The 72,089-nt window shown below is 38.3% G+C and overlaps 2 protein-coding genes across 2 annotated transcripts; both read right to left on the bottom strand.

The window, feature by feature from the left end:
• Positions 1–30,594: 30,594 nt before the first annotated feature.
• Positions 30,595–34,630, bottom strand: LOC145130362 (uncharacterized). The gene is made up of 5 exons (XM_079065176.1): positions 34,372–34,630; positions 34,070–34,161; positions 33,549–33,937; positions 31,966–32,011; positions 30,595–30,807 (listed from the first exon to the last, which is right to left on the bottom strand). The coding sequence occupies exons 1-5, from the start codon at positions 34,628–34,630 to the stop codon at positions 30,595–30,597; spliced, it is 999 nt and encodes a 332-aa protein (XP_078921302.1).
• Positions 34,631–49,608: 14,978 nt separating this feature from the next.
• Positions 49,609–50,205, bottom strand: LOC145130361 (uncharacterized). Its single transcript, XM_079065175.1, has one exon. It carries the CDS (start codon positions 50,203–50,205, stop codon positions 49,609–49,611), a length of 597 nt encoding a protein of 198 aa, XP_078921301.1.
• Between the last annotated feature and the right edge of the window lie 21,884 nt (positions 50,206–72,089).

Here is a 72,089-nt window from a genome sequence, read left to right as displayed (position 1 = left end):
CCTAAATCCGAGTTATAATGAAGAAGTTATGATCTGTCGAAGTTTGGCGACAAAACCGGCACGGTGCCGAAGGACGTAAAAAGTGAGTTTTTGATAAACTACTTTTTAGCCTTAGTGATCTAAAAAAAAGTCGTAGTGTTCATTAAACTGAGAGTATGTATAATAAGAACGCCTAAATCTGACTTCGTATGAGGAAGTTATGATTTTTCTAAGTTTCAGCTTAGCAGTAGACAGCTAAAAAACTTGAATTTTAGATCGAGTGATTTTTAGCCAACACGACCTAAACGAGAATCGAAGGTCTCGTAAATAGTAGCACAACAGTAAAAAGTCTGACGAAAACGGACGTCGGATGAAGAAGTTATGAATTTTTAACGGATTTCCTGTCCCGGTCTATTAAAAATAATAATATAAAAATTAAAGTCAAAATTAGCCGACGAAGTCTAAAGGAAAGTTGTAGAGAGTAATTTTTAACCTACGCGTGCATATAAAGAAAGTCAAAAACGAAGCTCGTATGCGAAAGTGATGGATTTTAGAAGTTTTTGCACAAAAACCGAGAAAAAGCACAAAATATGAGGAATTTCGCATGGCCCAACTTCGGCCACGTCACCCTCGCCTCGCTGCTGACCCGTGTCCAATGCTGATGACGAGTCCGAAGCGTGGCCCAGTCAGAGACCGACGCGTGTCGCATAGGTGGCCTGTCCGAAGCGAGCCACGTCTCGCCTACAAGCTTCCGACGAGCCCTTCGCATCCGAGCCACCTCCGACCCTAACAGCTGCTGCGTGGAGCCTTCTCAGCCATTCAAACTTCGGTCTCGCACCCTATAAATAGGGGGGTTGCGAGATCTCCCGGCTAGATTTGGAAAATTGCCACTTTTCACCCCTTAAACAATATTTTTATCATTTTGACTTTCCCCGAAGCCCCGGTATCATTTTCAACACCCGAAACACGTCCCGAAGTGCCCGAAGAACCGGAAAATTTTATCTTTTCGGTTTCGAAGGCCGACCCTCGCAGAGCCCGGTTTCTTAATAAAACTCCCAGTTTTATTAGAAACGAACGTTTTAAGAAACGAATTGCTGCCCGATTATCATCAAATCAAGTGAGTGTGTAGTTACTTTCACTTTACACATAGATATAAAGTATTTAGCTTAAAATACGTGCTATGTGTAAATATGTTAATTGTTTATTTGAGGTGACTGTTGAATAGATGTTTTATACAAGTTTTAAACTGTATATGTATTTTATCTACAAATATGTTGGGTAGAACATGGGTAGACAAAATAGTCGGTGAGTGTTAAAATGATGAGAGGCCTCGGTGTCGGTGTCGGTGTTGTTGTTGGTGTTATTGGTGAAGTTGTCTAACGGAGTATAGATGACGACCACGGACCTTTCTAGACAGTCCAGTGGCACACTAGCAGGTTCGCAACTTGTAGGTGTTGATGAACTAAATGTTCATTGGTGTACTCCAATCCCCCTCATGGTTGCCTTTAGGACATGTATGGCTGAGGAGTCCCCTTAGCAGTAGTGTCCAACCCGATGATATTCCTTAGGCTAAGTCCCTTGTGATAGGTGTTTAGGGACGTAAAGTGAGGACAACGGGAATGGGTAATCAGGGTTATTGTTGATTGGTGAACTTAATAAGTTATTATTATTGTGGGTTGAAAACCCTATATGCTCACCAGGCTTCCAAGCCTGACCCACTCAGCTTTTTATATTACAGGTAGTGGACCCCGAGCATAGTCGGATGATGATGGTGAGTGATTTATGGATTATAGGCCAGTAGTTATGAATAACTGTTGTAAGGCTTATAATGTCTTGTTTATGCTTTTGATCTGTATCGGAACATGACATCCCGAGGTTTTGATATAAAAGGAAATTATATATTTCTTAAAGAAAGGTTTTGACAAACTTTTATCATGTTTTGTTTTTGGGGACCAATTCCGCAACATCTTTTAAAAAGATTCTCTGATTTTATTTTAAAAAGCATAAATTAAATCGGTCTTTTCTGGCCGAGAAATTAGGGGATGTCACAGTTAGTATCAGAGCATTAGTTTAAGCGAACTAAGAAATATCATACGATTTCTAGACTTGAACTTAGAATGCTAAGTGATGATTGTGAGATGAGTGTCTACCATATTTTAGACACGAGCACTAGTTTATTTTAGGAAAGATGCCTAAAATGCCCTTATGTGCTAAATGTTATATGTTTGCCATATATGCCATTATTTGTTCGGATCTATGGTCTGTTGCCGACCGGATCTGGAAACCTTATGTATGTAGGATTCTAAGCGTATGATTACGAGATTAGAACTAAAATGTAAACGTTTCAGAGTGATAAGGGAATTGAAATATCTAACAAGGCTAAAGACCTAAATTTGCCTTATTCGGTATATAGATTGTAATGGCAAGAACTCGAAGTGGAGCAGGAAATGCAAACAGAAACCAACAACCTCAACCCCAAGTTGTGGAACAGGTGCCGATAGTAGGAGCTGCACCCGAACCCATCACCATGGCTGGAGTACGAACTATGATTCAGACCATGATGGCTGAAAAAAGGGAGGAGTTGAGGCAAATGTTGCTGAACAACAGGGATGGACCTTCAGTTCCTGTTGAACAACGTGAACTAAATGACGATCGATCTGAAGAAGGGAACAACAGCAGATCGGTTAGTCATAATGAACCGCTTGTGGTTGGGAGGAATAACCACGAGGATAGAGTGGAGAGAAATGGGTGCAAGTATAAGGACTTTATGACTTGCAAGCCATCGACCTTCACTGGAAAAGAAGATCTTGTCGGAGTAATGGACTGGATCTCGAAAATGGAGTTGGCTTTCATGACTTGTGATTGCCAAGGCAAGTTACAAACCACCTTTACAGTGCGTCAGTTCAGGGGTAGTGCTGCTCGTTGGTGGAACACATTGGGGAAAACCCTAAGCCCTAATGAGCCACTACAAATGAATTGGGCAGAGTTCTTGGTGCACTTTAAGCGCAAGTACTGCTCGGCCTAAAACGTACTTGAGTTAGAAAACCAATTTCTAACGTTGAAGAAGGAGAGTATGGCCGTTGACGAGTATACGAATAACTTCACAGACAAAATGGAGTTTGCTTTGCGTATTGTCCCAAATGAGCTGGCGAAAATTGACAGGTACGCAAAGGGACTTCCATGGGAGTATGCGGTGCCAGTACGTCAGGCACTTACTTTGGAGGCAGCTATCTGGGCTGCCAAGTCTGTTGAAGATATGATCAAGGGGAGAGCCGCCAGCAAGGTTGAAGTTGGCGAAAAGAGAAAGTTTGAAGGAACGCCAGGTTCCAATAAAAAGAACAAATTCTCGAAGTCTGGTTCGAGAAAATTCGGAGGAGGAGCAGAAGCCAAATGGTGTGACAGGTGCAAGAAGAAACATACTGGGAAGTGCAGCGTGGAACTCATTTGTTACAAGTGTGGAAAGCCAGGGCATTATGCCAATAATTGCACCTTCAATAATAGCGTCTGTCATGGGTGCCATGAAGAAGGGCATATTTTGAGGGATTGCCCGAAGAAGAAATACGCAGCGAAACCCAATCTGCCACCAAAGCCGAAGGCGAGAGCCTTTCAGATGACACTCGAAGCTGCGAAAGAAGAAGTCGATGTCGCTTCAGGTACCTTTCTCGTAAACAAATTGTCTGCCCAAATTTTGTTTGATTCTGGAGCCAATTACTCCTTTAGTTCTCATAAATTTGGTAGAAAACTAGCTTTGCCTGTTGATAGACTAATTAATGCTTTATTAGTCGAAATTGCTAGTGGCAAGTTTGTACCTGTTAGCCATCGTATGAAAAACATCGTCATTGACTTGAATGGGAATAAGTTCCACGAGGAATTATTGCCTATCGAGTTAAATGGATTTGACATAGTTTTAGGAATGGATTGGCTTAGCGCCAATGATGCTGAAATATTGTGTAGGAAGAAGATAGTAAAAGTAAACCCGCCAGGGAAAGAGTCGTTTATGGTATATGGAGACAAACGCAGAGTAAATTCTGGAATCATTTCCCTAATGAAAGCCAGAAAGTGTTTGGCCAAGGGGTGTACATCATATTTAGCGTTCGTGATCGATGCTAAGAAGGAAAAGAAGGAGGTGCAGAACATTCCGGTGGTGTGTGATTATCCGGAAGTCTTTCCCAAAGATCTTCCCGGATTACCCCCTGATCGACAAGTGGAGTTCTGAATCGACTTGCTACCAGGAACGACGCCAATAGCAAAAGCACCATATCGATTAGCACCAACCGAGATGAAAGAACTTATGACACAACTTCAGGAGTTATTGGACAAAGGTTTCATTCGACCTAGTTCATCACCCTGGGGAGCCCCTGTGTTATTTGTAAAGAAGAAAGACGGGAGCATGAGAATGTGCATCGATTACAGAGATCTGAATAAAGCGACCATAAAGAACAAGTACCCGTTGCCGAGGATCGATGACATGTTCGACCAGTTGCAAGGTTCGAGCTATTTCTCGAAGATCGATCTTAGGTCAGGATACCATCAACTAAAGGTGAGGGAGCAGGATATCGAAAAGACTGCGTTCAGAACAAGATATTGACACTATGAATTTTTGGTTATGTCGTTCGGATTAACCAATGCCCCAACAGCTTTCATGGATTTGATGAATAGGGTTTGTAAACCATACCTTGATAAATCCGTGATAGTATTCATAGACGATATCTTGATCTATTCGAAAAGCAAGCAGGAGCATGAAAAGCATCTGCGTGAAGTGCTAGAAGTTCTAAAAAAGGAGAAGTTGTATGCAAAGTTCTCCAAATGTGAATTTTGGATTCAAGAAGTCCAATTTTTAGGTCATGTGGTTAACCAAGATGGAATAATGGTTGACCCAGCAAAGATTGAAGCTGTAATGAAGTGGGAACAACCAAAAAGCCCCACGGAGATTCGAAGCTTTTTAGGATTAGCCGGATATTATCGCCGATTTATCCAAGGCTTTTCTTCGATCGCTACTCCATTAATAGCTTTGACCCACAAAGGAGCTACTTATGCTTGGAATGAAAAGCATAAGGAGGCCTTTGAAAAGTTAAAGAAGAGACTGTGTGAAGCACCTATTCTTTCGTTACCTGAAGGAGTTGATGACTTCGCAGTCTATAGTGATGCCTCTGGAGTTGGGTTAGGATGTGTCCTGACCCAAAGGGATAAAGTGATAGCGTATGCATCGAGGCAGTTGAAAGAGCATGAAGAACTACCCAACTCATGATCTGGAGTTGGCAGCGGTAGTATTCGCCTTAAAGATATGGAGGCATTATCTTTATGGTACTAAGTGTAAACTTTTCACTGATCATAAGAGTCTTCAATATCTCTTTAATCAGAAGGAATTGAACATGAGGCAACGGCGCTGGCTGGAATTACTCAAGGACTACGACTGTGAGATACTTTACCACCCTGGTAAAGCAAATGTTGTTGCTGATGCTCTCAGTCGGAAGGTGAATCTTGAAAAGAAAAGGCCAAGAGCGTTGAAGATTGAAGTTGTCTCTACAGTTGTGGAAAGTATAAAGAAAGCTCAGGAGGAAGCTTTGGAGAAAAATGACTGGAAGGAGGAACGTTTGGGAAAAATGTTGGTGTTTGATACAAACGGTCAAGGATTGAAGGTATTCAAAGATAGGATTTGGGTACCTAAGACGGGAGGAGTAAGAGGTCTTCTGATGGAAGAAGCTCACAAAAGCATGTACTCGATTCATCCCGGCAGTACGAAAATGTATAGGGATCTAAAACCCTATTATTGGTGGCCGACGATGAAGCTCGATGTTGCTAAGTATGTGGCTGAGTGTGTAACTTGTGCTAGGGTTAAGGCACAACATCAGAAACCGTATGGGAGTTTAGAACCTTTACCTGTACCCATGGGTAAATGGGAGGACATTACCATGGATTTTGTGACTAAACTGCCCAAAACAAGGAACGGTCACGACATGATTTGGGTGGTCGTTGATCGCTTCACTAAGAGTGCGCATTTCATAGCCGCCAACGAGAAATGGTCTATGGATAAACTTGCGAATTCTTATGTGAAGGAAATTGTGAGGCTTCACGGTGTTCCGTTAACGATTGTATCTGATCGTGACAACCGTTTTACCTCAAGGTTTTGGAGAAGTCTACAAGAGGAATTGGGTACCAAGTTGTGTTTGAGTACAGCTTACCATCCGCAAACTGATGGTCAAAGCGAACGAACGATTCAAACATTGGAGGATATGCTGAGAGCATATACCCTAGAATTCCAAGGTAATTGGGATGAACACTTACCTCTAGTAGAATTCTCCTATAATAATAGTTTCCACTCAAGCATCAAGATGGCACCTTATCACGCTTTGTATGGAGAAAAGTGTCGAACGACATCATGTTGGCTGGAAGCTGGGGAAAAGCAGTTTATGGGACCTGAGATAGTCCATCAAACTGCTGAAAAGTTGAAAGTGATAAGGGAGAGGATGTTAGCTGCTCAAGATCGACAAAAGAGCTATGCTGACAAGAAAAGACAACCGATATCCTTCGAAGTTGGAGATTCGGTTTTACTTAAAGTCTCGCCGTGGAAGGGACTTATAAGATTTGGTAAAAGGGGAAAGTTGAGTCCAAGGTTTATTGGACCATTTAAAGTTCTTCAGAGGATCGGGAATCAAGCTTACAAGCTAGAATTACCGGAAGAACTGGAGGGTATTCATAACACATTTCATGTGTGTTATTTGAGGAAGTTCACGGGAGATGTGCCCGACATAAATCCCATTTCTGAATTAAGGTTGGATGAAAACAAAAGGTTGATTGAAGAACCTGAGGCAATAGTTGACCGTAAGACTATGAAGTTGCGGCACAAGATGGTTGATTTAGTGCTTGTGCGCTGGAAACATACGAATGGACCAAATCTCACCTGGGAAACGGAGAGTGACATGATGAGTCGCTACCCGCAGTTGTTTGGTGATGTGTGATTCCGGGGACAGAATCATCCTAAGGGGGAGAGAATTGTAACACTCGTGTTTCTAGCATAGTCATTAATCTTGATATGATAGTCTAGGTTAACCTTTATAACTCATTTTGAAGAAATGAAAAAGGAATTATGTGAATTCTATGTGTTTTATGTGTTTTATGCTTAATTACTAGGAGTTAATTAATTAAGAATAAAAAAATGAGCGTCGAAAATAAATATTAGATAAAGCCGATATCTATTAAGAAAGTTGTAGTGGTCGTGACAAGGATTACGGATATATAAAGAACGCCTAAATCCGAGTTATAACGAAGAAGTTATGACCTGTTGAAGTTTCGCGACAAAACCGGCACGGTGCCGAAGGACGTAAAAAGTGAGTTTTTGATAAACTACTTTTTAGCCTTAGTGATCTAAACAAAAGTCGTAGTGTTCATTAAACTGAGAGTATGTATAAAAAGAACGCCTAAATCTGACTTCGTATGAGGAAGTTATGATTTTTCTAAGTTTCAGCTTAGCAGTAGACAGCTAAAAAACTTGAATTTTAGATCGAGTGATTTTTATCCAACACGAACTAAACGAGAATCGAAGGTCTCGTAAATAGTAGCACAACGGTAAAAAGTCTGACGAAAACGGACATCGGATGAAGAAGTTATGAATTTTTAACGGATTTCCTGTCCCGATCTGTTAAAAATAATAATATAAAAATTAAAATCAAAATTAGCCGATGAAGTCTAAAGGAAAGTTGTAGAGCGTAATTTTACCTACGCGTGCATATAAAGAACGTCAAAAACGAAGCCTGTATGCGAAAGTTATGGATTTTAAAAGTTTTTGCACAAAAACCGAGAAAAATCACAAAATCCGAGGAATTTCGCATGGCCCAACTTCGGCCACGTCACCCTCGCCTCGCTACTGACCCGTGTCCAATGCTGATGACGTGTCCGAAGCGTGGCCCAGTCAGAGACCGACGCGTGTCGCATAGGTGGCCTGTCCGAAGCGAGCCACGTCTCGCCTACAAGCTTCCGACGAGCCCGTCGCATCCGAGCCACCTCCGAGCCTCGCAGCTGCTGCGTGGAGCCTTCTCAGCCATTCAAACTTCGGTCTCGCACCCTATAAATAGGGGGGTTGCGAGATCTCCCTGCTAGATTTGGAAAATTGCCACTTTTCACCCCTTAAACAATATTTTTATCATTTTGACTTTCCCCGAAGCCCCGATATCATTTTCAACACCCGAAACACGTCCCGAAGTGCCTGAAGACCCGGAAAATTTTATCTTTTCGGTTTCGAAGCCCGACCCTCGCAGAGCCCTGTTTCTGAATAAAACTCCCGGTTTTATTAGAAACGAACGTTTTAAGAAACGAATTGTTGCCCGACTATCATCAAATCAAGTGAGTGTGTAGTTACTTTCACTTTACACATAGATATAAAGTATTTAGCTTAAAATATGTGCTATGTGTAAATATGTTAATTGTTTATTTGAGGTGACTGTTGAATAGATGTTTTATACAAGTTTTAAACTGTATATGTATTTTATCTACAAATATGTTGGGTAGAACATGGGTAGACAAAATAGTCGGTGGGTGTTAAAATGATGAGAGGCCTCAGTGTCGGTGTCGGTGTTGTTGTTGGTGTTATTGGTGAAGTTGTCTAACGGAGTATAGATGACGACCACGGACCTTTCTAGACAGTCCAGTGGCACACTAGCAGGTTCGCAACTTGTAGGTGTTGATGAACTAAATGTTCATTGGTGTACTCCAATCCCCTTCATGGTTGCCTTTAGGACATGTATGGCTGAGGAGTCCCCTTAGCAGTAGTGTCCAACCCGATGATATTCCTTAGGCTAAGTCCCTTGTGATATGTGTTTAGGGATGTAAAGTGAGGACAACGGGAATGGGTAATCAGGGTTATTGTTGATTGGTGAACTTAATAAGTTATTATTATTGTGGGTTGAAAACCCTATATGCTCACCAGGCTTCCAAGCCTGACCCACTCAGCTTTTTATATTACAGGTAGTGGACCCCGAGCATAGTCGGATGATGATGGTGAGTGATTTATGGATTATAGGCCAGTAGTTATGAATAACTGTTGTAAGGCTTATAATGTCTTGTTTATGCTTTTGATCTGTATCAGAACATGACATCCCGAGGTTTTGATATAAAAGGAAATTATATATTTCTTAAAGAAAGGTTTTGACAAACTTTTATTATGTTTTGTTTTTGGGGACCAATTTCGCAACATCTTTTAAAAAGATTCTCTGATTTTATTTTAAAAAGCATAAATTAAATCGGTCTTTTCTGGCCGAGAAATTAGGGGATGTCACACAATCTCCCACTGGACCACAAATATATAAATATACATATAACTGTATAAGCGCTTTAATAAATGTTATCATAATATTGGTACCCTTAAACAATCTCGTCCACTAATCATAATAGTATAGGATCAAATCGGTCTTCGTTACAATTTACGTAACTAAACTTGTCAATGGTCACATATACATATATAACTAACGACATAGATTAAACATGATGTGTGGTTTAGATTTCCAACAAGTTCCTCTTTAGATTGAAGTGAGATCAAACTTCAAATAAGTGCAACTAATAATGGAGTTAACCGAATTCTTAATTTTGTACAGAAAAACATAATTGTTGTTAAACAACACATAAAGCACCATAAAACTTTCACTAAAACCAAATATCACACCAACGTGTGTAGTATGCTCATGAAAGACCTAGGGAGATAATCCATTTATGAGCAGATACGCTTTTATGCAGTTTGTTCATATGTGCTATATATATTTCTATTTTGCACTATTATATTAACAGAAGGAAACTTGATGTCAATATGCTTTGACTTAATAGAACTTATGTTATTGGAATATATTGATGTCAATATGCTTTGACTTAATAGAACTTATGTTATTGGAATATAACATTGCTGACTTATTATCACAACTTTAGTGGTCTTTCAATACCAATAATGTGTAGCCTCGTGATAAATTTCCGCAACCATATTTCATTCTACAAATTATGCTGCCATTATGGAAGAAGCTACCAATGTTTATTCCATGAAATGGGTCATAATGCTAAAATGTAAAAGTATCCCGATATGGATTGATAACCATTTTGGCATCTAATAAAATTATATTCTTAATACAAAATGATCTCCAAAACATCTGATTTCCTATAGTTGAGCATATAGCCTTTTGTTATGTATAGATATCTCAAAATCCATTTGGCTGCTTTCTTATGATCCAAACTTAGTTTGCGTAGATATCTGCCCAAAATCAGGTAAATAAATTTACTCCTACTTAATCTGTGATACACAAAATCATCTATTGTATTTACCTCAAAACCAAAAGAGATAATAAATTGATGAAAAATATGGTACCACGCATAGGATATCCAGAGTTGAGGTTGTTGAGTTTGTGTATTCTGAATAGGAGATTGAATAACATTGTCGATTACTGATTCATAATTTGCATACTATTGAAAGCAATAATAGGAATCAAGATTGATTCCTCTTTAAGGACAATGTTTTAACCTTGTTTCTCCCCCAAACTCAACATCCTCAAAGAATGTTGCTCTGTCCAAAATACAAGGTCAATATCCATGCAATTGAGAACTAACATAATGCCCTCATTCCATTCCTTAAAGTTAATCTTATTGAGTACATGAATCATAAATGTGATCAATGTTAACAGATATAATACCATAATTCAAATATAAGCAAATCTATTTTTATGCTCATTAATCCATAAACTGTAATCAATAAATTCAATTTATGACATCTTTACAAGGTATCAACACAACATTAATATCAAGTCTTTTGATAGTAATACTAACTTGCAATAGATATCCTTGTTTTAAAGATAAACATTGACAATAAATCATGTCAATTAACAAGTCCATCTTTGGATTGACTTATTAATCACATGGAACCCAAAAAAAATCACCACATGTTTATCACCACATATATGTTTATTCGGCCAAATATCAGTCTACCTTTGGGTCGGCTAATACCCGCATTAATAAACACATAGACTATAAATTTTGATAATAAGAATTGACAATATATCATATCAATTAATAAGCCCCTCTTTAGATTGACTTATTAATGACATGTAACCTAAAAATTGCCGCATATTTCATCAAACATGTGTTTATCCGGCCAAATATTAACCTACCTTTGGGTTGATTAATATCCGCATTAATAATCACATAAACCAAAATATTTAAGTTCTTTGTAAATTAATATTCATAAAAGAGATCTCTTTGGTGACATACTATGTCAGTCAATTTACCATGAAAATAAATAATATGCCATAAATATAATTTATTGATAACCAAAAATTAGAGTGTCATACATAAGATGGTGTCAAATTAACATAACAAAACATGTAATAACTATAATTTGTTGATAAGTTGAAATATTTGTCAAACTATGTATTACTTTGGGCCGGACACATTTTACATAAACAATATCGTATAATACTTAATGTATTTAAAACCAAATTGATTAAAATAATAGAGGTTACTTTGGTAACAATATTATATCAATCACTAACCCAAAACACGATATTCATAAGCCAAAACGTTCAAGTATTTAATTGAAATATATCAAGTCTTATAAAACGAATATTGTTAAAGTTGCTTCAACCGATAACTAAATAACAGTGAGAATCAACATTATCAAACTATGAAGATGTGATATAACAATTATATCAACAAAAAAAATATGAAATCTCAAAAGACACCGTAAAATTCTTGAACTTAAAAAAAAAGTTCTAAAACCTAATATTTGATATGATAAAATGTTAATATTTCAAAATTTTTATTTATTGACAACTCAAATAATAATTTGGTGATTGAGACAATATAATTGAAATTAGTTACGACCAAAAGTAAAGTCTCATTAATAATAGTATTAAATGTTTATATATACTAAACAAAGAGCATGGTAAGCAAGAAGGAAAGCAACAGTGCATATTCAAAAAACTCCAAAAGCTAATAAACTCAAGCATAATATTTACATACAATACTTAGTCTAAACATTGTCGAAATCAATTGACAATAATATATAATATTTATTCCCTTTGTTTGATATATACCATGATTTGTTTAAAAGAAAATACTTACGACTACAATAACATATAAAGAAAAAACTGATTTTGCGTGTCAAAAAAAAAAGGTACAATATACACACTACAATCACCACGATTATCAAAAGTGATAAGCATTATTAATAATAGCGGAAGAATTATAACAATAATATTGTGGCATTAACTTATTTGAAAGCTTTATCTAATATTTTCGTTAATTATATCAAAACGAAAGTTTCAAATTGCCCCCTCGTGAAACACATCTTGATCAAAAATCCTTATTATAAAACGCTAACTTTTTTTTTTGAATTACTCATTGGTCTGACATTACAAAGATGACCAATAGATGGTGAATTTGTATACATAGTAAACAGTACCAACACATCCATGAAAACTAAAAGTAATCAAGATGGGTGACTTTATAAAGGAAATTATTGGATGAGTATCCCATTTAATATTAAATAAACTTTCCTGATTTCAAAACATATTTAGCCATATGGATAACATCGGAAGCAGCAAGATGATTAGGAGAATTAAGATCAACTGTTATTTCTTTTCTATTTCACATCGAAAAACATGGTTGTTTATTTATTCTAATAACTTTGGAGTTTCAAGAAATCCCATGGCCTTACAGGTATGTAAACTTCAAACCGATTTTAGAGATTTCAAACAAACAAACAAAAAAAGAAATATCGATCTTAAAATAACCAAATTTTTTATAAATCTTATATCCAAACATAATTTTCTAATAACATATTCGAGTTAGCTCTGATGCCAATTATTGGTTAATTTTGATAACTAAAACATAAACGTGGAAGCATAAACTTTGGATCTTTAATCTCGAATATGTCAAAAGAAAACTTTAAACCTAAAAGAACGATTACATACCTGATTTCATTATGATCTTCGGATCTGAAGAACTAGAGTTTGGGTTTTCTAGTTGATCTCAAGAGCTCTCTCTAAAATCCCTCAGCAAACCCTAAACGAATTTTCATGTGTATTTCGTGTGTATTGATTTGCTCCTCATCACATATATTTATAGATGGATATAAACCCTAATGTGAGAGATGGAAGGGATCTTGAGGATCTTGAGTCAAACTAGGAACTCAACCCACAAGGTAAGTAAATATTATATAAATCGGTCCATCAACAATTTATATTCTTACCATATTAACTGGATTTAATGATAACATTACATATATATATATATATATATATATATATATATATATATATATATATATATATATATATATATATATATATATATATATATATATATATATATATGATGTGGTCCCATAATTATCTAACATTGTGTTGATAGGTAAATTCCATGTAGAGGAATTTGAAGATCAGAGTTTATAGCTTGAGGACCACCATATTGTGCAAAAGCTCAGTTACACTATATTAGGTGTCGATCCTAGAACCAGATAGTCAAAATTGTTAGAGGGTATGTGACCTATGTAGAGGCCAATGAGTAGCAGCAATCATAGCAAGAGAGATTGTAGCCTTCAAGGATTTCGATTTGCTTATATTGTTTGAGAATGAGGCAATTAATGGTCGAGTATGTGAAACCTTATGTTGGATGTCAGCTATAGAGTTTTTCATGGTGGTAACAAGCAGTGGCGAATCTAGAATAAAATAATACGTGGTTCCTAATTAAATGAAGGCGGAAAAACCAAAGATTCAACACTATATGTGACAAATCGGGTCGGGTGGAACCAATAAAAAAACCTACAATTTGTAAAAACTCGAGTTCAACCGGACCGATAGAACAATTAAAAACTAATAAAATCGGTCTACTTAACCCTAAAACCTGATTTTTGCGACAAAAAAACAACTACTTTGCACAACCGAGTTTTTTTTTAAAGAGTTCATTTGCAACAACCATTTTATACAATTAACAATATGAGAGGAGTTGTATTGTTTTTTAAATTTACTAATGACCATTAATAATTTATTTTTATAACATCAAACAACTTCAACTCTCTCTTTATCTCCGATGTGTAATAGGTTTTGAAAGTATTAAACATTTACTTTGAAATTTAAGTATAAGTCCTTCATTATTTTATTTATTTATTTGTTTTATTATTTTATCAAATATTATTAGATATGTCTTAATTTTTTTTAAACGTTGTTCCTAATTTTTTTCTATACAAATACTATATAAATTTATGCAACCCTTGTTTTTAGGTATGCCATACTATGATTTTGAAAATTTTTAAAGTGGGTTTTTAGAATGTTACACAGTGACATAATATCATGTTGGTGGACACCACCTTTGTGACATACAACCAGTTGCTTTTCTAGCTGCTTCTCTAAGGAGGAATTTCGTTCCACTGCATTGAATTGGGCACTTATAATCGATTTTTCTACTATACTAATCTTACTTGACTTTAATGTAATACCCGTTCTATTTACCTAAAAACTCAACCATAATGATATTATTTATCTCGTAACATTTATCATATATTAAAACCTAGATGCTTTTCTTAGTCCTTTATCCTTTTTAACCTATCACACTGCCATCTATCTAAGAATGATATATTGTACTAGGCTTACATACAATACTCAAATCCTAATGATATTTCCCATGCAATCATCACATAAACTAGGCTGCATGACTGACATAACTATAACTGGCACAACATGCATGGATACAAAATTTCCTAAAATAAATATTTGCTAACTTTCCTGGGGAAACTCACTTGCATCACTTTGGAAAGGAACTCTTGACCGACCTACTCACTGTACCACATATTATGTCGATGTTTCAGGATATCTTCCTAATCAAATCCATGGCTATAAGTCCTCGTTACTTGCATCCATAGCAACATAAAACATAATATCACAAAAACATCATCAAATACAGAAGCTAAGTTCTTGTTATCAAACCAAGAAACAAAAATGACATAAATGGACGTTATGCCCTTGAGAGTGCACAAATATTTCAATCTAGCCAACTCCTTTCCCTTTGTACCTAAAGGATCTGCATCTAAAATATAAAGTAGCAACTCTAAGCCTAAGGCTTAGTGAGTAATCATAACACTCACAAATTACACAAATTATATGCATTTATCATCAAACACATAAACATCAAATAGTAATCACATAAAACTGAAACATATGATAGCATGCTAGCATAACTAACCCCAGTCCACTAGATTCCTTTCGAAAGGTCTGTCTCTAGTTGACCTTGATAAGTTTTATAGGTTATAATTAAAACATGTGGCGAAAACAACTTAACTCTTAAGTTCACATACAACATACTTTGGATCTATGTTTTCACTATTGAAAGCAATAAACAATTGAACATCATAAACCATAAGGCAAGCCTACTATAATCAAAATTACAAGGATTAGGGTTTACATACCTGATTCATTATTATTGTAAATAATCAATAATTTCCTTTTCAATTTTCTTGGAAATCCAACATCAAAAGCTTGATGTCTCTAATGTATTGTACCCAAACACTAGCAATAGAAGACTTGAGAGCAGATAAAAGAGAGGAGCAGAATTATGGCTCTTCTTGTATAAGTGTGGGCTTGGATGAAAATGAGGAACCCAGTAGGTCCTATTTATAGCTGATAGGAAAACCCTAGAAACCATAATTTGAAATAAAATAATATTATTTCAAATCTACCTTTATCTAGTTTCCTTATTATCCACATGGAACATTCTAAAAACCTTAGGAGACTCCTAAATTTTGTTCCCCTAGGAAGGATCTAGAATCTCTATTGTTCAACTATTGAACAATTACAACTTATGTCATTGCACTTTTAATTAATTCAAATTAATTTCTGATTAGTTATTAATTAAATAATACTATTTATAGTTAATATATTAATCTCATAATATATTAATAAACTATTTATTTCTATTTATTAATCATATAATAAATCAATAAATCAACCACTATCTCCAAAAGTCATTCCGTCAATTACTAGTTTTGAGGAAAACCCAAAAATGTCTTTTCTTTTAATTTAAGTATATACCAATTTAGTTATTAGCTTAGACACCTAATCCACAAGTCTCCTAATTGGATAAGTCTATAACTATAATTGCAAGTGTAACTTCTAAATTAAACAGCAAAGTGTGCTTTCCAAAGAAACTACCAGACTCCGATCTGATTAGACATCGACCCTAAGATAAGTGATCAAATATTCCTTCATTCTTGAAGATATCTTATGGACATGAGACATGGATTACAATCGATCTCTTGTCCAGAATCATGTTTCCCGATTTCCTGATTTGTGATGACCTCATTAGACTACTAACTGAACACATCAATTCAGTCCTGGTTGGGCCACCACTATAATGTTAACACCAAATCACAAAGGTGCCTAAAGATATATGTTTTCCCATTAAGGAAAAGGAATAAATAAACTTTGACTTACATGTTTGTATCTTTTATTAACCAAATCGTGCATGACGCTATGTTTTATAACATCATGTTACTGATGCGTTTTCATAATACGCATGTAGAACCGACTTGTAAATTAAAACTCATATATCTCTGTTTTATGAATAAAAGATATTATCGTCCCAGAATTACTCGTGATATAATCCATGAAGTAATTCTCTGAGCGTGGGTTTATCCAATACTCAAAATCCCCATTTTCTAAGTACTCATGAAGCCTGTAACAATCTTATTACAATGTCTAACCGCCATAGACAATATAAAATTCAATTCATGGTAGTCTTGATTTACTACTTACTTCAAAAAGTTTTAGAAACTATGGAGTTTCGAAAAATCAAATCATCCAGGAAGTAAAACGAAGCAAAAGAATAAGCAATTGAAAATGGCAGTAACTATACTCATAAATAATCTCTATTGTTTATTCACCAAAATCAATTACATTTATTTTCTTACAAGTTTCAAACTATCAACTAACTACTAAAACTAATATCATATCTTAAGCCTATGCTCCTAGCATGTTGGTTATGCTTAACCCTACTAAGAGCCTTTGTGAAAGGATCTGTAGGATTATCTTCTGAAGACACTCTCTTCACCAGGAGATAACCATTTTCAACACTATGTCTGATGTAATGGTACTTTCTGTCGATATTCTTAGATCTACCATGATCCTTGGGTTCATTGGTCAAAGAAAACGTGCCTTTATTATCACAGAAAATTTCCATTGGCTCTTGAATGGTTAGGACAACTCTGATATCACCAATTAAGTTCTTCAACCAAGTCGCTTCTTTTGATGCTTCACTTGTTGTGATGTTGTAACATCCATAAAAATATGCCAAATTTAAAATTTTTAAAACATTTCAAGACCAATAATTATTACAAAACTTGTTTTCAAAATGGTATAGTGTCAGAGTATCCCAGAATCAAATCATAAAACATAAGGAGGTGTAAGATCACGCCTTCGCCTTCCCGCGATCATCAGAAGTACCTGAAACAAAATCAACAATTGTAAGCCCGAAGCTTAGTGAATTCCCCCAAAATACCAATGTCATACTACCATAGTCATATCATATAAACAAACAGCATGCATAATGAGCCATCGTTCTGACTGGACCGCCTCGCAGGCCTTCAGTCTATCTTTACCGCTCTACGAGCCTTCGACACGTCTGGACCGCCTCTTAGGGCCTTCAGCCTATCCAGACCGCTCGTCGGGCCTTCGGTCTAACTAGTATGACCTCCGGGGTCTACAGTCCATCCAGTCCGCCCTGGGTATGTTGGCTAAGCACAAATCATGTCCGCCTCAACCCAACCCCCAATCAACAAACATGTGCACATAAATATCATACGCTAGCTAGCATGTACAGATAGTCATACAGATCTAACATATCACTAACATGACAACCATCCTATAACCAGGATACCGATCTACCCGATCACTAACATAGCAACCATCCAATAACTAGAATACCGATCTAACAGATCACTAACATAGCATAATCCTATAACTAGGATACCGATCTAACAGATCACTAACATAGCAACCATCCTATAACCAGGATACAAATCATAGAGAATATCGTGCAATAAAACCGGATACAAATCTGAAAAGGGCCGACATTGGTGCCTTAGACCCTGTTGATATAGTGAGGAGAACTCACCTCACAATGTCGAACTGTAGTGCTAAGATCAAACTCTCGAATCACAGCCACGAACTCCACCACCTATATTCATCATAGGACCACTTCCATAAATTCCCAATCTACTAAAATACCCCCCAGCAGTCAAACTGGTCAACCCTTGGTCAATATCAAAGTCAACGGTCAAGGTCAACAGTCCATGTTGACCCAACTCGTCGAGTGTAATTCATTGAGTCGTCGAGTCCTTCCAGAGCTCGAGAAACCGTGAAAACCCTAGTTGACTCCCCGAGTTTCCAAACAACTCATCGAGTCTATGCGTGTCCAAAAATCGGAAAAACCCTAACTGAATCGTCGAGTTCATGTAGAAACCAACAACGGCCAATCTTCATCGGGCTCGTCGAGTTGACCCTGCAACTCGTCGAGTCCCTTCAGTCCATTTCTCATTCAGACGTTTTTAAGCTAACCAAAGCTCCAAATTGTAGATCTAGCTTCCTAAGGCACAAATTCCACGTAAAGTTGCAAAATTTACGTGCATGCAAGGTCTTAAAGGCTTAGAACACCAAAACCAAGTCTTGAATGAGGTTTAGGGCATGGTAAGAGGTCAATAAGAGATAAAGTTGATAGCTTTATGAATTTTGGACCTAGAGGAGTCCAGATCTGAAGTTACAACTTCAGATCATGGCCAATATGCGAAATAACTCCATAACAACCTAGAAATAGCCCTAAACTTAAGCATGGAGAGATCTAGCTAGAGAGAAGTCAAGGTAACGACTTGTTACCTTCCAGATGATGCCAAGATGAAGTAGAAGTCGGATCTAAAATCTACTCCTTGTTCCAATCACCTTAGACTTCAAGTCTTCTCAACAAATACACCTTCCAAGATTCTTATCACACAAAATGGAGTAAAATCGCGATTAGGGTTTTGTAAGCTTAAGGAGGACGGTAAGGGAGGCTGGTGGAGGCTAATGACCCTTTAAATAGGGTGTAGAACCCTGGAAATTAGGGTTTCATTTTCCAGCTCCTACTCGTCGAGTCAAGGTCCTCTGACTCGTCGAGTAGGTTCAATAATCCACGCGGCTAACCCACCTCTACACGATGAGTTGGGGCAACCAACTCGTCGAGTAGGTCCATGAACATGTATGTAAGTGTTGAGATAAAATCTCTAAAGATCGAAAGATTCAAACAGGTAATAGAAAACAAGAACACAAGAATGGATCAAAATATGCTTAATGATTCAAAGTCACGCCTCGGAAGAACTCGATGAAGAATTGCTACTGTAGAGGCGTGTAGGGTTACAAGGCTATTTCCAAGATTACAAAACACGGTTCATGCAAGCACCTTAAATACTATAACCCTAATAATAAATGACGGGTGGACAAGCCCAATCCCGTTTACATAAATGGACTATTTAATAAAACACAACGACACAACACTAATTCCCAACAATCTCCCCCTTTGCGTCAATTGAGACGGGAGGCTCTTCACTACTGTGTCTTCTTTGTAGTCATGAAGAGCTTGGGGATGACTACGAGAAGATGCATGTCAAACTCTATGTAACATCTTAACATATCAGAGTAATTCTTCTTTGCAGCTTTGTCATTCAGTTGACATTGACCTGTGATCTCCAAAATAAACTCCAAGCAAGTTGTAGAGAGCAAATGCTTATCAGGCAATGTGAAGAGGAATTTTTGTACGTTACCTACTGGACCACGATGAAACATTACGGTCCAGTTATCCTTTTCAATCTTACCCATCTGCATCTTATTAATGTCTTTCTTCTTGCTAGTAAGGGGAGCAGTGGGTTTCCTCTTCAGAACTGTGGCAATTTCAATGTCAAACTTCGCCACTTCATAAATGTATGAAGTTAACATTCGCTTTAAATGCCCTAGAACGAGTTCGTACTTCTTTTCATCTCTCAGAAGGAAATGCAATAAAACGATCCAATCATAGGGATTTAGACACGGCACATCAGCCAAGGAAAACACGTGAACACTTTTGGATCCTCTTTTTGTTTTGAATTTGATATTCACGAAGCTCCCTATTTCAACTGGCCCTATGCCCATCACAGCAGTAATCTTTTGAGCACTCCAAGTAAGCTACTGAGGCTTGGCATGGGACAAGTAAAACTCCATCAAAGATTTATCAACGTTCTCATCTGATGCAGGAGCATTCACAATCACTTCAAAAATGCAAAAGAGAAATGCGCTTGGAGTGATAGGCATGTCGAACTGAGAATCCTACGAATTCTCTAGATCAAAAGAGGTTACAGGTTCCAACCAATGCATGCTAGGATTTTCAACAGCCTCACTGATCATCCGCTCCAAGGTCCATGGTGGAAACAAAGTCTTTTGACTTTCCAAAGTGACCTGAGCTTCACGTTGGGCTTGCTCCTTTTCTTCGGCTTCTCTCACAATGCGAGCATTTTCATCTAGAACTTAATCACGAGCCTTTCTCTTTAGCTTATCAACTTCACTTTCTTCTTCATCATCGTTGTTTACCAGTTTTTCTTTGCCTCTGGAACTCGAAGCTACATTATCCTTTGGTTCATTGAAGACTTTCAGATTTTGCTCATCATGACCAAATGCACCAGTATTGGTCTTCGGAGGTTGTTGAGGTGGTTCTTTCGATGATTCCCCCTTGTTTTGGAAGGACGGTAGACTCCGAAACACCTTCAATTCGATTAAGCATGGCAAGAGCAGGACGAAAATTTTCAGCCAAATGCCTTCGAATGGAGATTGGAAGTATGGGATCATGAGTATCAAGAAGATTGGAGAGCAAAGCATTAACATCGCCAACACAGCTCTTAATTACAGCTCGTTCAGACTGAAGCTCCTTAATTTCTTTGTTTGCTTGGGCGAGTTTGGCAGCTTGAACTTGGACTTTCATTGTTTTGGCAGCAAGTTCGTCCATAATTTTTCTTTCAACTGCCAGATCTTCATGAAGCTTATCAATTTTTGTAGAGATTGAGGTCCGAAACTCAGTGTTATCCGTTTGCAGATCAGTGCAAACCTGCACAAGAGCTTCTTTTTCTTTTCGTAGTGAGGTGTGAAGACCCACGATCTCCTCATTTTCCTTAGAGGTATTTGACTCAGTAGATGTCTGTAAGGTCGACATAAAGGTCTGAGCTTCAGAGATGAGTTTTTCGACCTTTTCAGTCACTTCTTTGCACATAGCAGTCGAATCAAAAACCGCTTGATTCGCCTTGTTCAAATTTTCCTGATGCTCTTTTGTCATTGACTGGAAAAAGGCTTCAACCGCTGCCTTAGGATAAACATCATTTGATGAAGCTTGAGAAGAACTGATCAACGAATCTAGCTTCTCGTTGATAGTCTTGAACTGTCGTTGAGTTATAGGGGCATCATCATCACTATGCTCCTAAACTCTGAAGGAACTGTACTGAAAGGATTCAAAACCAAAACTAACACCTTTGAAAAATGTATCTGAATCACCTTGTCTTAGAGGAGAAATAGTAGGTGTTGAATGACCAGAAGTGAAACCTGACGCCTCTACCCCCGCATCAGATGCGTTGATAGTGACAGGAGGTTCATTGGTCAAGTCCATAGTAGTGGTGGTGGCAGTAAAGTCCGTGAACAAAGGAGTGGAATGAGCAAGAGTGGTTTGAACTTGCGAACTAACAGGTGGTGGACACGGTGCGATAGTGATAGGTACTGTAGAAGGATTGGGAGATGGAGGAGGTGTTTGGAAGAAAGCAGTGGAAAATTGTACCTCAGGGTTCGTAGTGACAGGTGGTTGCGAACTCTGAGCAATGTCTGTTGGATATAGTGTCTAAGTCCATAACTATATTTGGTATGTACTTGACTCGACCCGGCATGGTCCATTTGGGTTGCACTTCACCCGAACAATTTACGGATAATCTTTTGAGAATAGTATAAGTTATGATTTATTAATATATTATAAGTTCTAATATATTAATATAAAATCATATTATTTAATTAGTGTTGATCTAAAATTAATTTAGAATTAATTTAGAGATCAAAAGTATGACTAATTAAATATGGGCTCTTGTATTTATATAGTGTGGGCTAATGCTTATTTGGAATGGGCTAGGCTTGCATAGAAAGTCCATGGATACTCCATGGAGCTTTAACCCATGGATCTCATGGAAATGAAAAGACATGGGTATTAGGGTTTACATGGATGTAACCCTAATCCACCACACTATATAAAGGAGGCCTTGGTTCTTGAAATTGCACTAGTTGATGTGTGTAAACTAAGAGGGCCGATTTCAAGAAGTTTGTGACTATTCTCTCAAGTTTCCAAGTTTGTGGTGATTTGTGACTTCCATTTGAGGCATCCATATTATTGATGCTAGGCTCTCAAACTCCAAGCAATCAACTACTACTACAAGGTAAGTAATTCTACTAGTTTTATTTGATTCAAGTACCCCATGCCATGCTAGTTAGGATAAGAACCTTGGAAAAATAATTATTTGCATGTATCTTAGTCAAACATAGATCCAAGGTTTCTAGGGTTGCATGTACACCATAGGAGTGTTAGAATGCTGAAAACCCATCAGTGGTATCAGAGCCTGGTTTGTTTATTTGATACTTGATGCAAAAAAAAAACTTGAAAATTGAAGTTTTGTTCAAAAGCTCGTATCAAAATTTCAAGTTTTGTATATGTACTTACGATTCTTGAAATTTTTGATATGAACATTCATAAACATATGAATTTAGAAGATCATAGAAATTATGTGCTAATAATTGATTAGATTAATTCTTGATCTTTATGTGTTTTAATGGAGTCCATAACTAGTTCTTAAGTTATGGATAACCAAAAGTCACATTTATAAATAACCATTAAAAGAACACATAGGTTACAAAAAATGAAGAGTCTTCATTTTTAATAACCATTAACTCATAAGTTATGAGAAATGAAAAGTTTTGAAAGTTTACAAAACTTGCCCTCAAGTTTTGGAACATGTAAAGTCATATTAAAAACTTTAGTTCCAACCCCTAGAATTTTAAAAGTTAAAATTCAACCCTTATACTTTATAATATTATAAGTTTAATAATATTTATATATGTATAAGATCAAGTCGTCTTACCGCTAGTACGTCTCATTCACGAAGCCGGTCTATAAGGGGGGTATAAGGTTGTTGCCTATAAAATGGCAACTTAATAGGTGTCCACTCTCACCCACCGCTTCCTTGATCGGTGGAGGGTCGTTAGCCGAACGGGTAGGACAAGGACTTATAAATTCTCATTAAAAGTATAATGATAATACTAAAGTAACTAAACTTTATTGAATTCCCAATCTTAGTTATTTTAGGAAAATGTGAATAAGGTGTTAATCCATGAAATTACACTTTACACTTTGTTTAAGTCGTTAGTGGAGCGTGTGTGGTTAACCGACACACTAACTTGAACTTAACAAGGTAGGTAAAGGGTGACTTAATGTTTATCATATTATCGATGGAGCGTGTGTGGTTAACCGGCACATCGATTGAGGGGTAATACATTAAGGGTACCAAGTAATTTGCATGGTTACTTCACACCTTGTTTTGTGATCCTCGACATCCCAGTCACAAAACTTGAAGGGCACACTCGAGATTGAAACATGCCATTGAAGAAAGTTCAATGAATCTCAAAGAATCTAGGAGTTTCTAAACCAATTAAAACCTAATTAAATATTTCGTTTTTCATGGTGGAAATTGGTGAATCGTCATTCACCTACCTTCAAATATCTTATAGCTTAGCTTACGGCATCCCTCTTCTAAGTTATAAAATATTATGTTGGGTCCTAGCCTTAATATTACATTTGGGTGTTTTGTTAAGGACTATCTCTATATCTAATCTAATCTATTCCCTCTTCTTTTCAGATGTCTTCCAATAACAATGCTTTTGGCTCAAACCCTACTAGCTCCTTCTCTCTCATGAATCTTTGTGGGGGAGTCATCTTTGATGGGTTCAACTTTACAGATTGGATCAGAAACATCAGGATGGTCACTCGGTATGAGAACAAAGAATAAGTTCTCGACAAGGAGCTGAAGGTACCCGAGCCAACTACTACTCCTGAAGAGCTTGCTGAATATGAGGTACATGAAAGAGATGCTACAAAAGTGGCATGCATCATGATGGCCACCATGACAGCCGAGCTCCAAAAGTCCTATGAGGACTATTATCCTTTTGAGATGCACCAGGACTTGATGGACCGCTACCATCAAAGTGCTCGTCAAGAGCGATATGAAATAATCTCCTCCATGATAACAACCCGAATGAAGGATGGTGAACCCATCACGGGCCACATGCAGAAAATGTAAAGGTATGTGGACCGTTTACTGAAGCTGAATGTGAACTTCCCTGAGGAGTTAGCAATAGACATCATTTTGCACTCCTTGCCATCGTGTTATGATCAATTCCGCATGACATATCACATGAACAAGGAAGAAGTCACCCTCAGCAAACTTCAAGGACTCTTGAAGACCGCCGATAGTGGTCTAAAGGGTAAGTCGGTTGTTACTACTCCTACTCCTACTCCAACTGCGGCCAATGTCTTGGCAATCGGGCATGGCAAAGGGAAGAAGAGAAAGAACCCTTCTAAGGGTACCAAGGGTAAGACCCTTGAAGGCTCCTCTTCAAGCAAAACCAAGAAAAGTTTTGTCACTCCTTCTGCTAACCCTAATGAGGCTGAATGCTTCTATTGCCATGAAAAGTCGCACTGGAAGCGAAACTGCCCAAAGTACCAGCAAGATTTGAAGGATGGGAAAGTAAAACCCAACCATGCAGGTATATACACTATATTGTCTAATAACTCACCTCATTCTAAGTCTTGCGTCCTTGATACAGGTTGTGGTATTCACATATGTTGTGATTTGCAGGGACTCAAAAGAAGTGAGAATGTGGAGCAGGGAAAGATAAACTTGATCATGGGAAACAGGAAAGCTTCACCTGTCACCAAGATAGGAGTTTATTCCTTAGTGCTAAATAGTGGGTTTACATTAGATTTGAATAAATGTTATTATTTGCCAGAAATGGCAAGAAATGTTATTTCCTTTCATGCATTGTATAAACAAGGTTTTACCTTTTATTTTGATAATAATAATGGTAGTATTGATGCTTTCTTTAATAATGTTCTTTATTTTAAAGCATTACCTTGTGATGGCGTGTATGAAACTGTATCTGTTGTAGATCATCTAGGAAATAATGTATTGTGTATTAACTCTTCCACTAGCTTAGATAAAGCATCCTTATGGCATTGTCGTCTTGGACATGTAAGCAAGAAACGCATAGGCCAACTCCAAAAGGATGGAGTCTTGGAGTCATTTGACCTAAAGTCATATGATAGTTGTGAATCTTGTTTGCTTGGTAAAATGACAAAGTCACCTTTTACTGGTACTTGTGCTAGGGGTGAAGGTTTGTTGGACCTCATACACACGGATGTATGTGGACCCTTCAGAACCGCCACAAGAGATGCTAATCAGTTCTATGTGACTTTTACTGATGATTTTAGTAGATATGGATATGTCTACCTAATCAAGCATAAGTTAGAAACCTTTGAGAAATTCAAAGAGTTTAAGCAAGAAGTGGAGAATCAGTTGGGCAGGAACATTAAGATGCTTCGATCCGATCGTGGTGGTGAGTATCTTAGTACTGAGTTCCTTGACTATCTTAAGGAATGTGGGATTGTCTCACAATTGACACCTCCTAGGACACCACAGTTGAATGGTGTAGCTGAGAGGCGCAATCGGACCTTGTTGGACATGGTTCGTTCCATGATGAGTCGAGCTTCGCTACCAATCTCATTTTGGGGGTATGCCTTAGAGACTGCCGCCCATATCCTTAATCTAGTCCCTACAAAGAAGGTTGCCAAAACACCTCACGAGGTGTGGACTGGAAAAGTTCCCAATTTAGACCACATCAAGATTTGGGGCTGCGAGGCTTTCGTGAGACGCGAGACTCACGATAAGCTCAAACCCCGAAGCGAAAGGTGTATTTTCATCGGCTACCCACAGAAATCCTTTGGTTACATCTTCTACAGACCCAGTGATAATGTGGTCTTTGTAGCAAGAAGAGGATTCTTTTGAGAGAGAGAATTCATGAGCCAAGGAGACAGTGGGAGGCAAATTGACCTTGAGGAAATTCAAGAGTCAAGTGGTGAAGGAACCTCAAACCCTAGCCCTCAACCTGAGGAGGAAACTCCTGTTGAGCCGACTGAAGAATCTATACCTCTGAGGCGTTCCACCAGAGTTAGGAATGCACCTGAGCATTATTATGGTTTTCATATTACTGCAGAAGGTGAGACACTTATCAGTGATAACACACTGGTAAATCTGGATGAGCCTAACAGCTACACGGAAGCCATGGCAGGCCCTAAGGCTGCTAAATGGAAAGAGTCTATGGATAGCGAGATACAGTCCATGTATGACAATCAAGTTGGAACTTGGTTGACAATGTACCTGATCGTAAGATAGTTGGGTGCAAATGGATCTTCAAGAAGAAGACCGACATGGATGGTAATGTACACACTTATAAGGCACGACTGGTTGCAAAGGGTTATTCTCAAACTCCGGGAGTTGATTATGATGAGACCTTTTCACCAGTGGCCAAGATTAAGTCTATAAGGGTTCTGTTAGCTATTGCTGCATTTCATGATTATGAAATATGGAAAATGGATGTCAAAACCGCTTTCCTTAATGGAAAGTTGGCTGAAGATGTTTACATGGTTCAGCCAGAGGGTTTTGTCAGTACAGAGTACCCCAGTAGAGTATGTAAGCTCGAGAAATCCATTTATGGATTAAAACAGGCACCTCGCAGATGGAATCTTTGCTTTGATGAGAAAGTCAAAGAATTTGGCTTTTCAAGGAGTGAAGATGAATCTTGTGTCTATATCAAGGCTAGTGGGAGTATAGTCAGCTTTTTGGTACTGTATGTGGATGACATACTACTCATAGGAAATGACATCCCAACCCTGCAGGAAGTAAAGTCCTGGCTTGGGAAGTGTTTCGCTATGAAGGACCTTGGAGAAGCTGCCTATATCCTAGGGATAAGAATTTTCAGAAACAGGAGTAAAAGACTAATTGGACTTAGTCAAAGCATCTATGTGGACAAAGTGTTGAAAAGGTTCAACATGCATAACTCCAAGAAAGGAGAGTTACCCATCCAGAGTAACGCCAGATTGAGTAAGACACAAAGCCCTAGTACTGAGGCTGAGATAGCAGAAATGAGTCGAATACCTTATGCTTCAGCTGTAGGATCGATCATGTATGCTATGACGTGTACTCGATCTGATGTAGCCTTTGCTTTGAGCATGGTTAGCAGGTATCAGGGGAACCCTGGAAAGGCACACTGGACTGCGGTAAAGAATATCCTCAAGTACCTACGGAGGACTAAGGACTGGGTCCTTACCCTCGGTGGCAGTGAGGACTTGAGAGTTGTAGGGTACAGTGATGCTAGCTTTCAGACTGACAGGGATAATTTCCGCTCTCAGTCGGGCTGGGTCTTTACTCTAAACGGAGGGGCAATTACTTAGAAAAGTTCCAAGCAGGAGACCGTGGCTGATTCCACTTGTGAATCAGAGTACATAGCAGCAAGCGAGGCAGCAAAGGAGGCTATATGGCTAAAGAAGTTCACCAGAGACCTTAGAGTTGTACCAGCTATAAAGGAGCCAATGGAGATTTTCTGTGACAGTAATAGTGCGGTTGCCTTAGCCAAGGAACCAAGAGATCATGGGAGATCCAGACACATTGACAGAAAATATCACTTCATCAGACATCGAATAGAAGAAGGAATCCTCGTGGCAAAGAGGGTATCATCGGATGAGAACCCAGCAGATCCCCTCACGAAGGGACTGACTCGGGCTAAGCATCTCCAGCATGCTCGGAGCATAGGGCTGAAGGATGATATTAGTTTTAGTAGTTAGATAATCTTGAAATTTGTAAAATGTAATTGACATTTGATGATAAATAAAAGCTGTTATTTATGAGTAAAGTGTTGCTATCTCTTGTCAATCGTTTACTATTATTTCTTTTTGCATGTTTTGACTTCCAGAATAATTATGTTATGGTTTATATAATATTATTCAAACTCTCCACAGTCCGTCATATGTTGGAAGTAGATATGAATCAATACTGTCATGGGTTGGCTTGTAGAGGTCTAAGATGTTAGACAAAGCGGGGCTACAGCACTCATGAGTGCTCATAAGTTCTGAGTATTGGATTCAACCAACGCTCACTTGTATCACTTCATGGAATTTATCTCGAGTGATCGTGAGACGGTAATATCATATAAGTCTTCAAACCTAGAGATATGATGTGTTGCCTATGAGTTGGTTATGCATTGATTGCACGAAAACGCATTGGTAACTCGATGTTATAAACCGTGCTTTTGTGTGTAATTCAACAAGTAGTAGAGCAAACATATGCGTCGAAGTTTATCTGTTCCTTCTAGGATTAGAAGCGATATCTGGGCCCCTCGATGATTTTGTTTTGACCTATGTACCGGGCCCGGTCAGAACTAAATTGATGTGTTCAGTTAAGTTCTATGTCAAACAAATCGGAAATCGGGAAACAAATGTTGGACAATAAGCAAGACCATGTTCCATGTATTTGTCTGGCTGATATCTAGAACAGAGGGTTATATGATCACTTATCTTAAATGGCGCTTCATAGTTCAACAGAGTTTAAAGAGCTACGATTGCTGAACGGTTCCTGAAGTCATACTTGCAACTATAGTTATTAGACTTATCCAAGTGGGAGACTGTTGGATATAGTGTCTAAGTCCATAACTATATTTGGTATGTACTTGACTCGACCCGGCATGGTCCATTTGGGTTGCACTTCACCCGAACAATTTACGGATAATCTTTTGAGAATAGTATAAGTTATGATTTATTAATATATTATAAGTTCTAATATATTAATATAAAATCATATTATTTAACTAGTGTTGATCTAAAATTAATTTAGAATTAATTTAGAGATCAAAAGTATGACTAATTAAATATGGGCTCTTGTATTTATATAGTGTGGGCTAATGCTTATTTGGAATGGGCTAGGCTTGCATAGAAAGTCCATGGATACTCCATGGAGCTTTAACCCATGGATCTCATGGAAATGAAAAGACATGGGTATTAGGGTTTACATGGATGTAACCCTAATCCACCACACTATATAAAGGAGGCCTTGGTTCTTGAAATTACACTAGTTGATGTGTGTAAACTAAGAGGGCCGATTTCAAGAAGTTTGTGACTATTCTCTCAAGTTTCCAAGTTTGTGGTGATTTGTGACTTCCATTTGAGGCATCCATATTATTGGTGCTAGGCTCTCAAACTCCAAGCAATCAACTACTACTACAAGGTAAGTAATTCTACTAGTTTTATTTGATTCAAGTACCCCATGCCATGCTAGTTAGGATAAGAACCTTGGAAAAATAATTATTTGCATGTATCTTAGTCAAACATAGATCCAAGGTTTCTAGGGTTGCATGTACACCATAGGAGTGTTAGAATGCTGAAAACCCATCAATGCCATCATCTTCGTTGTGAACAACCTCCTTCATATGCACTGGGAGTAGGAGATCTGGGTTTGCGAGCTGGCTTCTTAACTCGTTTCTTTTTTGGTGGTTGGGCTGGTTCGAAGGGACCAGTCTTCGCAGTATGTCTGTTAACTCCCTTCTTTGGTTTGTCAATTGCATCAACGATGCTTCGCATCTCAGGTGTAAAGGGACAAGTGCCTGGGAATGGAAGTTTTCGGTATTCTTCAAGGATTTTTCTTGCAGCTGGCACACTGCGAAACATTGCGTCAGGTATGGAGCCCACGAACGAGAATTTGGAGTATTCAACAACGATGATGTCCGTCGTGTGAAAGATTTCAATAGAGGTCATTAAGGAGTCTTCCATTACAGGAATCTTATGCTTCTCGATAGCCCTCTGAACAATGATTATCCAGAATCGAGCACATGAGATTTCACTGTGTCGAGTTGTGGAATGGGTGCTTTGGACTAATTGTGCCCAAAGAACCGCACCAAAATCAATGTCAACTCCAAGTAGATACCATATAAGAGGGTCATGAATAATTTGCTAGCGCAATCTGAACCAGTTACCCTTTCAGAAAAGGCCTTAAATAACAAGGTAAAGAGACCGTTCCATTGAGGAGGAAGATTAGGTTTTCTGACCTTTGAAATAGTGGTTAGGGTTTCTTTGTACCCCATTTGGTAGAACATCTCTATAATGGAAGAGTTAGAGACTGATTCAGGATCCACCATATCATCACGTTCAGCAAGCCATAACAAAGAACAAAACGTGGTTTTGGAGATGGAGGTCTTCTTGTCGTGAATCTCGAAGGTAATTATTTGTTCTTCCTTGATGTAGCATGCAGATGAATAAGCCTTTGATAAAAGCGACATAGGAACATTCTCCATTTTAATCCAAAGCTTGCACCGGAGTGGAGTACTTCAAACACTCGTTGATGGGAAGAAGAAAGCTATCATACTTGAAAGGATTTAGATCGAGAATCAAGTTCTGATTTGGCTTGATGTTGAGAAACTATGATTGTGCTGATTGTTCTTGAACGAAAGATGAGGCTGCCATTGATGCTTTTTGGAGAAGGAGATGAACAGTAGAGAGAATAATTGCTTGAGGGTTTTTGAAATTGTTTGACAATGGTAAGAATGAATCGTTGAAAAAACCTTTTATACCCTTAGCCAGGAGAGAGAGAAAAATTAAACGACGTTTGCGTTCTAATCTCTGAAACGTCGCCTGAAAAAGCACGATTTGACAGCTGTTACTTCTGAAAATGGTGTCAGACGGCAATATAGTAGGTTTCATTTCAAATTTCACGCACCTAGTGAAATTCTTATCCACTAGAGATTGTCGCGTCACCATCACCCTTTCGTTTTCCATGAGCATTCACAGCAAAACATTATCAATTGATCTGCGAAACTCAAAGTAATCATGAGTACCATGAACTTAGACTTTGGAAAATCATAGCGATATTCGTGCAAGAGTGTGCCAAAGATAAAGAAATAAATCAACAAATTCTAAGGGATTCTAGTGATGTCAGTTAAGACACGAAACAGTTGGATCTCGGGCATAGATGTCTTCCTTCGAAGTCAAGAGAGACCAAGAAGTGTCTATGTGGTTTCCCGTTGAATTACGATCAATTTTTTGATAAGAAACAGTGAAAGGCATCTTTTCTTAAGGCTCAATGGGGTGGCTAATGCTCCAATCAAACTCTGAAACTTGATATAAGTCCGAACGTTCGAATAGAGTACTTGTTTGACCAGTATAGTCAATTGAACAAGTAAGCTTTGGAATTATTTTGAGTGACATGGATTCGCTTTGAAATCTCAAAAAAATAAAAATTGGATCTACTGGGAAGAAATGTCTTAGATCTAGAGCATTTCATTAAGATCTCGCAAAAGAAAAAGAAATTTCTTGGTACATACCACGAAAGTGGAGTTTTGTTAATTCCTTGGTGAATAGTCTAGAACATGTATATTATTCACCGTCAATTCGTATAAGTTTGTTGGATTTTGGGTTTCACTCAATTCGTTGTGATAACGAATTGAAGATCATAAACATAGAAGTTGTGTAACCATAAACCTCAGTGGTAATATCTGAGAGTCTCAAGGGATACATTGGTGAATGCGAAAGTAGTTGAGAAAAGTATGAGGTGGTTCCAAAGAAAATAGTGTACCTCTGCTATGCGAAAGTGACCAAGCAACTAACTCTTTACTCAATGTGAGAAGAACGAGGTAGCTCATGACATATGTGAATTCGCAGCCTAATTAGGAAGAAACGATTGGTATTATCGATTCATTAAGGCTTCAACATAGAGTCTAGGAGGCTTCAGACAACATGCAGCAGCATGCTTCTACGGATACTTAGCTAGTTCATAGATAAAGAAATTTATACTTGCCCCATCATTCGTGATTGAAAAGTAGAGATTTTGCCTTCAAATCTGCACATTTAACTAATGAAAGAAATAAGAAAAAAAGAAAAGAAAATATTTTTGAATTTTGAGTTTTTTTTTGAAAAAGAAATAAAAACAGAAAGAAGTAATATATATATATATATATATATATATATATATATATATATATTGGATTTTTGATTTTTCTAAAAAAGGAATAAAAACAAAAATAAGTAAAATGTTTTTGTAATTTGATATTCTGAAAAGAAAATAAAAATAGAAATATACAACAAACATAAGGATACACGAAGCTCCGAACCATAAATGAATAGTGAACTGCGAACCATTACGAGCGTTTGCATCCATTCGTAGGACAAATGATGACTGCGAACTACTGCGAGCGTTCGCACCAATTCGCAAGTTACTAAAATTTCTATTTATGCGAAGGTGGTTTCAGAACTGACTCGGCTTCTATCATTTCCAAGCCTTGAAGAATACGATTGAAGGTAGGTTCAGGTAAGGCTTTCGTGAAGATGTCTGCCAACTGATCAGCAGATCTTACAAAATGTATCTCAACATTACCATCTTCCACGTGATCTTTGATGAAATGATACCTCAACGCAATGTGTTTCGTCTTTGAGTGTCGTACTGGGTTATGACAAATGTGAATGGCACTTTCAGAGTCGTAGTATAAGGGGATTCGCTTCATCTTAATGCCATAGTCACGAAGTTGGCTTTGAATCCAAATGACCTGTGAAGTGCAGGAGGCAGCAGCAATGTAATTTGCTTTACCTGTTGAGAGGGATACACAAGTTTTCTTTTTTGATTGCCAACTCACGAGCTTGCCATCAAAAAATTAGCATCCTCCCATTGTACTCTTTCAATCCAGGCCGCACCCTCCCAGATCAGCATCCGAAAAAGCTTGTACGAAGAAACCTGAGCTTGATGGATACCATATGCCTAGTGAGGAGGTTCGTTTTAAGTACCTGAAAATGTTCTTGACCACTACCATGTGGGGTTTGCGAGGATTCGCTTGGAACCTAGCACAATAACAAACGGAAAACATAATGTCTGGTCGACTGGCTGTCAAATACATCAATGATCCTATCATCTGACGATAAAGGGTCATATCAACAGCTGGTTTTTTCAGAGATAGGGTTAGTTTCGTTCTGAATGCCATTGGAACCATCATTTTTGAGTCTCCCACCATTCCGAACTTAGCGAGCAAGGTCTTTGCGTAGGCCTCCTGGTTGATAAAGATACCTTCTTGACTCTGTCTTATGTTCAAACCAAGGAAAAAGTTAATTGGACCCATGGAGCTCATCTCAAATTTAGTTTCCATCAACTTTCATAATTCAGCTGTTAAGTTGGGGTTAGTAGATCCGAAGATGATGTCATCAATATAAATTTGGACGATCATCAAGTGGTCAGCATCTTTCTTGCGAAAGAAAAGAAGGTTGGGTCAACCGATCCCTATTTAAATTTTGCCTGTTTTAGAAAGTGAGTTAGAGTTTCATACCAGGCTCTTGGAGCTTGCTTTAGACCATAGACCGCTTTGTCCAGAATATAGCAGTGGTTGGGATACTTCTCGTTTATAAAGCCTGGTGGTTGCTCCACATAAATTGTCTCCTCTAGCTCTCCATTAAAAAAGGCACATTTGACGTCCATTTGATAAACCTCAAAACTGTTATGTGCTGCATAAGCCAAAAAGATGCGAACTGACTCTAGCCTAGGAACAGGTGCGAAGGTCTCTTCGTAGTCAATGTCTTCTTCTTGATAATACCCCTTTACAACTAGTCGCACTTTGTTTCGTATAACGTTTCCCTCTTTATCAAGCTTGTTGCGAAACACCCACTTTAACCCTACAACAGATGCATCCTTTAGAGTAGGAATCAGTCTCCAGACTTTGTTTCGTTCGAATTTATTGAGCTCCTTTTGCATTGATTTTACCCAGTCCAAATGGTCCAGAGCAATCTGAACATTTTTTGGTTCGACTTTGGAGATGAACGAATTAAACATGCAATATTCCACTTTGGAGAATAAAGCAGTTTGCTTCGCCTTTTGTTGTGCTCTCGTAAGAACTCCTGAAGACGATTCGCCTATAACCTGCGTTTTTGGATGATCTCTAGTCCATTTAGTAAGAGGAGGATAATTAGGATCATAAGATGAATCCAATTCAACATTTATGTCCACAAATTCTGAATGTATATCCGAATCATCATTCGTATTATCTTTCTCCCCCTCGAATGATGTGAATGTCTCTTCTTCAGGTGTCGGATTCTCCCCCTAGAGTGGACTTTCATGGGTCTTTTGTGGAGTAGAGTGCTCCCCCTGAAAACTTGCATTGGAAGTTGATTCAGAACTTTCCCCCTAGAATGTAGTGTTCGTGTCATGAGGTTCATTCGCACTTGGTGGCTCTTTGTGCATATCTTTCGCAGCGTCGTCAATTATTTTCTTCAATTCATCGACCTTGTTGTCAGCTGCTTTTGATTCAGATGATATAGCCTTCTCTGGCTCATCAAATAGTAGTATGAATTCCTCGTAATGAGTAGAGAGTGGAATCGTAGCTGGACTTGGTTTAGGAAAGATCTCCTTCAATGGACTATCATTCGTCTGAGTCCTCTTCAAGTAATTGTCTTCGGACGTGACATTGTAGGTTTCTTCCATCTTTTTAGATCATTTGTTGAGAACCCTATATTCCTTGGAGATCAGCGAATATCCCAAGAATATACCTTCGTCAGCCTTCGCATCGAATTTGTTCCATTGTTCCTTTGAGTTGAAGATAAAACACCTGGAACCAAATAAATGGAAAAACTTAACATTAGGCTTGCGGTTATTTATTATTTCATAAGGAGTGATAGAAAATCGCTTTTTGAGAATATATCTGTTTTGGGTGAAGCACGCAGTTGCAATTGCATCCGCCTAGAAATAGAGAGGCAGATTTGCGAAAGACAGCATAGTTCTCGCAGCTTCGCACAAGGAGCGGTTTCGCCTTTCAACGACCCCGTTCTGTTGTGGAGTGTAAGGAGCATAAAAGTTGTGTGATATACCTTTCTCAGTAAGGAATTATTCAAACGGTTGGTTTTTGTATTCTAAACCATTGTCACTACGAACATTGCGAACCAGCTTTCGTAATTGTAGCTCAGTCTGCTTTATGAAATCCTTGAGCTTTGGCGTTGCATCAAATTTCTGCTTAAGAAAATACACCCAAGTGAAATGTGAAAAATCATCGACTATAACTAGAATGTACTTATTGCCACAAACGCTTTTAATTGCTGAAGGACCATAAAGGTCGATGTGTAATAGTTCTAGTGGTTTAATGACTTACGTATTCACTATGGTTGGATGACTTTTCCTGCTTTGCTTCCCCAATTTGCAGGTTGAACAAAGATGATCCTTATCGTATTTCAGTAGAGGAAGCCCTCGCATATGATCACCAAGAACAAGCTTGTTGATGTCTTTGAAGTTAAGGTGCAAAAGTCTTTTATGCCATAGCCAGCTATCGTCTGAGTGGGCTTTCGTTAGTAGGCAGATGGCAGGCTTCCCACGTATCGGATTTAGATTCAATAGATACATCTCGGCTTTGAGCTTCGACTTTAGAAGGACTTCTTTGGTCTTCTTTTCTATGATTTCACACCCTTCGTCGTCAATGGATACTTTTAATCCCGTCCCAACAACCAACTGCGAAACACTTATGAGATTGTGTTGCAGGCCCTCTACGTATGCCACTTTACGAATTGAAAACTCTCCGTTCGTTATCATCCCATAAACTTTAATCTTTCCAAGAGATTTATTTCCGTACTTCACATTACGACCATCTTTAAGTTCTCTAAATTCTCGCAGTTCTTCCTTCCACCTGTCATGTGACGTGAGCAACCACTGTCGATATACCATTCACTGTCAAACTGCTCGTCACGAATTACCTACAGAAATTAAGCAGATTTAGGAACCCAAAATTGCTTGGGTCCTTGTGAGCCTTTTTACAGAAAGAGGAAAAGTAAATGCAAGATCAACCATATAAGTGCGTTTAATTAATGTGGTGTTATCTTTCTTTGTTATTGTAAAAACTTTTATCCTATTATTTTTCAAGTTCGTATCTTTTGAAGATGATTGTTTTTGTGTGTTCTTGATTTGATTCTTTATGAACTCTTTTTCAACTTTCTTTGAATTAGTTTCAGACTTCTTGATTGGAACTTTATGATCTAAAACTAGCTTTCCTTTTCCTTTAACATCTTTCTGTAACATCCGGATTCCCAGGTATCTTATTTTAAGTATTTACCTTGAGTTTTAGGGAGGGACTCAGCGAGTAGGCGCTCAGACTCGCCGAGTAGAATTGCAAATTCTTGTCTGGATTAATGAGGGACTCGACGAGTCGATGCGTGGACTCGGCGAGTCCGCGCTGTAAAGTGAAACCCTAAATCTCAGGGCCTGAGCCCTATTTAAAGGCCTTTATGGCCTCCATTTGCGGCCACTTCACCCCTGAGAAACCCTAGAGAGCAGAGAGATCGTTTGTGGTGCAAGAGGAAGGCTAACTCACCATTTCTTGTGTGTTTTAGCAAGAAGGAAGGAAGTAGAACAAGCTAGGATGATTGTGGAGCTTGGATCTGTGTTGTTCACACTGAGATTCACGTTTTGAGGTACAAGTTCCTTCCCAATTCGTGTATTTGCTAGATTCCTTGAATCTAGGGTTTCCTTTGCACAATTTTGATCTTAGATTGTGAAGCACATGAGGTCCCTTTGGGTATAGATGATAGATCTGGACCTAGAGAGGTACAAAAGGTCCCAAGCTTCCAGCTTTATGAGCTTTCATGTGAGCCTTGAGAGTAAAACCCCATTTAAATGGTTATTCCTTCATTTTTGGTGTGATAAGCATTGCATGAACGTAAAGTTTGCACCTTTATGTGACTTTCGAGTGTTAGAAGGTTGGATCTACTGGTTGGTGAAGCAGATCTGACCTCAAGAGATATTTTGAGAGTTTTCATGGGAGGAACTCGCCGAGCCCATAAGGGACTCGACGAGTCGAGTCGGGTTGCCCCGCGACTCGCGAACTGTGACGACCCGTGGAGTATAGGGTTGACTCAGCGAGTCAAGTGAGGACAGGGATGAAGAGGACAAGCATGTACTCGCTGAGTCACTCTAGTGCACTCGGCGAGTCCGGTCAATGTTGACTGTTGACTTTTGTTGACTTTTAGGGTTTAGTCAGTGTTTGGACTTATGAGCCATTAGAGGGGTAGAATGGTCTTTTACCCTTCTTAGAGAACTTATAGAGAGGGGTTGGCCTAGCCTTTAGAAGTTGTATTAATTAGAGTAATTATTTATGTGATTAGGAGAAGGCTAGTGCAGTATTTCAGAGCTCGAGGTTTACCGAGTTACCCGAGGTGAGTCTTCTCACTATACTTTACCTAGAGTGGTAATTAGAGTTATGTGACAGAGTATCTTGTATGCTATTTATATGATTGTGATACACTGCATTATTTCTATGTGATTCATGCCGTGTATGTTCCAGAGTTACAGAGTTAGAACCGGAAGGTTCACAGAGTTAGGACCAGAGGGTCCACAGAGTTAGGACCGGAGGGTCCACAGAGTTATAGCCTCGAGTGGCTAATATATGTTATATGTGGTATTTTGGGGAACTCACTAAGCATTTATGCTTGCAGTGTCTTGTGTTATGTGTTTCAGGTACCAGTGAGGATCGCGGGAAGGCGCCGGCATGATCAGTACACACTATTGGAGTTTTACCCATTTTGATCTTGGGATATGTTTTTATGGAGTGGATATGTGATACATTGAGATTTGAGAATATTTATGAATGAAATTATATTTTTAAAAGTGAAAAATTGTTTTGAAATTTAGGGTGTTACAAGTTGGTATCAGAGCCTTGGTTTGAGGGATTCGGATGCACCTTCGAGCGCATTTGAACTCAAACTGAGGATTTGAGGAATTTTTCGTAATAAACCAAAATTTTTCTAAAAGAGTAAAAGGATTTTGAAAAGAGCAGAGCAGAGCAGTGTGTACGATCAGCCAGCGCCCGAACGGTGATTTCCCAAAATACCCTTACATTATGTGTTATGAGATATTATGTGGTATGTTATGTATGCTAGAGTAGGCTAGGTATTCATGGTTAGGACTAGAGTGGGTCTAATTTGTGATGCCTTAGCCTAGGAGTTATTGCTACTATGAGATACTTCGAGAGTAAGTAGGTAGCAGCGAGGAGCTTATGAGTGGTCTACCGGAGAGTAGCCTTAGTTTAGTGAGATATAGAGTACTTGTGATCTGGGATCCTAGGAGGAGGACTTGGGGTGAATACCGATGCGCTGTGAAAGGTAGTATAAGGGCCCGTACTACTGGAAACACCGGATCGGTGAGCAGTCCAAGTAAGAATCCTTAAGGTACTAAAGAGCAAGTAGGGTTGGGTATCGAGTGCGAGTATAATCGAGCGAGTCTCTGATTTCTTTTGTGTTATATTTCAGAGACATCATGGTTGGGACGCGCCACCACCCAGGAGGCAGTGGTACCAGTGGTACCAGTGATGAGGAGATCCGTAGGTTGATTGATGAGGAGGTGGCTGCTGCCATCCGAGCCGAGATACCAAAGATGTTTGGGTCTATCAAGACCACCCTGATCGAGACTTTTGACGAGCGTTACGCTGCTCTTACTGATGCTGCTGTTGCTGCAGCCACCGCAGCCGTCGCTGCTGCGAGACCACAGGGGGGTGACTCGTTGCTGTACCGAGAATTCAGCAACACGAAGCCACTAGAGTTTGATGGGACGCAGGATCCGATCGTTGCGATGAGATGGATTTCTGATATTGAGGGATGCTTCTATACGTGTTCTTGTCCGGAGCATCTGAGAGTTCGGTTCGCGCTGAACCAGCTTCGCTTGGGAGCGAAGGACTGGTGGAAGTTTGTGGCAGCGCACTACTCTCCTGCAGAGCTTGCCGCGGTGGCCTGGGAGAGGTTCACCGCTATGTTTCGTGATGAGTACGTTCCCCCGGTGGAAAGGGAACGTTTGGCCCAGGAGTTCTTGACCCTCAAGCAGGGTACCGAGTCTGTTACAATAATCACCAGGATGTTCCATGAGAGGGCGATGTTCTGCCCTGAGTACGTGTCTTCCGAGCAGGCACGCATGAGTCGGTATTTGAGCATTTTGAGGAGAGACATCCGCGAGTTCGTGGCGAACTCGTTGTACCGGACATTTTCCGAACTTCAGGAAAATGCCCGGAAGAGGGAGATTAAGCTCGAGACTCAGGCCAGGGAGGAGGCGGAGTCTCAAGGGAGGGATCGGCGACCGGCACAGTCCCAGCCGGTAGCCAAGCGGGCCAAGCCCGCCGATTCGAGATCAGGAAACCAGAAGAGCTGCACTTGTGGCAAGTGCGGCAAGAGTCATGAGGGGATTTGCAGAGCAGGGTCTTGCTACAAGTGTGGCAAGGAGGGGCACATGGCCAAGGATTGCCCCAAGGGGTTTGCAGTCTGTTTCCACTGCAACCAGACCGGACACCGGAAGGCCGAGTGTCCGCAGTTGCGGGGGTCAGCCCAGGGAGCATCACATGGATCTGCCCCTGCTACCGTTCGAGCTGCAGAGAGTCGGCCAGCGAAGGCCGAGGCGCAAAAGGCTCGCGGGAGAGCCTTCCAGTTGACAGCGGAGGAGGTCCGCGCAGCGCCAGATGTTGTGGCGGGTATGTGTTCTTTCATCTATTTATTTTGAGATTATGGTCTTATGCTTATATTATGATATGCGTAGGTACGTTTCTTGTGAGTTCTGTACCTGCTTTGGTGTTATTTGACTCGGGTGCGATTCGGTCTTTTGTGTCGTTAGCCTTTAGTCAGCACATCAGTATCTGTCGAGAGGCGTTGAGTCGACCTTTGCGAGTTTCCATAGCTGACGAGAGAGCGGTGTATGCCACTTACGTGATCTGAGGATGTGTACTCGAGATCTTTGGCGTTGAGTTTCCGATTGATTTGGTCCCGATTACGATGGGAGATGTCTGTGTCATCGTGGGCATGGACTGGTTGAGCAGGTTTGGAGCGGTTATCGACTGCGAGCGACAGTTGGTGACCATACGAGACCCTAGTGGGGGAGTTCTTACAGTTTATGGCGAGGGTACCCGTTCTGGGTCAGCATTTTGTTCGGCCGCTAGAGCGAGGCAGAGCCTACAGCAGGGTTGTAGTGGGTTTGTGGCTTATGTGGTGGATACGAGAGTAGATGCAGAGAGACCGAGGTCGGTTGATGAGGTCCCGATAGTACGTGAGTTCCCGGATGTTTTCCCCGAGGAGTTGCCGAGCGTGCCTCCCGAGAGGCAGGTAGACTTCCGCATCAATTTGGTTCCGAGGGCAGCGCCTATCGCCAAGGCGCCTTATCGCCTTGCGCCGCCAGAGATGCAGGAGTTATCCTCGCAGCTTCAGGAGCTGCTGGGGAAGGGGTTTATTCGACTGAGTAGCTCGCCGTGGGGAGCGCCGATCCTTTTTGTCAAGAAAAAGGATGGTTCACACCGGATGTGCATTGATTACCGGGAGTTGAACAAGTTAACGGTCAACAACCGTTACCCACTGCCGAGAATTGATGATATGTTCGATCAGTTGCAGGGAGCATCTTGGTTCTCCAAGATAGACTTGAGGTCTGGATATCACCAGATGAGGGTGCGAGATGAGGATATCCAGAAGACGGCGTTCAGGACTCGTTATGAGCATTACGAGTTCGTGGTGATGCCTTTTGGGCTCACCAACGCACCGGCAACGTTCATGGATCTCATGAACAGGGTGTGCAGACCGATGTTGGATCGATCGGTGATTGTATTCATAGACGACATACTGGTGTATTCGAGATCCAGAGAGCAGCATGAGGAGCATTTGAGGGAGATCCTCGGAGTTCTGAGATCGGAGAGGCTTTATGCCAAATTCTCCAAGTGCGATTTCTGGTTACAAGAGGTCCAGTTCTTAGGACACCTCATCAACCAGAATGGGATATTGGTCGATCCGGCCAAGATTGAGGCGGTGATGAGTTGGGAGGTGCCGAGATCGCCCACCGAGATCAGGAGTTTTCTAGGGTTGGTTGGCTACTATCGGAGATTTATCAGGGATTTCTCCAAGATCGACGTGCCTCTCACCAGGTTGACCCGGAAGAGTGTGGCTTTTTCGTGGGGACCGGAGCAGCAGACCTCATTTGAGACACTTCGCCAGAGGTTATGCGAAGCCCCGGTGTTAGCCCTCCCGGAAGGGATGGAGGATTTTGTGGTGTATTGTGACGCATCGATATCAGGGTTGGGTGCAGTACTTATGCAGAGGGGGCATGTGATAGCGTATGCATCGAGGCAGCTGAAGCCTCATGAGACGAGGTATCCCACCCACGATCTGGAGTTGGGGGCAGTGGTGTTCGCCCTCAAGATCTGGCGTCACTATTTATATGGGGTTCGGTGTACCATATACACGGACCACAAGAGCTTGAAGTATTTTATGGATCAGCCCAATCTGAATATGCCCCAGAGGAGATGATTGGACGTGGTAAAGGATTACGATTGTGAGATCCTGTACCACCCGGGCAAAGCTAATGTTGTAGCTGATGCCCTGAGTCGCAGGGCGGAGAGTGCCCCGATACGAGATGTTTGTTTGAGATTGACAGTGATGACTCCGGTGTTGGACACCATTCGGGAGGCCCAGGCAGAGGCGGTGAGACCGGAAAACCGCAAGAGAGAGCGGGTGATTGGACAGGTACATGAGTTCGTTACCGATAGCCGTAGGCTTATGACCTTTCAGGGTCGGATTTGGGTGCCGTATGCAGGCGGGACGCGCACCATTTTGCTGGAGGAGGCGCACCGATCGAGGTTCTCGATCCATCCCGGGGCCACTAAGATGTATTTGGATCTGAAGAAAGATTACTGGTGGCCCTGTATGAAGAGGGATGTAGCATGGTTTGTTGAGAGGTGCTTGACCTGTCGCAGGGTTAAGGCTGAGCACCAGCGTCCGCACGGAAAGTTGCAGCCACTTGAGGTTCCCCAGTGGAAGTGGGAACAAATTTCCATGGATTTTATCACCAAATTGCCAAGGACCGCGAGGGGTGTCGATGCGATTTGGGTGATTATCGACCGGCTGACGAAGAGCGCTCATTTCCTTGCTATCAGTGAGAGCTCTTCTGCAGAGAGATTGGCAGCGTTGTATGTGAGGGAGGTGGTATCGCGTCATGGAGTACCGGTCTCGATTGTGTCAGACCGAGATGTACGTTTCACTTCCAAGTTCTGGAAGAAGTTCCATGAGGAGCTAGGTACGAGGCTGCATTTCAGTACCGCTTACCACCCCCAGACGGACGGACAGAGTGAGCGTACGATTCAGACGCTCGAGGACATGCTCTGAGCATGTGTGTTGGACTTCGGGGGAAGTTGGGACACGTATCTGCCGTTGGCTGAGTTTTCTTATAACAACAGCCACCATTCGAGTATTGGTATGCCTCCCTTCGAGTTGTTGTACGGGAGGAGATGTCGGACTCCCATTTGCTGGGGAGAGGTAAGGCAGCGCGTGATGGGCAGCACTGAGATAGTGCTCCATACGACCGAGCAGATACAACAGGTTAGATAGAGGTTGTCGACGGCTCAGAGTCGCCAGAAGAGTTATGCGGATAGGCGACGATCCGAGCTTGAGTTCCAGGTGGGAGACTTCGTGCTCCTGAAAGTGTCTCCTTGGAAAGGAGTGATTCGATTCAGGAAGAGGGGCAAGTTGGGGCCCCGGTATATCGGGCCGTTCAGAGTGACCGCGAGGGTGGGCAAGGTAGCATATCGGTTGGAGCTACCTACGGAGTTGAGCCAGATTCATGATACCTTCCACGTGTCTCAGTTGAGGAAGTGTATAGCCGACGAGTCGGTGGTAGTGCCGCTGGAGGATATTCAGGTGGATGCGAGTCTAAATTATGTTGAGAGCCCAATCGCGATCCGGGATCGGAAGATCAAGGTTCTGAGGAACAAGGAGGTGCCCCTGGTGCAGGTCCAGTGGCAACATTGGAAAGGGCCCGAGCTGACTTGGGAGCCGGAGTTGGAGATGCGGGAGCAGCATCTAGAGTTGTTTGCTGAGCAAGACTTCGAGGGCGAAGTTTGATTCTAGTGGGGGAGAATTGTAACATCCGGATTCCCAGGTATCTTATTTTAAGTATTTACCTTGATTTTTAGGGAGGGACTCGACGAGTAGGCGCTCAGACTCGCCGAGTAGAATCGTGAATTCTTGTCTGGATTAATGAGGGACTCGACGAGTCGATGCGTGGACTCGGCGAGTCCGCGCTGTAAAGTGAAACCCTAAATCTCAGGGCCTGAGCCCTATTTAAAGGCCTTTATGGCCTCCATTTGCAGCCACTTCACCCCTGAGAAACCCTAGAGAGCAGAGAGATCGTTTGTGGTGCAAGAGGAAGACTAACTCACCATTTCTTGTGTGTTTTAGCAAGAAGGAAGGAGGTAGAACAAGCTAGGCTGATTGTGGAGCTTGGATATGTGTTGTTCACACTGAGATTCACGTTTTGAGGTACAAGTTCCTTCCCAATTCGTGTATTTGATAGATTCCTTGAATGTAGGGTTTCCTTTGCATAATTTTGATCTTAGATTGTGAAGCACATGAGGTCCCTTTGGGTATAGATGATAGATCTGGACCAGGAGAGGTCCAAAAGGTCCCAAGCTTCCAGCTTTATGAGCTTTCATGTGAGCCTTGAGAGTAAAACCCCATTTAAATGGTTATTCCTTCATTTTTGGTGTTATAAGCATTGCATGAACGTAAAGTTTGAACCTTTATGTGACTTTCGAGTGTTAGAAGGTTGGATCTACTGGTTGGTGAAGCAGATCTGACCTCAAGAGATCTTTTGAGAGTTTTCATGGGAGGAACTCGCCGAGCCCATAAGGGACTCGACGAGTCGAGTCGGGTTGACCCGCGACTCGCGAACTGTGACGACCCGTGGAGTATAGGGTTGACTCAGCGAGTCAAGTGAGGACAGGGATGAAGAGGACAGGCATGTACTCGCTGAGTCACTCTAGTGCACTCGGCGAGTCCGGTCAATGTTGACCGTTGACTTTTGTTGACTTTTAGGGTTTAGTCAGTGTTTGGACTTATGAGCCATTAGAGGGGTAGAATGGTCTTTTACCCTTCTTAGAGAACTTATAGAGAGGGGTTGGCCTAGCCTTTAGAAGTTGTATTAATTAGAGTAATTATTTATGTGATTAGGCGAAGGCTAGTGCAGTATTTCAGAGCTCGAGGTTTACCGAGTTACCCGAGGTGAGTCTTCTCACTATACTTTACCTAGAGTGGTAATTAGAGTTATGTGACAGAGTATCTTGTATGCTATTTATATGATTGTGATACACTGCATTATTTCTATGTGATTCATGCCGTGTATGTTCCAGAGTTACAGAGTTAGAACCGGAAGGTTCACAGAGTTAGGACCAGAGGGTCCACAGAGTTAGGACCGGAGGTCCACAGAGTTAGGACCGGAGGGTTCACAGAGTCATAGCCTCGAGTGGCTAATATGTGTTATATGTGGTATTTTGGGGAACTCACTAAGCATTTATGCTTACAGTGTCTTGTGTTATGTGTTTCAGGTACCAGTGAGGATCGCGGGAAGGCGCCGGCATGATCAGTACACACTATTGGATTTTTACCCATTTTGATCTTGGGATGTGTTTTTATGGAGTGGATATGTGATACATTGAGATTTGAGAATATTTATGAATGAAATTATATTTTTAAAAGTGAAAAATTGTTTTGAAATTTAGGGTGTTACACTTTCGATGTTTTGGTATAAGACGAAGCATTCATGGTTTGAGAGTGATGAGGTTTTGATTTCTCCACTGGCTTCTTTGGATTTGAAAAAGTAGGTTTTTGAAAAACTCTCCTTTCAGAATCCTGTGAATTGCGAGAGTGATTTTGCGAGGAGCTCCTAGGGTTCGCATGTGAGGCGACTTTCGCATTTCGATCCGACATTTTTTCATTTCGAACAAAGTTGGGATTCTTGGATTGCCAAAACTGTTTCCTTTCTTTGAGATTTTAGTTGTATCTCACATTCCTTTGCCGTTCTGAGCTGCGAACTGCTCGGATGGCTTGTGAACGTTACCCTTAAGTTTCGGCTTTCTGACTGAAGTGTGGTTTTGCACTGATGACTTTTCACTTGGAACATCCTTGGTTCTACTTGGATTCCCCTTTTTCATAGCTTGAGCAATTATTGAGTGGTTCTGCTACGTATCTTCCTTTCACTCTCCAAGAAGTCTTTTCCGACAGAACCTTAGTTTCTTCTGCATTGTCTATTGGGGCAGACCAGAAGTGCTCGTTACATCCATCTTTGTTATCGTCATCAACCAGGGACGTTAATTCAACAATTTGATTTTTGTTTAGACCCATGGTTGCGAAAACCTGGTTAGGAACAGTTTCAACCTTTGGGAATACAGTTGCTTTTTCTTTTAAAATCTTTGATTTATTTTCAGAAAAGCGTGCGATTTCAACAGAATTTTCAGAGATAAGATCTTTCGCAGGTTCAGATTCGCTTTTAACAAATTCCGAACAGTCAACTCATCCTCGACAGAGATTTCGCTCATATCACTGTCCTCATCAAATTCAGATGTATTTTCAACATTAATTTTGTTATCTGAACTTAACTTGGCACTTAATAAGTCGAACTTTTGCATAGTATCAGATTTAATCTGCCTTTTGTCATTTTCATCAAAAAGCTGCTTTGACATGTTCTTATGGTCTTTGGACTTAATGTATGATTCAATTTTGTCCAGACCTATCCTGTAAGCATCTGAAGTTTCATCAGATGAAATGATGGATTCACATTGGTAACAATCGGCGTCAATTTCGTCTTCCTTTAATTCAAGGAATGGTAAGATCATTTTGTGAAATTTCTCACCAATCTCACAATCAAGGTGCAACTGAGTAATATTAAAATAAAGCCTTTTCGCAATCAAACTGAAAATATTACATTGTTTCAAAAGCAGTAAATTATCCCGTTGCAAGCAAATTAATTGATCCCTAGACTTAGATAAACTGGACTCTATCTTCTCTGTCCACATGTGTCTCTCCTCACTCTTTGACGAAACCCTGCTGATTCGATCGGTTAGATTAGAGTTCGTCAAACGAGTTCTTTTTAAACTGTCACTAAAGCTTGAAAAAGTGTATCTTAAGTCATTTAGTTCAGTTTCATATATGGACAAAGGTATATTAAGAGATTCGAGAATAGAGTTTACCTTGTTGATCATCTGTTCACATTCGCTGATTTGCTCAAGAACTAGCTTTGTAGCGAAGCAGCTATCATCCCCACGTCCATTATCTGCTCCACAATCGCTATCAATAGTATAACCTCGCATATGTGATACATTGCTCGTCACCATCAACCATCTACCTCCAAGCAGCGAGCTCTCTTCTTTCGAAACAAAACTCTTACCATGAGTAGGCATGCGAACGTCTTCATATTCGGAATCGGTTGACCAGACCTCTACGCCTCCAAATTCATTCTCAACATATTTTTCCTGCACAATTAAAGCAGGCATGGTGTTATCGGCACTCTTTTTCTTCTTAAATATCGAGTGGCTGATACGAGTGTTGATGTGTGCTCGTAATTGTAATTGTAACGAATACTAGTGTTTAGATATCGAGTAGCAGATCGATTGATTAGATATTGAGTGGTCAAATATCGAGAGGTCAAAATCAAGCATCGTGGTTAAAGGATTTTAGGACGAAGGATTGGGTATCGAAGATTTAATGGGAAGAGGTTTAAGGTTTGAGAACGAAAACAACAGTTCGATGGGATGTGAGTATTCTGTATAGGAAGCCTATGCTTCGTTGGGAAGTGAGTATTCTGTATAGGAAGCCTATGCTTCGATGGTAAGTGAGTGGTTCATATGGGAAGCCTATGATTCGATGGGAAGAGGATGATTCACATTGTTTGTTGTGGTTCGTATAGACATTTAAGTATTTGCAACTTTTGGAGATTTTTTGGAATTTCAAGAATATTCTTTTTACAAAACGTTATCTAGCAACATGAACAGATTTTGTTCATTTTGAAGTCAAAGTGGTACAGGAAGTCAAGTTTATGAAAATTGTCATATTTTTTAGGTTTTCTGGTTTTAATGCTTCTCATTTTTGTCACATATCGAGTGGGAGGATTGTATTGCCAAATCCACACTGAGCACTTTCTCATTCCCATTTATAGTTTTATAATCATGTTTCGATTATAAAAAAAATGGGAAAAATTATGATATGGGTATTCGAAATCGAAAGTTTTTGGATATTCATATTTGACGAATGATCATTTACGATTGAAGACTGATGTAACCTTGAGAGGGAGTTGATTATGAAGTGATTTAAATTTGATTTTCTGAAATGGTTTGTTTTTATAAAGGGTTTGGTCTTGATGAAGATTTTAGGATGTGCTTTTATGCTCTGACTTAGGTAATTTACCTTGGAGTTTTGGATACTCAAGGAACTTAAGTTGCCGTTTGATGCTTTGGATTGTAATGTATTGCATTATAGATCCCAGATTAGAATGTCATTAAAGACTTCAAGATTTGTTGATTGCTTCTCCATTTTTGTCACACTTGAGGTCTAATTCGCAAAGTTTCTCTTTTTAGAAATTGAAGTTGGGCCATCCATTCCAAGCTTTGAAGGGGAGAATGTTAGGGTGCAAAGCTCTTCATTGGATTGTGTCTTAGGCTTTCTCTTATTTGATATGGGTTATAGGTTGTGATTGCCTATATATACTTGTATAGTTTACTTCGTATAGGTTGAGAGAGCTCCCATTGTATAGATGAGTAGTCTAGTTCTTGAGAGAGAGAGAGAGAGAGAGAGAGAGAGAGAGTATTATAGCAAGCAAGCACATGATTCTATATTTTTATACTACTCCTTTATCTATACAACTTGTGCTTAATCGTTAATCCGGGTCTTATCAATTATGCGTTAATTCTTAATTCTGCATTTGTGATCTTCCATGGGATCTTACACTTTGGTTGTTTGAGTCTTAATACTCTATCATTTTGAGATGTTTTGGGTCAAAAGAACCTTAAATTGATTTATGGTGTTCTCAAATAATTTTTGGAGGTTTAATTTGAGTTTGTAGATTGTTGTTTTTCCTACTCATAATAAATCACCACCAAGTATTTTCACTAGACATTTTATTGTCTAATTTATTTTGGGTATTGCTAATAAGACATCCTTTAGACACCTCGTTGATACATTTATAAAAAGTCAACCTATAATTAACTACATATAATCAGCTTTTTCGGAAAACAATAGCATTTCAACCAATAAAAATATTTAAAAATTTAATTAGGGAATCTATATGGTAAAATGTTAAATTGTGTTAACAAAGAGTTACTTAGATAGACGTAAAGTCATATTGCGTCAATGTGGATGAGTGCAACGTTTTTTTATTTTTATTTTTTATAAATAGACCTTACTGTTATTACGAAATGGATTTTTAAATGACCCACACCACAAATAAATGCATAATTTTTGAAAATTTTGATTTTTTTTTTCTAGTGGTAAATAGAATTTAAAAAGTTTGATGCTATTAGAGTAGCACGGAGTTTGAGAATGTCGCGAAATACGTGGTTTATTAAATTGTGTTATAAGGTTGGAAGAAGTGGTGTCGCGCTCCCTCATGAAACCGCAGTGACACGTAGGCGCCACCTCACCCATTACCACAAAAGTGTGGTTTCATACCACATCCAAGGAGTGGTGCCACACTGTGGTTTTTTATTTTATATTTTTTAATTAAATAAATACTATATTTTTAATAAAAACCATTCATTTCATTACTTCAAAATAAAAATAACATTACATTCCATTGCCCAAATAAAAATCCTACAAACTTTAAAATAAAATAAAAACACTAGAAATTTTAAACCTATAAACTCAAAAAAACATACATTAAACGATTTAAAATAAACACACTACATGAAGTCGTCCGAGAACTCGTCTTCCGGGTCCTCCTCCGGATCCAAATTAAGGTTAATGTGTTGCATCCCGTAAATGTGTTCCACCAACTCCATACGAAGATTGTGAAATGTTTCATTGTAACGAACCTCTGTTCTCTTTTCAATGTACTCGTTGCCCCCAATTTCTATTGCTTGTGTCGCGGGAATGGTTTCCTCTTCATCATACTCACATATCGTTCTTCCTTCATTTCGATAATCATATTATGCAGTATTATACAAGCATACATGACTTCATGCATTTTTTCCTCGCTGAAAAATTGTTGGTGTTTTCAATATAATTCAACGTTTCTTGAGAGCTCCAAAAGCCCGCTCGACATCCTTCCTAGCTCTTTCTTGAGCTTTCTTGAATTTTTTCCGACGAGTATCATTCGGACACGTAAACGATTTAACAAAAATTACATACTCAGGATAGATCCCATCAACTAGATAATAACCATATTTATATGGTGTTCCACGCAATTGGAAAGAAGAATCCGGTACAGATCCGTCGTATATGTTGTTAAATATAGGTGAATGATTAAGATTGTTAAATATAGGTGAACGATTAAGAACGTTAATGTCATTGAGGGATCCAGGAGAACCAAAAAAAAGCATGCCAAATCCACTGATCCTGTGATGCCAGCGCTTCAAGTATGACCGTTGGATGCCCATGATCACCTCGGGTAAATTGACCATGGTGTGAGGTAGGACAATTTTCTCATGCCCAATGTAGACAATCTAAACTTCCTAACATTCCAGGAAAGTCATGTACGCTAGCATGATGAGATTGCAATTTCATGATGTCATTGCGTGTAAGCTTACGTAAATATTTTGGACCATAAAACTGAATAATAGTTTTGCAAAAATAGTGTAGACTATCTCGTGCGGTCCTAGCTGGCATCCTAAAACTCTCGGCCAACGCATCAGGAGGGATGCCATATGCTAAATGACGAAGTGCAGCTGTACGTTTTTGTAAAGGGGTGAAACCGGATGTACCTCTAGCATCGGGCCGTTGCTCGAAAAAATCACACTCCCTCGTTACATCTTCGACTATACGTTCGTAAAATGGTTTGAACATTCTAAAGCGCCTTCTAAAGTAGTATCCTTGAAAAATGGCATTTTCTTGAAAGTAGTCGTGTATCAAACATTGGTTTGCATCTTCACGATTTCTAAAAATATATCTTCGTGTTCTCTGTTCAGCACTGTCGGATGCCCTATTGCATGCTGCTTCATACGTTTGTTCCGCAAATATAGCAGCAACGACAACAACATCGAACATAACATCAAACTCTTCAGAAGAATCGGACGAAGACATTTTTTTTATTTTTTTTGAAAGGTAATGTAGTAGAAAGATATAAAAAATGTGAAAGGTTGAATGGTTTAAATAGATGTTAAAGTTTAAAAGAAAAAAAAATTAAAAACTCATTTTTTTACCGTTTGCAACGGTCAAATGAGCCTAACCAATCAAATTCTTCCATGGATCGCTCCCTCCAAAAGCCGCAGTGCACCTTAGGCCGCACCTGGACCGCACCCAGGGGGCGGTGTTCGTGGCTTATGTGGCCTAGGGAGTGCGGTCTAGGCCGCACCACGACCGCACCCAGGGGGCGGTGTTCCATGAGCATAGTACTTTGAATAAACCTTGCATATATTTGCTAATCTTGAAATTAATCAAAAAAAGACAAACCTGCCCTTTTCTCAAAAAAAAATTTCGAATCAATAACCAAAAATGTTTATTCAATATGTCACTGTAAAGATCCCACCGAAATGAAAGAATTAACATCAAAAAAACCTTCAAATTCTTTTTCCCCTGTAACTTCATCATCCAAAAACTCCAACAGAACAAAAAATAAACTAAAAATAGTTATAAAAAGATAATTCATCACATTAACCATTATCTTTTTCAATGGGAATTCCCCATTTCATTCTCACATCATTATTAAATCCCTATCCATTCTTAATCACGATCAATTTAAGCTTGATGTCTTCAAAGATATTCAGAATCACTTTATTTTGACCATTCTTCCATTTCTTTGATAAAAAATCAGTTTATAACAAACTAAAGAAAAATTACAAAGCATAAACATAGATTGAATTCCATTCAAAGAGATGCTAACTTTGAATCGACTTGAGCCCAACTTTATAAAAATCGATTGTGATGCAGAGCGTAAATCATTGCAATAATCCAAAATTCAAGAACACAAAGAGGATGAATCAGAGCAATAATCACAAATTAAAGAATAATCTCAGATCGATTGAGAGAGGGAGAAACATACTGACAGATGTAGGGAAGGAGGAGGCGGTACCGGTGGGTACGACGGCGTTGGACGGGGACGATGAAGGCGACGGTGAGAGAAGGCAAAAGTGGTGTTGATATTTGTTCTTCTTTGCAGATGTCGGAGGTAGGCAAGATGAAGGAACGCTTGAGAACTGCAAAGGAGAAGGGCAAACAAGGGAACGAGTCTTTCTGTTTCAGTTAGCGGCCTTTTTTTTGGATGACTGGGTAAGACCTTCATGGTTGAGTAAGATGCAATATATCATGATATCAAACGCAATGAGCTGACCGAGTCAGCCAAATAGGTCTGATCTGACCGAGTCAACAACAAATCAAACAGGACCTAAGATTTTGATTGTTAAAATTTTTAACTTATGTTAACTTATAGGACCTTATAATTTCCGCAAACGGATATATCTTAGAATGTTTATAACTAATATTTTAAAAGGTTATTTTAAATTGCGCTAACAAAGAGTTAGTTAGATAGACATCAAAGTCATAGTGCGTCAATGTGGATGAGTGCAGCTTTTTTTTTTAATTACTTTGTAAATAGGTCTTACTGTTATTACGAAATGGATTTTTAAATGATCACACCACAAATAAATGCATAATTTTTGAAAATTTTGATTTTTTTTTTCTAGTGGTGAGTAGAATTTAAAAAGTTATTTGGCAACATAATTGCGAATTATGTGATGCGTAAAAAGTTTAAAAAAAATCTTATCTTCTCCTTCAATTTTGTTTTTGTTTTTCATTTTTTTTCTTAATTTGATGTCACAATTGGTTGTTTAAAAGTTATTATTTAATTGTGAAATGTTTTTTTTTATGTTTTATGTTCGTCAATTAATGTACCAATGAAAGCGAATATTATGATATCCAACAAGATTCACCAAAATCAAAATTTTTATGATTTATTTGATTGTGCCATGTGACCTACCTAGTCATACTACATGCCAAAGGACCATTTTCTTCCTTAAATATTTGAAGTAAAAGGGACGTAAAATAAATAAAATCAAAATACCATATAAAACCAATATTAAATAACATTGATCTTTGCAACTTCAATAGCAAAAATATATTACTACGATTATAATTCGTATATAAACAGGCAGATCGGTAAAAATAAAAATATCGAATTAAAAACGTTCCTTTAAAACTATTGAAAACAAAAACAAAGTCGAGAAAGAAAGAAAAAGGACCTTTAAATGGATAAAGGTTTGATTGGAGCTTCTTTTATTAAATGCATAAAACCAATCCATTTTTTTTATCTTGAAGATATAGTTGGAAAAATCATATTGGCCAAAGAAAATGATACCCTAAAACTGGTTTCACCTACTATAGTAGGTAAATCTAATGTGTTTTATAACCCAAAAACAAAAAAGAGTGGTTAATATTACACAAATAAAAAATAAAATTGACCAAATATACAAATAAGGATAGTTTATCTTCTAAAGTCATTAATAATTTTAATTTTATTGACAACTAATACAATAGATATGGTTAAAAACTATCATGAAAAGGAATATGAATTAATTTTAGTAAAACAAATTAGTAATTTAACTTATTTTTACCAATTAAGTCAATTAACTTATTTTACAAATATAGATTGAAATTGTGCTCTTGTTGATTGCAATATGTTATTTGGTTGTGAACTTGTTATAAAGATGACGAACAACCTACAAAAGTGAACCTGTTATATTGCTTGGATATTTGGGCGATCATAAGAAATTAACCCTGATTTTATGTACTGGAGACTTAGAATGTACAGTAGTAGCATGGCACTATGGTCATTTAAAGAAGATGCATTACCAAATTAAAACTTTTGCATTACTGGATAAACGGATATTGGCCCAATATGTCCATTCTAATAGGTGAACTCCGGTTGGGCCCTTTGGCTGTGTTCTTGAGTTTAAATCTAAAAAGGGAAGATGAAAGGGAGGGAAGGGGAAAAAATATATGGAAGGAAAAAGAGGATGGGATAGATGTGTTCTTTAGTTAAAGCGGAGGGAAATAAGCTTTACTGTCAAATGATGTTTTTACCCTGTTTAGGGTTCACCCGATGAAGCCTCGTCAAATGAAGAAGCGAGATGAAGATAAGGGTAAAATCAGTAAATTGTTTCTTTCATTTCCAATCCGCTCAAAATTTACGGATGGGTTTATGTGTAAAGCAGCTAAGATCTCACCCTTCAAATCTTTTCCATTCTTTCACTTTTCTCCCAAAAAAACACTAGAGAACATGTTTCCTACTCTTAATCCCTTTTAATCTCTCTCTTTCCTTCCTTCAAAAAACTCAAGAACAGACCGCTAAAAAAACCTTAAAAATCTTAAATAAATCATCAACATCATTTCATTTCATTTTTTTAGTGATTTATAAAGATAATTAGATTTTAATTTTGTTAGCATTTAATTATTTATTTTTTTTATATTAAAAAATATAATTACAACCAATTATTGCATGTCATAAGAGATTTTTTGAACATAAAAAACAAATTTATTGGTAAATTTTGTAAACAAAAACCAAAAACAAATATAAATAAATATGAACAAAATTAAAATTTTGTTACTTCATAATTCATTATTTATTTTTAATCTTTCATTTTGATTTTTTGTAAAAGATCTATTAGTTAGTAAAATATTTATTTTTATAGAACTTTAATTAATAAATATATTCTTAAACAATTGCACAATCATTTGAGTGATACAAAAAAATGTCCATAATATAAAATATTTATAAATGTTATAACAAAAAATAATGTAAACTATTTTCATAATTATATATATATATATATATATATATATATATATATATATATATATATATATATATATATATATATATTCTCTCATGGAACTTTGTGTTATAAATATTTTTTATAAATACTTATAGAAATTCTTTTGGAAGTCCATTTTTAATCTACTTCTTATACCAATCAAAAGTACTAAAATAATTAAATGTGAGTTTGATGGTTGTAGCCTCAATTTCATATACACATCATCATCATTCTGACCATCATGAATGATAAGATATCGGCCAAAACAAAAGCGAATAATAAATCATAATTTGGAAATAATAGAAAGTGATGACAACTAAAGGTCTGTCTATTTAGTTAAGCATCAGACAAAAGAATAACAATGGCTATATGTTTTCTTCTTGCTGGATAAAACATTCATCATCTCGTTTTGTCAATTATTGTAATTTTAATCACGAAGGAGATTCCCCACAACAAAATTTTGTCTTAAGTTAGAGGTTCCTAGGGCGAAAAATCCTCAAATGTAGATTTCGTTGAGTTAGCCATCCCCAGATGTAGAAGTCTCTAAGAGAAGCCTCTGAGTATAGAATCCTCGCCTAAGCATCCAATCCAGAAGTCCTCAAGCGTTTAGATTACCAACCACCGTATCCGAGTTTGGTCATGTGTCGGTCGAACCATAATAAAACTTAGTTGTGCATTCTAAGTCTAGTTGTGCATTCTAGGTCTATATTGTCCGTTTCTTTTATTGGTAGGAAGTGGGCGGACTTGGTTAATATATCGGCAACTACCCATATAGTGTCGTAACCAGTAGTTGTCTTGGGTAACTTGGTTACAAAATCCATTGCAACTTGCTCCCACTTCCACTCAGGTAAATCTGGTTGTTGCAACAGTCTTGAGGTCCATTGATGTTCTGCCTTGACCTTGGAGCAAGTCAGACATATACTTACATACTCGTCAATCTCTGCCTTCGTGTTCGACCACCAATAAAGAGTTCTTAAATCCTGATACATCTTGTATGCTCCAGGATGAATGGAATACCTAGTCCTCTAGGCTTCATCTAAGACTAACTTCTTAATATCCCCAAACTTTGGAACCCATACTCTTTCCATGAAGTATCTCGTTTCGTCCTCCTTGATATCCAATTGCCTTTCCATCCCTCTAAGGCCTTATTCCTCGATGTTTTCTTCCGTTAGAGCCTTGAGCTGAGCACTTCTAATCTGTGACATTAGACTAGACTGGGTAGTTATCGTAAGTGATCTGACTCTTCGGGGTTTAACTTGTTCTTTTCGACTCAAGGCATGGGATACTTCATTAGCCATGCTTGGGTGATAAGGGATCTCAAAATCGTAGTCGTTTATCAACTTTATCCATCTCTATTGCCTCATGTTGAGCTCTTTTTGATTGAAGACGTGGTGTAGACTCTTGTGATCATTGTATATGATACACTTTGTTCCATAAAGGTTATGACACCAGATTTTTACGGCAAAACCTACCGCTCCCAGTTCTAGGTTGTCGGAGATGTAGTTGTTCTCACATATATTTAGTTGTCGTGAGGTGTAAGCTATGAATTTCCCTATCTACATCAATACACACCCCAGACCTTAATGTGAAGCATCACAACATAGAATGAAATCATCAGTACCTTCTGGGAGGGATAGTGTCGGTACACTGCACAACATTTCCTTCAGCTTTTGGAAAGCTTCTTCTTATTTGTCTCCCCAAACAAATTTTATTTCTTTTTAGTTCAGTATTGTGAGGGGTTTGGCTATACGGGAGAAATTTTCTATAAATATTCGGTAAAAGCAAGCTAGTCCTAAAAATTGACGAACCTCGGTGGGTGTCTTGGGCGCTTACCAACTCTTCACCGCTTCGATCTTGGATGGGTCGACATGAATACCCTTACTGCTTACCACGTTCCCTAGAAAGTGTACTTCTCTTATCCAGAATTCGCACTTAGAGAATTTTTCATACAACTTTTCATTCCTTAATAGCTCTAGGATCATTTGAAGATGATGCCCATGCTCTTCCTTGGTTCGTGAGTACATCATACTATCGTCAATGAAAACTATCACGAATTTATCCAAGTAGGGTTTGCATACTCTATTCATAATATCCATAAACACCGCTGGGGAATTAGTCAGCCCAAAAGGCATGACTAAGAACTAACTTCCATAACTCGGAGTTGAGGATATCCTGATCTCAAGCCGATCTTGGAACAGTAATTGGATCGTTGAAGTTGATCGAAGAGATAATCTATTCGGGGTAGTAGATACCGATTTTGGATAGTCAGCTTATTCAACTCTGTATAGTTGATACACATCGGAAAATATCCAACTTTCTTCTTGACAAATTAGACGGGTGCACCCCAAGGCGAGAAACTTGGTCTGATGAAACCCTTGTCAAAAAGTTCTTGTAGCTGGTTGGCGAGCTCTTGCATCTCTGACAGTGCTAATCTATAAGGAGACTTTGTTACTCGGGCTGCTCCTAGGATTAGGTCGATCATAAACTCTACTTGTCGAGCTGGCGGCAGTCCTGCTAGCTCTTCTTGGAATACATCATGAGTACTAACTACTTGACCGTTAGCCATTTTTAACCTATATTCTTTCCTAAGTTTACTAGATGGGTGATTTAATAGTTTTTTACACTCGTATGAATATAGCTTCTATCAGCACCATTATCAAAAAGTATATTGGAATATAATTATTTATTAGGATCATACTCGTAACTACCGTTGGGTCCTCAACTGATGGGTTTTAGTATACTACAACATCCTATGGTGCACATACAACCCTAAATACCTTGGATCTATGTTTTCACTAATTACATATGTAAATGGTTTCCAAAGCATTAAACCTATAACTAGCATGCAATTGAGATAAACAATACAAGATACTAGTTAGAATAACATACCTCTTTGTTGTAGCTTGATTCCATGGAGCTTAAGAGCCTAGTGTCCTAAGTGTGACACCTCAAATGGTTCACACAACACCAACAACAACTTGGAATAACTTGAGAGAAAATTCCTTATGCTCACAATCGGCTAGCCCTCTCATATGAACCCTTAGGGCCCATTTCTTGAGCTATGATGTCTTTATATATTGTGGATATTAGGGTTACACCATGTAACTCGTGTCTTTCCATATTCTTCACTCTCCATGGATTAAAACCTCCATGGAGTATCCATGGGTTACTCCATGGGTTTAGCCCAACATGAAGAACTATGGATCATAAGCCCATATATATAAGAATGAATGATTTACACAATTAATCCCCATATATTTAATTAGTCTCTTTTGATCACAAAATTAATTCCAAATTAATTCTTGATCAATACTAATTAAATAATATGATTTCATTTTAATATATTAGAACTTATAATATATTAATAAATCATAAATATCCTTTTCTCACAAAAGTCTATCCAAATTGTTCTGATGCCATGCAACCCAAATGGACCATGCCAAATCGGGTCAAATTCATACCAATTATAATTATGGACTTAGACACTAATCCAATAGTCTCCCACTTGGATAAGTCTAAAACTATTATTGCAAGTATGACTCCAAAACCCGACTAGCAATCGTAGCTCGTAAAAGCCGTTGTCGTACTCTGAACAAATCAATAACGCGTCCGTTAGATAAGGGATCATATATTCCTCCATTCTAGATATCATATGGACTGAGACATGGATTATAATCATTCTCTCTGTCCATCTGTTGTTTCCCGATTTTCGATTTAAGACGACTGACTAATTGAACAAATCAAATCAGTCCAGGCCCGGCCGAGCACTTACGTTTGTCATCACTAAATCATCGAGGGGTCCACATATATCGCTTTTATCCCTCCAAGGGTAAAAGGAATGGATAAACACCGAGTTAATGGTGCTTTTTCACATAATCAATGTGTAACCGACTTGTAGACTGCAACTCATATATCTTGGTTTGAAGAATATAAGATATTATCGTCTCATGATCACTCGTGATAAAATCCATGAAGTGAGTCAAATGAGCGTGGGTTTAATCCAATACTCGAATCTCATTCCAGGAGAACTCATGAATGTTGTAGCAACTCTTGCTATGTCCAACACCTTAGACATCTACAAGCAAATTTCATGACAGTCTTGATTCATATCTACTTCCAACGTATGATTGGCTGTGGAGAGTTTGAATAACCTAGTTATTCGGGAAGTCAAAACATGCAAAGTGAACATACAAGAATAATACTAATCCTATATGGCCCCAAGCACCTTTGAGAGTAAATAAAACACCTTTTATTTAAACACCATATTGATTACTCATTATTCATTGTATAATGTTTCGAATAATCAACTTAATACTTGAATTGAAACAATAGTCATGCCATACTCCAAGCATGCACACTATGTTTGTCTAAACAATAGCTATGCCATACTCCAAGTATGCACACTATGTTTGTCTATGATCCTTACTTTGTGGAATAGATCAATTTAACATAATTCCAATGATTCTCATTTCATAATCCTAAATCCTTATCGTAAATGTAAGAATTCCAAATTCCTGCCATTTACCGAAATCTGTTAGATTCTAAACTTATGCATTGATCCTCTTGTAATGACTATGCACAAAAGTCACAAAGACTTGGCAGCCGACATTTACAAAGTATTCCAATGGAGAGAAATTCCATGGAAACAAAGTCTCAAATTCAAAGTACATTCCTTTGAACATCCTTCTTGCATTAATTTTTCTAATCTTACACAGATTTAACGAATAACTTCCACCTATGAAACATTTCCATATTCCCATTCTGACTATCAATTCTGAATAAGAGTTGCCTCTTTTCAGAATATGTCAATATGACCCTTTTCAAAAATTTACACCATACTTCCAACTGTCCATGAGCAACCAATCTTTGGTAAACCTTAGATTGTCTTCAACAATTACTTAATCATTTTAGTCATATCCAATTCTAGAACTTTTCTCCTCTTAATGCCCTAGGCATTTGGAAAATTTAGAAAGGATAAATATTATAGCACATGTAATCGATCCTATACCCGAAGCATATGGGACACGATTCATGATGTCTCACATAAAGACATGATCCTAGACCAGTCTTTTGCTACAATATATTTTTTATTTGCCATGTTTTCATAATTCGACTATGAAGAGGGATGCCGTAATCATAATCGAATTTTGAGAACGCAATATGTATAGAATTTCCTTATGTTGAACCATTCCAACATTAAATTCATATATATATATATATATATATATATATATATATATATATATATATATATATATATATCCTTGACAAAAGATGTTTAAAATCTCAATCTAAGCTTTAATTGAAATGAAGTATAATTTTCTCTCCCTTAATTATAGCAAAACAACTTTTCCCAATTAAAAATTTTGTTTTCTATAATTAACATTGCTAACTTGCAACACTTATCATAACTGATTATGCTCTCACTAGCATAATAATTACTAATATAACAATTATGCTCCCACTAGCATAATAATTACTAACATAACAATTATGCTCCCACTAGCTTTGACATGTCCTCAGAAATCAGCTGGACTTCTAGAAATCAATACTTTATTAACTTTCTTACCAAAGTTCAGATTTCTTATACGAGTTGCTTTGATAAAACTTTATCAAAATCATACATCTTTTCTTAGATAGCTCACATGTGTGTCTAAACAATTTTTAGAACTATGAAAAGGGATGCCGTAATCATAGTCTCAATTGTTTAGACCTTTTCCATTTCTCACAAGTCCATGTTAGTGTGCCGGTTAACCACACACACTCCACTAACGACTTTGAGAATGCAAATATCACAATTGCTATCTACCTAAAATCTATTTAACGAAAGCGTTTCCTCACAATTATTTTCATGAATTGGAGATAAACCTTATGACACTTAGATTTTATGGTGTATGTGTTCCTATCCATGTGAATTTATCATAACCATAGTCACAAGACAAGGTTAGTGACAAATCCAAACTCATATGGACTGAACTTGTTTAATCTTAGTTTTTCTTGTCACCCGACAGCACAAGGGCCTACCATTTCTTCCAAGTAGTTATGAAAACAACTGAGAACTCATAGAGCTCACATGCATAGTCAACTTTTAACTGGAATGGGCACAGAAACAAGAATATGTCAACACGATAGGTTACAAACCTCAAGTCGTGTGCTGGTGATAAACAATACTTTTATTCTCGATTAGTTCTTGAAACTTTTCAAGATCTTTAAGATTCCCACTGACTTCTTGACATATAAGATTCACTTTGTAAAGAACCATTCCTTAACAAAACAAATACTCAAGAGTTAGTGCGGATACTTATCAAGAAAAACACTTCACACAATTGGCCTTAGTTGGTCTTTGTTTTATCCAAAACATCACAACTCACCAATTTCAAATGTACAAGAGTAGAAAACATTTTACTCTACATTTGACAAGTGTTATAAACCTTCTTAAGATTATGTCACTCAAGTTGCAATCTTGGAGTATCACTCTAATACTCAATTTTGGAATGAAGTATGATTTATCCTTTTTGATTTTAACCAATTCAACAATTCACGATTCCTCTTCTTAGTCAAACAAATGCACTAAGATGTCCTTAGAGACTCAATTGTGATATGGTTTCATAATCACTAATATAATCATAAAACAAGATACTCAAGCATTCTCCCATCTTTTCAGATTAGAGAAACCATTATCTTTCTGCCTAATTTGATTCTTCTTATTCGTTTTACCTTACATTGAAACCTTTTCCAATGTTTCAGAATTACACTTAAACTTGTAAGCATAACCATATTTACTAAACTTTAGTAAATCATGACGAATGGCCTTATCATTCTTTATGGTGGACCTAATCAGCGCACAACCAAGTGTATCCAATCTCCTAGTCCTTCACTTGACTCACATATACATGCGAACAAGGGATTAGTCTTAATTTCCCAAAGACGAAAATTCTCATTCATCATACAATACAAGTTGCATGATTCCAAGTTTCTATCCAACTAAAACTTGGGTGATGAGAATCTTTCCTTATTTGGTAAATTATGACACTGCCACAAATGAAAGAATCAAATCCAATTTTCCAATATTGCTATCAATCAAATAACCAACAATTTTTCACAAATGTCATTGTAAGGATATTTAAAATAAATATTTTTTTTTCTTTTATTTTAAAACTTGTAGAAAAACTTATCCTTACAATGAAAATACATGTGAAAACAATGTTGTTATTTATTCCTAGGCAATCTATCACAACTCTTAAGCAACAACTCAAAATTCTAATCACCGAACCATGCGATCGAAATCCATCTTCGTGATCAGAATCAACATATTCTTCCTTTAAGCTTCCTCTTTTCTTTGATTCTTAAAACATCAACATGTGACCTAGTCACATAATGTAATAAGAATCTCCAAATAGGAACTTAATAGAGTTAGATAATGGACTTTACCCGAGGTAGAGTCAATTTTTTTTTTGACTTTACCATCCTTATGATCTTTCAGTTAAATAGGGCAGCTTCACAACCAATGCCCCTTCCTTTTGCAATAGAAACATATGGACTCTTTGGGAATGGTACACGGGACAATCTCAGACTTAGCCTGTCTCTTTACCATTTGGTCAATCAAGTTGACTATGGTCAATCCCTTTCCATTGGGAAGATAAAGCTTTTCTGGATTTCCAATGTTACCATTGTCAATGTCCATGGAAGTCGATCTTCCAATCAAATTTGCTTTACCAGTGCTCCAAATCATTGCTGATTCAGCAGCATCAAGCAAATAGGTGAGATAATTAAGGGTCATGTCATGGTCTGTCATATAGTAGCCCTAAAGGAACTCACTATGTGACTTAGAAAGTGATTGAAGAACCTAGTCAACAACCAACTTCCTCAAGACTTTGACACCCGACTCTCCCAGCCTGTCTATATATGACTTCATCTCCAAGATGTGAGCACACACAGACTTTGCTCTCCAATACGGCTTGAGTGACCTTGAAATTGTGGGTTAGGGAGAATAATTGGAGGAGGTGGAGGAAGTGAATTATGATTTCCATGATCCAACCAGGGGACATCATCTTCATTAGGAAAGCTTGTTCCAAGGGATTTGGGATGATCATAGTTGCTTGAACCAGACATCTAAAATGGGAGAAATTCAAGTTAGTTGATTTAAGTCCTTAATATAACACCCAATATGAAATATTAAGGCTAGGACCCAACACAACATTTTATAACTTGGAAGAGGGATTCCGTAATCCAAGCTATAAAATATTTTAAGGTAGGTAAATGACGATTCACCAATTTCCACCATGAAAAACGAAATACGTATTAGGTTTTAATTGGTTTGAAACTCCTAGATCTTTTGAGATTCATTGAACTTTTCAATGGCATGTTTAAATCGCGATTGTGCCATCTCAAGTTTGTGACTGGGATGTCGAGGATCACAAACAAGGTGTGAATAACCTTGCAAATTAACTTAGTACCCTTAATATTTATCACCTAATCGATGTGCCGGTTAACCACACGCGCTCCACCGATGTATGATAAACCTTAAGCCACCCTTTGCCAACCTTGTTAAATCCAATTTAGTGTGTCGTTTAACCACACACGCTCCACTAACGACTTAAGCAAGGTGCAAAGTGTAATTTCATGGGATAGCACCAAATTCACATTTTCCTAAGTAACTAAGATTGGGAATTTATAAGTGTTTAGTTACTTAGTATTTATCATTATACTTTTAATGAAGGGAGAATTAGAGTCCTATCAAACCCGTTCGGCTAACGACCCTCCACCAGTCAAGGAAGCGGTGGGTGAGAGTGGACACCCATTAAACTGCCATTTTATAGGCACTAACGTTATACCCCCCATATAGACCAACTTCGTGAATGAGGCCTACTAACGGTAAGACTGGCTTTGTTCTTATACATATATATAACTATTAACTATTAATATTATAATAGTATAAGGGTTGAATTTTTACTTTTAAAATTCTAAGGGTTTAATTTGGAATTAAAGTATTCATGGGGGGAAACTTTACAAATTCCAAAACTTGAGGGCAAGTTTTGAAGAATTTAAAAACTTTTGGTTTCCATAACTTATGAGTTTAATATGGTTTTTATGGAAGACTTTTTTCAAGTTCCATAACTTGAAGACAAGTTATGGAAGACATAAAAAACATTTTATGATGACATTAAAATAGAGACTCTTCCATTTTCATAACCTATGAGACTTAATGTGCTTTTTAAATGAAAAACTCTTCATTTTCCATAACTTGAGGACAAGTTATGGAGTTCATAAAAACCATTAAGATCAAATATTCCAATTAACACAATAATCAAATAATTTTTCCATGATCTTGATTAAACTCATAATAACAAGATAATTCATATCAACTATTTTACAAGAAATTAGTCTATTACATAAACTAATAAAATCTTGAAACTATGACAATTATCTTTTATTTGGATGAGGATAATTATTTTCACAACATAAAATCGAATTTTTATCAAGAAAACATTTTATAGTAATTATCCAAATCCAAATTAAGCCAAGAAATCCAAAAATCTGCCAGACACGTCACCACCTCGTGGTGAACAGGCAGAATCCAAAAAAAAAACAATTTTTTTCAAGCTTTGAAAACAAGTAGCATCAAGTATGATGGAAAACAACCCTAGGCTTTGATACCACTGATGAGTTTTAGTATACTACAACATCCTATGGTGCACATACAACTCTAAATACCTTAGATCTATGTTTTCACTAATTACACATGCATATGGTTTCCAAGGCATTAAACCTATAACTAGCATGCAATTGAGATAAACAATACAAGATACTAGTTAAAATAACATACCTCTTTGTTGTAGCTTGATTCCACGGAGCTTAAGAGCCTAGTGCCCCAAGTATGACACCTCAAATGGTTCACACAACACCAACAACAACTTGTTATAACTTGAGAGAAAAGTCCTTATGCTCAAAAGCGGCTAGCCCTCTCGTATGAACCCCTTAGGGCCGATTTCTTGAGCTATGGGGTCTTTATATATAGTGGCTATTAGGGTTACACCATGTAACTCATGTCTTTCCATATTCTTCATGCTCCACGGATTAAAACCTCCATGGAGTATCCATAGGTTACTCCATGGGTTTAGCCCAACATGAAGAACTATGGATCATAAGCCCACATCTATAAGAATGAATGATTTACACAATCAATCCCCATATATTTAATTAGTCTCTTTTGATCACAAAATTAATTCCAAATTAATTCTTGATCAATACTAATTAAATAATATGATTTCATATTAATATATTAGAACTTATAATATATTAATAAATCATAAATATCCTTTTCTCACAAAAGTCTATCCAAATTGTTCTGATGCCATGCAACCCAAGTGGACCATGCCAAATCGGGTCAAGTTCATACAAATTATAGTTATGGATTTAGACACTAATCCAACATCAACGTCTTCTCGTGATCCTATAAAAAATGCCCGACCTCTACCTTGCTCCCTTAACTTTGAACAATTCTTCCTGAAATGTCCCACTTCCTTACACTCAAAACATTCCTTATCCCCTGATGATGCTATTGCTGCTGCTATCCTTTTATTTGTTGGAGTCCTGCACCTATTGGCAAGATGACCTTTCTTACCACAATTTGTGCTAATCTAACAAGCTCTTGAATTATTACACCTACACGGGTTACACCTTGGACTACCTCCTGTAGTAGTCCCTGCTAGGGTAGTAACCTTAAACGCCTAAACTGCTTCCCATTGCCTCTTTGTTGGTTCCTTAGCCCTTCCCTTGGATTGCTTTCCAAGCTTCTCTTCCTATTCTCCGAACTTAGGAAATCAGCCTTCTGGACCATTGTTGTATGATGGATCTCTTGATTCGTTAGGCTTCATGCTAGTCTCTTGGTGCTGTCATACGTGGTTCGCTTTGAAGTAGTAACCAATCATTGAATGGGCTGGGGCAAACCCCAAATGTACCTTTCTATTTTCTTATATTCTGGAGTGGCCATTCCGAGACATAATGTAGCAAGGTCACTGAAAAGGTTTGTATAAGCAACTACATCATCTTCCTTCATTATAAGATTCCATAGCTCCTGCTCCAGCTTTTGCATCTCTTCACGTGGACAGTCTTCCCCAATCATGAGTTGCTTCAACTTACTCCAGGACATGGTGTTTTCTACATTAATGCCCATGGTTCTTGTGATTTGAATAACCCTAGGATTCATTTTTCACCTAAAATCTTAAGTTGTGATTTGAATGGATAGTTTTTATGATGCAAGAGTGTATTTATAAGAGTTTATATAACTCTTTATCTGATTAGTGTTTGATTAGGGTATTTTAGTAATTCCATGTTTGTGTGCTTCAAGACCACTAAGCAAGGATCGGCCAGGTAGGAAAAGTTGGAGGGCAGGACCATTTTAGCATATAGCCATTCTGAAATCCAACAACCCAAACGACAAATTTTTCCAGCCTAGGCACCTCTCCCGTAAGTAGTCTATCCGTATGGTAATTAATATTAATACTTTTATTAGGTTTAACTAATTCAGAGTTTATGCCCTAGGTTATATTCGTAGTTCCAAAGCAATTACTAGTTCATTATAACTTGTAGCTCTGATACCAATCTGTCACACCCCCGGCCGGCGGCGGAAACGTCGAACGGTGCGAGCGAAGGGAGATTGGACCGAGGCATACCGATATATCAAGAACAACATACAAAGGTATATCACAAAAATTACTTTTGTTTATTATAATTTATTTTGGGATTATATTGTTTGAAAGACAAGTATACAACCTAACGTCACTAGAAACGATAAAAAAATGGAATAAAACTCCAACAAGCTTCCTTGAAGACCTCCTCTTCTTTGGCACAATAATCCTCCACACTCATCTCCCTGAGAATACATGTATTTTTAAAAACGCCAACATAATGTTGGTGAGTGCATATATTTTTATAGTTTTCATCTTTTATTTGGTTGTATAAATTTAGGAATCATTTTTCTTTTAGAAAAACATTTCCTAAAGTATTTTCAACCCTGGCTTACTATCTTTTTAGTATATATACCGATCCTATCTTATTATTGTTTTAGGATATTTTATTAATCCTAATTAACTATCTTTGTAGGATAATTAACAACCCTAACATATTTTATGTACCATTCTAAGGTGTCCCTAATGGTAGTCAAATCTCTAAGGTTTTTGTAATGTATTACCATGAGCCCCCATAATCGACGTTGTTTGACTAATAATTTGCCCCGCCATGATGCTTCATCGGACATCAAATAGTGAATAATAAGAAAGTTATCATGTCGGTATTGTAGCTAGCAATCGCAGGTGGATGTGTCAATCCCCGTATACATCTATACATATCTTTCTAGTTCTTGCAAGATTAAGTAATATAGGTACCAGGTAATGCCGAATTTAATCAAGGCCTTTGGATGAATAATATCATCTCACTAACGCATTAACCTTAAGTATTTATCTTTTATCTTTTATCCCTCCTAGGGATTTCCTATAACTATCATAATATAAATCTTTTATCTTATATTTGATAAATATAACTATTGATCTCATAATTATTTTTTATATATAAATATTCATATATATATATACCCTAATTATGATTATTTGAAAATAGGATATTTGGGCCGAGTACCAATTTGGTACAGTGCATATCCCTATATTTGACCAACATAACTTCTAGGTACTACGTTATACTAGGGATTTGGCCATTATAACATCTAGGTATTATCTCTTCCTAGACTATCGGGCATCATATCTCTTAGGTATAATAGCATAGCTTACAACTTGGCATAGTTTCTATAGTTACATTATCCTAAGGCTTTAAGCTTTATAAAATGATTTGATATTTATAGATATAAATATATTTTGATAAAACCATTTGATAATCATGTATCCCCCCTACCCCCCGGTTAAACATTTAAAATAGTAAAATTGGGGTCGTGAACTCAGCCTAGTCGTGTGAAACCTTTAATGTAGGGTTGAATCGGGCTCGGGCCTCTTGGTATCGCTCCAAGGGAAGAAGCTTTCAAATATGCAGAGAGAGTAAGAGTTCAAGGTGTGCAGAAGTGTTTTATAGAGCCTTCTATTTATAGTCATGGATTTGGGCTGCGCACAACGCTAGTATCTGTGCGTGTCGCGCATGATCATCGTGACTCCATCCAGAGAATGTCACGTGTCACTTCCCAAATTGGCGACGTCACTCACAATCTGTTCTAATCCACTGTCAGGTGTGTGGCATGCAGAGACGTGCCCCTCGCTCACACAAAAAGATTTTGTAAAAATCATAACTTCTTCATGCGAGCTCCGGTCTACGCCCTCTCTATATTTATGTGATGATCTCAATAGGTACTAAAACTCTCATTTAGGTTGTTTTAGCTAGTTTTGACTTTCATTTGCATGCTTAACGGGGGTAAAAATAAATTATTTTACAAAAATCATATCTCTCTCATACGGATGCCGTTTTCAACAAACTTTGTCATAAAGTTTATATCTTGAGGAGTACTACGAAACTCCTTTTTGCACTATTAGTCAAAACATAACCAATCTCTAAGTACCGTTTTGACGTAATTAATTTTAATTACGCAGTTGATTTCTATTTTTATAAAATCCATAAATCTTTCCTATGGAGTCGGATTTTTACGAATCTTATATCCTTGAGATCACATTAACGAGTACTATCCAAGTATGTTAACCAACTTGGAAGATGGTAAAACTTTTCGGATGCTAAATTTTGAGCCTAATGGACGTTTTAACAAATAAATGTAACGACACATTTGATTATTATTATCTCAAAAATCAAATATTATAGTACTAAGCTATTACATTTATTTTCTTACTCTTCCCTAATGGCGATCAGTACCGGAAAACTCTCGGTTGTCACAGCCTCCCCCTGTTTATTTCATCCTGAAATTTTATATTGTCGTCGGGCTCCCTTTGAACAAGTGAGGATACTTGTCCGTCATCTGGTCCTCTCTTTGCTATGTGTACTCTGGTCCTCGCTTAGAATTTAATCGCACCTTGATAACGGGAATCCGACTTAATTTTAGTCGTTTGACCTTTCTGTCCATTATTTCGACTTGCTCATCGATGAAGTTCAATTATGGGTTAATCTGAATTTCATCAAGTGGAATGATGAGCGTATCGTTGCAAAGGCACTTTTAAAGATTAGACACAGGAAGATATCATGCATGTTATTAAGCTCTTAAGGTATCCCAAGTCGATAGGCAGCTGGACCTATCCAGTCAGGATTTAGTTTATCCGGCTTTCTGAACCTTATAACTCCATTCCAATGAGATACTTTGAGCATCACCCTATCTCCAACTTGGAACTCTAGGGGTTTACTCCTATGTCAGCGTAGCTCTTCTAACGGTCACGTGCTTCTTTAATGCACCTCGTATCTACACTATCTTTCCAGACGTCTCATGGATAATCTCTCGTCCTATTCATAGGGTATCCCCTGTGAATTTCTTGTCCATTTGGGTATCGCTAGCTTCTGTCCAGAAAATGGGAAATCGACATTTTCGGTGGTATAGTGTTTCGAACGGTGTTGTTTTCATGTTCGTGTGATAGTTATTGTTGTATGAGAACTCATCCAAAGGAAGGTGAGTATCCCATGCACTTCCAAAATCTATCACACATGCTCTGAGCATGTCTTCCAGTGTTTGGATGGTTCTTTCACTTTAGCCATAAGTTTGTGGATAATAGGTTGTACTAATATCCTAGCACGTACCAAGGGACTTTTGCAAACTCTTCTAGAAGTGACAGGTAAACCTACTATCCCTATCAGAGATAATATATAAGGGTACCCCATGCAATCTGTTGATTTCTCTAAGGTACGTCCTGGTCAGGTTCTCCACATTATCCGTCTCTTTTATTGATATGAAGTGGGCGGAGTTGGTTAACCTATCGACAATTACCCAAATAGTGTCGTAACCAGCAATAGTCTTTGGTAATTTGGTAACAAAGTCCATTACGATCTGCTCCCACTTCTACTCAAGAATCTCTGGTTGCTACAACAATCTGGAGGGTCGTTGATGTTCTTCCTTGACCTTAGAACATGTTAGGCATTTACTTACGTAGGTTGCAATCTCAGATTTCATGTTTGGCCACCAATAAAGGGCATTTAGGTCCAGATACATGTTGTCTGGAATACCTAGTCCTATGGGCCTCATTTAGGACTAGCTCCTTGACCTCTCCAAATTTCGGAACCCATACTCGGTTCATGAAATATCTCGTCCCATCATCCTCAATTTCGAGTTGTCTTTCCATCCCTCTCAGGCTTTCTTCTTTAACATTTACTTCCATTAAAGCCTCAAGTTGAGTACTCCTAATCTACGATATTATATTTTACTAGATAATCATCGTAAGTGCTTTGACTCTACAAGGTTTAACTCGTTCTTTACGACTCAAGGCATCAACTACGACATTAGCTTTTCCTAGGTGATAACGAATCTCACAATCATAGTTATTTAGGTGTTGTTTGTTTTTTGGAAGCAAAAATTCATGAAGTCTGCGGACCACCTCTGCAACCCTCTGCAGTAGAAGAGGTGGACCAAACGGATGCAAACTATAATAAGAAGCGTGTTTGTTCTTTTAACATCTGCATGTTACTGCAGATATTAAAAAATTAAAATAAACTAATTTTATAAATCGAAATAGTTTTTTAATACCTAAAAATTAATAATGTATGACAATTCAGCAATAATTTATGATATTTCGGCAAAAAAATAATGATATTTCAACAAAAAATAAAGATATTTTAGAAAAAAAAAATAATGATATTTCATCAAGAAATTATCATTCTTAAATACTATAAAAAATCAAAAAAAAAAAGAATTCAACAAGAATAAACAAAAAAACAACGAAAAAAATGTAAAATAAGATTTCAGCAACATATAATCAAGATTTCAGCAAGAAAAAAAGAAGAAGAAGAGGTTGGAAGAGGCTGGAAGAGGCAATACAAGTGCTGCGGCAAACAAAATACACGCAGAGGTTTTTTACTCTGAATACATCTAAACAACAAACAATTGCGAGCTTAAAAGTGTTGCGTGTGTGCTGTGTCGCGCAACAATAAGAGGTCTGAAGAAGTTTTTTTTACATAAAACAAATAGCAGCTTAGCAACTTTAACCATCTTCCTTTTCTCATGTTGAGCTCTTTCCGATCAAAAATGTGCTACATAATCCAGTGATTCGTGTATACCACACTTGGTTCCGTAGAGATAACGATGCCAAATCTTTAGGGAAAAACCTACCGCTCCCAACTCTAAGTAGTGGGTGGTGTAGTTGTTCTCATGCACCTTAAGTTATCTTGAGGCATAGACTATGACCTTCTCCATTTGCATTAATACATATCCCAACCCCTTATGTGAACCAATGCAATATACTACGAAGTCATTAGTACCTTCTGGAAGGGATAGTATCGGTGCACTACACAACATTTCCTTCATCTTTTGGATAGTTTTTTCCTGTTGGTATCCCCAAATGAATTTTACTTCCTTTTGGGTTAATGTTGTGAGGGGTTTGGCTATGTGAGAGAAATTTTCTATATATCTTCGGTAATAGTCGGCCAGTCCTAAAAATTGACAAACTTCTGTTGGCATCTTGGGCGCTTCCCAATTCTTTACCGTTTCGATCTTAGAAGGGTCGACATGAATTCCTTTACTGCTTACCACATGCCCAAGAAAGTGTACTTCTCTTATCCAAAATTCGCACTTAGAGAATTTTGCGTACAATTTTTCTTTCCTTAAAAGCTCTACGACCACTCGAATGTGTTGCCCTTGCTCTTCCTTGGTTTGGGAGTATACCAGAATATCATCGATGAATACAATCATGAATTTATCCAAGTAGGGCTTTCAAACTTGATTGATGAGATCCATAAAAACTGTTGGGGCATTGGTCAGTCCAAAGGGCATGTCTAAGAACTTATAATGACCATAGCACGTTCTAAAGGAAGTCTTCGAAATTTCCTCTTCAATGACTCGAAGTTGATGATATCCAAATCTCAAGTCGATCTTAGAAAAGTAATTGGATCCTTGCAGTTGAGCGAAGAGATCGTCTATTTGGGGTAGTGGATATCTATTCTTAATGATCAAGTTACTTAGCTCTCTATAGTCAATGCACATTCGGAAAGATCCATCCTTCTTCTTAACATATAGAACGGATGCTCCCCAAAGCGAGAAGCTTGGTCTATTGAAAGCCTTGTTAAGAAGTTATTGTAGTTGGGTGGAGAGTTCTTGCATCTTCGAGGGTGCCAATCTATAAGGAGACTTTGCTACTGGGAACTCATAACCTCATTCAAAAGGGAAAAATTCTAGAGTTCAAACAAAATGACAAACCTCAATCATTAACAGATGAAATTCTTACGATCAGTCAAAACAAGATCCCATACTTGATTGAGACTGAACAGATTTCGACAATTCATAACTAGCTCGAGAAGACTTCCAAGGTGACCCTGAATGCTACCAAAACTTGAGCCTGCTATGAGCCAAAATTCCACAACATGATTGAGGGTACACATACCCAGAGACCCAAGGAACATAAAACATACTAAACTTGATGATGAACGAGACAACCAATGATTGAGGACACATTGACACTAATTACAATGAACCAAAACCCACGCGGAGCTAAACACACTCAACGCTGAGACTGATTTCCTGATCGACATTTGCCCAAGCTTGCCTATAAGTTGGAATCCATACAATGAGATAGCAATTCTCTCAACAACCGATACTCAACCTGGGTGATCCTAGTGGCTCCTCATCTATTCATTGGTATCCCAAAAAGGAACCAATGGCTACAATGAGCTCCCTAACCAACTGCTTCCTGCTACGAGACATCTCGTGAAATTCCAGAACACATGCATCCGATAACCAATTACTCTACACCCCTTACTTGACCAAGTCCTAAACCGAAATCCCACATACCCACACCGCAGATCCCTATGAACCATTCTTTCACACCACCATCTCGAACAAATCATAGATCCTCCAATCATAATACCTAGTTCTCCTCCACTTAGGGTTCGAACTATCACTCGCTGATCCTCGCAGTCCATCATAGCACCAACTTGCTCAGACTCCATCCCCGCTACTATGCACACATTCCCCCAAGGGGATAGGAATCAAATCAGTCAGATAAGGCACCCCGATGATCT

This window comes from Lactuca virosa, chromosome 8 (genome assembly GCF_052849685.1).
Source record: "Lactuca virosa cultivar CGN04683 chromosome 8, Lactuca_virosa_CGN04683_v6, whole genome shotgun sequence".
Lineage (NCBI taxonomy): Eukaryota > Viridiplantae > Streptophyta > Magnoliopsida > Asterales > Asteraceae > Lactuca > Lactuca virosa.
This window is presented reverse-complemented; position numbering and strand designations above follow the sequence as displayed.

Coding starts and splice junctions, on each gene's coding strand:
- LOC145130362 (XM_079065176.1), bottom strand. CDS start 34,630: ATGGAAGAAACCTACAATGTCACGTCCGAAGACAATTACTTGAAGAGG. Junction 32,012..33,548: donor CCAGGCTTTATAAACGAGAA/GTATCCCAACCA, acceptor TTAAATGTGCAG/ATTTGAAGGCAAAATCTCTA. Junction 30,808..31,965: donor AATCACGAATGATGGGGCAA/GTATAAATTTCT, acceptor GTGCTTTTTCAG/GCGACGTTTCAGAGATTAGA.
- LOC145130361 (XM_079065175.1), bottom strand. CDS start 50,205: ATGTCTTCGTCCGATTCTTCTGAAGAGTTTGATGTTATGTTCGATGTT.